Source organism: Lolium perenne, chromosome 7 (assembly GCF_019359855.2).
Source record: "Lolium perenne isolate Kyuss_39 chromosome 7, Kyuss_2.0, whole genome shotgun sequence".
NCBI lineage: Eukaryota > Viridiplantae > Streptophyta > Magnoliopsida > Poales > Poaceae > Lolium > Lolium perenne.
Genome location: NC_067250.2, coordinates 310,704,191 through 310,776,279, shown reverse-complemented (window position 1 = coordinate 310,776,279; position 72,089 = coordinate 310,704,191). Strand labels below are relative to the sequence as shown.

Below are 72,089 nucleotides of genomic sequence, written 5' to 3'. Positions count from 1 at the left end.
ACAGCGGCAGACATGCTATCCAAGCTCGGATCCGGCAGGAAGCAAATTCCGCCTGGCATTTTCCTGGAGCATCTCCGGATACCCTCAGTTAAGGGCGCTAACCCGGAAAACCCAGAAGTGGCAGTATCTCCGGCTAGGGAAGTGATGGTTATCATTCCGGCTTGGACACAGCCTTTCCTGGACTACCTCATCGATCAGAAGTTGCCAGAGGACGAGGTCCTCGCAAGACAGATCGTCAGACGAGCAAGATCCTACACAATCGTTGATGGACAGCTCTATAAACGAAGTGCAGCAGGGGTATTTCTCAAATGCATCTCCAATCAAGATGGCATTGAAATCCTCAGAGAGATCCACGCAGGGGACTGCGGGCATCATGCCGCCCCCAGGTCACTCGTTGCAAAAGCTTTTCGGTTAGGTTTTTACTGGCTCACAGCTAAAGAAGATGCTGACAAAATAGTCAAGACCTGCCGAGGTTGTCAGTACTACGCTACTCAACCAAACGCTCCAGCCCAAGAGCTGAAGACCATACCTATCACCTGGCCATTTGCGGTCTGGGGGCTCGATATGGTTGGTAAGTTAAAAAGATCATCTCCTGGCGGTTTTGAATACCTCCTGGTCGCTGTTGACAAATTCAGCAAGTGGATCGAGGCAAAGCCAGTAAGGAAAGCCGATGGTGCTACGGCACTAAAATTTGTCTGCAGCCTCGTGATGAGATTCGGCATCCCACACAGCATAATCACAGATAATGGCACAAACTTCGCTCAAGGAGAATTGAGGGATTATTGTGAGACAGTAGGGATTCGACTGGACCTTGCATCTGTGGCTCACCCACAATCCAATGGTCAGGTTGAAAGGGCTAACGGCCTAATATTATCAGGAATTAAACCGCGCCTTGAAGAACCGTTGCGACGAGCAGCTGGAGCTTGGGCTGATGAGTTGGAAGCTGTTTTGTGGAGTTTACGAACTACCCCCAACAGATCAACAGGGTTTACCCCATTTTTCCTGGTATACGGATCCGAAGCCGTGCTTCCCTCCGACATCATCCACGATTCACCGCGAGTTTCCGCCTACAATGAAGAAACAGCTGACGAGGCCAGACAGCTATCTGTGGACCTGATCGAGGAAGCTCGGAACCTAGCTGACCAGCGCTCCGCCATCTACCAGCAGAAGCTCCGACGTTATCACAGTCGTCGAGTTCGGAATCGCTCCTTCATGGCAGGAGACCTGGTCCTCCGCCTTCGGCAGGTGAAAGACCATAAGCTGCAATCTCCATGGGAAGGACCCTTCGTCGTTAGCAAAGTGCTTCATAACGGGTCATACTACCTTGTTGATTTCCGTGAGTTAAAGGATAGACCCGCTAATTGGCACCAGAAACGCAAGCGTGAGGATCCGGATGACATCTACGACGAAACAGATCGCCCTTGGAACATCGCACAGCTACGTCCTTTCTACACTTAGCATATTTTTTCCGAGTTACAAACTCTGTAATAGTTATACATGATCAATGAAATAAAGCTTATGGTTCACTCTTTGAGTCTTTTACCTCCTTTACTTGTTCATTTTAGATCGTGTATGTTTTTTTCGACTAAAACCGCAGAGCTGGATGTTTCCGCCTAGGCGTGTATGAAAGTTGTGATTTTCAAAAAGTTTTCTGGTGGAAATTTTTTTCGTTGCGAACTCGCGGATTCCTGGTAGCGACTTCCGGCACCTAGGCTGGGGGCTTGTTTCCGCGGTTATGGACGGACGCCATTGGGCTTCGTCGCCGCAGGCGAGCGTTTCCGGCCAAAGGTTTTCCGGCTCGTGGAAGGTCAAATGAGTAAGCCGGAAACTTAACAAACCAGCACTTGCTTTTTACAAACGAAACATGCAAATAATTCAAACGGATAGCAGGATAAGTTTTCCGCCCATGCATAATTGTTTCGTTCCTAGATACTTAAGAATTTAAAGTTATATTACAAACCCTCGCTGGGGCCAAAATGATGCATTGTTTCTCCCGCAGGAATAAAAGTTTTCACTCCCCCTTAGCCGGAGAAGTCTTGCCCTCTGGATCTTTTTCCTTGGCGCCTTCGGCCGGAGATGACACGTCTTCATCACTTTCTTCCTCTTCTTCAGCAGCTGCAGCGCTGGTCTTGGGTTCCTCTTGGGGAGCGTCCTTGGAGCTGGTCCAGGTAAATTGGGTTCCGGATTCCGCGGGTCGCGCCTTCGCGTCGAGCTCCTTTTGAAGTTCGGCTTCCAAGGGCTCGTCCGCAGGAAGAACGACCTTGTCGTAGAATTCCTCATGCCGGATCCTGCGCGCGATACGGGTGTCGTAGCCGCTCACTGCATCCAGGAGCGCGTTAACATCCGCATCCGGAGGAACGCCCGTGGTTACCTGATCAAGATCAAGATCCGGATTATGTGCTAAGCACATAGTCAAGGTCATTGCAGCTGCGCCTCGGGCTGATGATGCTTGTAGATCCGTCACCAGCTCCGGAAGAACGTCCATCTTTCCAACAAGCTTGCGAACGTTGCAAGTGCGACTCCTCTTGATGGATAAGTTATAGCATATCTTGCGGGAGGCGGAGATGAGATCTTTGCAATCGTCGCCTGCAAGTTGAAGAAGGTCATCCCGTGGGAACAAATTCCGACGCTGTTCCGGATACCCAAGCGGCTCTGCATAAGATAATCAGGATATAAGCATGCAATTTGAGCACAAAGTAAAAAATCGGAGCAAACATCTGGACAAGGTTTCAGTATAGTACCCAAGATGTTCTCGTTGAGCAAGTCCCAGTGATGTTCCGCGGTCTCCATATACTTCCGGAGTCCATTGAGCTCTTTCTGCTGCCTCTTGATGGTCTCGCTGTCAGCATTTTTCTTCAATATCAATTCGCCCTTTTCCCTGATGTGCTCGGAGTTTTTCTCCGCCAGCTGCTTCTCGGCCTGCTCCCTCTTTAGTTCCGCCTCCTTTAGTTTCGTTTCCAAATCTTGGTACGAGGAGCGCAGGTTCTCAAGTTCCGACGAGGCTGTAGCAAGGGAAGAGGATGCGCCTATAATAACATAAGTTAAGAGCAAGTTCCAAGTCGGAATATGACTAATGACGAAAAAGACGGAAACCAACCTTGGGCGTCCGCCAGTTGTTTGGTCAGTTCCGCATTCTCGTCCTTCAGAGTCCGGATATTTTCCGCCTGATTCAGAGTAACGCGGCGCTGAAGGGCAATGTTCTTGTGCAGCTCATAATGCAGCGCCTGCTGTTCCTGTAAGACATAGACAGAGCAGGAGTAAAAATTCCGCCTGTAACAGTGGTTTCCTCCAAAGCGTTATTGCCGGAACTGATCCGCCATAATGCTTGGGGGCTACTGATCCAATTTAAAAACTTTCCCGGAAGTAATCTTTCTCTAAGCATCTAAGCGCTAACTATTTTTTGAGTTTCCGCCTACATGCTTGGGGGCTACTGGGGAGTACCTTTTGCTTGCAGATGAGCTTGTCGAAGAACTGGCCTACATTCTTCTTGAAGTCCTGGATTTCCGAGGTCGCGGAGTCAGGCTTCCCCCAGGCGTTGTTCAGCATGGCGTTGAGTAAATCTTGTTCAAGCTCCCATTTCTCCGCCTCGGATAACTTGTTGAAAAACTTGGTAGCATATGCCTTGGGGGTGGAAGTGGTGTCAGCCGGATCTCCAAAGTTCTTCAGAAAAACGACGATGTCGCCAGCGCCGTCTCCGGCCTTCTCAGAAGAAGTGACTTCAGCCTCTCCTTGGCCTTGTTCTTCTGCGTCTTCTTGGGCAGGGCCTTTGGCCTTAGGATCTTCTCCGCCCACTTTCTCGCTGCTAACCGGAATTATTTCCGGTGGAGTGTTTGCGGCAGGAGGGGGAGATGGATCAGCCTGAGGGGGAGACGGCCGAGGAGTAGGGTGGGAGGTACTTGGCGGAGCTGGAGTAGTGGGACCAACTGCCGGAGACTTTTTCATGTATTTAGTAATAGGCTCTTGGCTGATGGTCCGCGTGGCAGTGGTACTCGGATTCCTGCAAACAAGTGAAAGGGATCGAATAAGAAATAATTTCGCCAAGATAGAGGTGCACCATATTCGGAAACTTACGGGGCGCTGGGGATGATGGGGCACGAGCGTTTGCCAACTGTTGAAAGCATCTTCAGGCGTGCACGTTCCGCTTTCCTCGAGTCTAGCGGAGGTGGCTTTACGGTCTTGGGCTTCTTGGCGGAGGCCTCGCCGCTAGCTCCGGCTTCTAAGCCGGAAGCTATGGCACGGGGACGCTTCGAAGGTCGAGGGGCTGCCTTGCGGGGTGCATGTTCCTCTTCCTCCTCTTCGTCTTCCGGAACCTCCTCCACCGCGTCGCCGCTGACAGGGACACGAAGAATGGTGCGGAAGTTTTCCTCCGCCAAAGTGTTGAGCTGGGAGGAATATGAATAAAAGTCAGAGTTAACATCCAAAAACTTATGAAGTTTGAAGCAACGAAAAGAACAGAGCTTACCGGAGGACACTGGTCGTTTGTGTAGATATCCTTGATCAGTTCCGGGACCTGTTGGCCCCTAGGAATCTTCACCAACGTCTTGAACCTTCTCTTGAGGGAGTCGGCCGGAAGATCGTGGCGGGTGACTCGGAGGAGATCGTCCGCCCCAGTATAAGCGCACATCAGGCGTGCGTTGTGGCGCAGGGGCTGGATTCTCCGGGAAAACCAGCTGAGGGTAAGCTGGGCTCCGGTCAGTCCGTCATGGACTAGCCAGGAGATTCTCCGCGCTGCCTTCTCCAAGATAGGAGTTTGGGCAAGCGAAGGAACGAAGCTCCAGCTTGCAAGCTCTTCCGGAGGCTCGTTGATGAACTTGGGCAGGCCATCGTGTACGTCCGGAACTGAGGCGTTCTTCTCATAGAACCATCCGGCGTTCCAGTACCGGACGGATTCGTGCGAATCGTGAGGAGGATACATGCGGCTAGGGCGGAGCATGAACGTCATACTCCCACAGTTCACCATTGCTTTGTCCTTGGTTTCCTTCTTCACCCGGAAAAAGAACGGCCATAACTTGACATCTGGTCGGATCCCAAGGTGCCCTTCGCAAAGAGTTACGAAGTTGGAGAGGAGGAGATATGAATTTGGGCAGATGTTGTGGGGCTGGAGCCCGTATGTGTTGAGGACAGAGAGAAAAAACTCCGAGCAAGGGAGTGATAGTCCGCGTTCCACCCAAGCCTTGGTCATAACGATTTCTCCGGCTTCGGGCTTAGGGACGTCGGAATCACGAGTGAAGCTCCAGTGAGTGGAGATCATACCCTCGTTCTGGAGCTCTCTAAGCTCCACATCAGTAGTTGCGCAGGGCCACCACTGACCCCGCTCTCCTTCACGGATCCGGGCCTTGGACGCCCTCTTGTTTTCCGCCTCCTGTACTTTGGCTGCCATCCTAGCTTGTCCCTCGAGTTCTTCTTGAAGCTCTTTGAGGGTGGGGATCCGGCCTGGAGCGGTGCTGGAAGATGCGGAAAACGGTTGAGCTAGTCTAATGTCGGAAACATATGGTGGCAGGAATGATATGGGATCCGGACATATTGGTTCTAATGGATTGGGATCCGGGCTACTCGGAGAGCTACCAGTACAGTGTGATGAATCAAGTGGCATGCTTCCGGCTGCACCCATACAAATTGTTTGAGTACCCGGATCTACACTACGTTTGGCTTCTACAAGGCCGGCGCACGTACCGTTAATGGCGCGGTGGCTCGACGGAGCTCCGGTGAAGATGAGGTCGCCGGACTTGAAGGAAGTCACCCCACGTGACCATGAATCGGCGGCGGGAAGGATTTCCCGTTCAACCGAAGGGATCTTGGCGCGAGGGGAGGCTTGGACTGGCGGCGCGCGGAGTTCACCGTGGCGAAGTTCGCCGGAGTTCGAGATCCGTCGGGCAGCGCGGCGCGAGGAGGAAGATGAAGTGGTGAGGAGAGGTGAAAGAATGAGGAATTACCGTGTCTCGGGGTATTTATAGGCTGCACGCGGAGATTCGGGATTCGGATCCGATGGTGGAAACGGAACGGTCACACCGTTGGATGGACGACACGTGTTTTAGGTCAAGTGCGGTAAAACGACGTGGAGGTAACTTAACCATGTACTCCCGAAAATTCCGGCTAAAGATTTGCATCTGCGAAAATTTAGCGCGGGAGATAAGGAGGTTGTGCGCGGGAAAGGCGGAATCTCCGTTGCAGCATCTCATTTGAAGACAAAAGATTTCCGGAATCAAGTAAGAAGTTTTGAAGCTCTTCAAGATTCTCTTCATTTCCGAGCTGAATGAAGTCGGGGGAATGATGAATCTCGGAGAACTTCGGGGGCTACTGTTGTGGGTATACTTTATGGGTATATCAACGGCATGGCCTAGATCCGGCAAGCCCGGGTGGCCCATAGTTGGTGGTGAGGCATGTGGCCCATCGGGCGGCCCAGTTGCTGTAGATCATGAAGGATGAAGTCCAGCCCAGGAACGAGGAGCCGGATCCTAACCGACCTACGAAGGAAGCCGGATCCGTGGAGGCCCATGAAGTATCCGGATCCAGCACGGCCTAGAAGGAAGGCGGATCCTTGACGTACACGGCAAGACATTGTACCGTAGTTAGGCAACTTGTATTCCGGCTAGGACTCTCCGTGTAAACCCTAGATCCGTGCGCCTATATAAGCCGGATCCCGGGAGCCCTAGAGGCACAACCACAACTCATTGTAACAACGCGAAAGCGCCCAGATAATTCCAGACAAGCAGCAGTAGGCCCTGTCATCGTGCAGGTGTTCCGAAGCTGGGTAACTCGCGTACCACCCTCCCGTGTGCACTCCGCCCTATGGCCCCTACTTCTTCTCCCCCTCGTGAGGATCCCTCCTCCGAGGTACCGTCGATTAGGCAACGACAAGCGCCGCGGCGCACACTGTTAGAAGAGGCAGCAGCAGTAGAGAGACATGATGCCCGACCACCTGATGATGCCCCAGCACCAGAGAGAGATGATGCCCGGCCCCTGTCCACATGGATACGAATTTTACCGAACCGGCAAGAAGCATTCAAAGCAAAAAGAACTCCCAGATCATCGTCGGAAATTAGTGGAACAAATCTTCCCTCCTTGTTGTGCAAATATTCGAAATGAACTGCGTCATCAGAGCTCCAGCTGTACTGAGCGCAGATGTTAGCTTTCAAATTCCTCAACGAGATGGTGGTTGCAACCACCGCAGGGAAGAAAAACCCATTCTTATAGCGTTTAGAATCACGCGTAAAGCTAGAATCCAGCCTAACCACCAGCCGAAAAGCCAGCGCTGGATCAATCCTATTCGAAAAGCAACGCAGTTAGTTGAGCAACAACGATTGGCGCTCAAAAACTGCCTACTGTTAATTCACATAGGCAGACGATGCTTACCCAGATGGAATCCATGCGTTAGATCCCTCCGATTCCCAATCTTCTCCGCGGCTGACACGAACATTTGGCACACCATATGGACATACAAACTCCGCGAAAGGGGTAGATCTAGATCTGGTGGAGGCGGAGCCCTCTCCGCCTCCCGGTGGTGGTGGTGGGGGCGGGGGCGGCTCGGCGGCGGACGACGCCATAAGGTAGGAGGGCAGGACGGCGTGGCGGCGGAGGGGCGGTGTGTGAGCTCCTCCAGTATCGGGCGGAGTGGAAAGCTTTGGGTGAGCTCCTCCAGTCAACAGTCAACACAGTTCGAAAGAAACGGTCAATTCAACACCAACGCGGCTCCCTAGCCGTCACCGGTAACAGTGAAGGCCTCTGACCAGACGGCAACCCTCCCGTCTGAGCGTCTGCGACGGGTTTCAGACTAGAGGGAGGGGAAAACTGAGGAAAAACTAAGGGGCTGGGGAAAACTGAGTACAACTAACGAACCAGGGGCACGAAAATAGAAATCCCTTATCTTTATGGGGAGACACCTCTAGTGAACTGTGGACCCCGGTCCTTTCCTTTATACTGGTAAATTCATCCGCTTCAATCCTGCTCTGTTACTTACTGCAAAGCTCTGTTCTCTTTGATTACTGCAAACATCTTTTTTTTGACCGAGAGACCGTAAGGAAAAAACCCTACGATAGTTTTCTATTTTATAATAAGAAGCAAAAAAGAAGGGTACAACCAACACCCTCAATTTGAGAGAATTACATCAAGGAGGGTAGAAGTGGACAGAGATATGCATGACAAACATCTTTTTCCACTTGATACGTCTAATCCTTTATGTTCAACAAACCGGTGAGATTGACAACCTCACCGTAAGTTGGGGCAAAGTATCGTGGTTGTGTTGTGTGCAGGTTCCACGTTGTTGCTGACGCCGGTAGTGCGTCCTGCCACTAGTCAGCTAGCAACACCTTCAGAAATCACGCATTTTTCCTACTGGTCGATTAACCTTGGTTTCTTACCGAGGGAAAACTTGCTGTTGTGCTCATCACACCTTCCTCTTGGGGTTTCCCAACCGCTTCCACAACAACCGCCACCAAGATTGTCTGGCGCCATCACCGGAGCACCATCAAGATTTTCTGGCGCCGTTGCCGGGGAGAAAGAGGATTTCTGCAAGGGGAGTCTCTCATCTCCAATCTCTTTATTTTGTTATAGTTTTGCTTAGTTTATTTTATTTTTTCTTGTTTTCTTTATTATATCAAAAACACAATTTTTTTAGTTTACTTTATAGTCGTCTTTATATCAAAAACACAAAAAAATTAGTTTCGATTATTGCTGTTATTTCTGTTGCTTAGTTTTAATTTTGCTAAAATAAGTATTCCTGAAGTTGAGGTTCGTTCCTTTAAGCAACAAGGGGAGGAAAGTTTGAAAGATGCTTGGTATAAAATAAGTAATGCTCATCATAGATGTACTAAAAATATTGTACCATGATCCTCCTTAGAAATTTTTATGTTGGTTTATCTAGCTGGAATAGATATGTTTTGGATATTCTCACGGGGGGAATTTTCTGGGTACTCCCGCTTTGGCAGTCTGCAATTTAATTGAAAGCTTGGTAGGAATCCCACCTACTAATGTTGTTAAAACTGAGATCACTTTGGAAGATTTTATAGAAAGACTAAGCTCTCTAGAGAAAAGTTTGCCAAATTTCCTTGATAATGCTAGCCAAATTAATGAATCAATGAAAAGTATCAATAAAAGTATCACTATTTTAGAGACTAGCAATACCCATGATAGTATAAATTTTAGGATTGGTAAACTAGAGGAGGCTATGGAAACTTTAAGTTCAACCTTTTCCTCTCTTGGGTTTAAGAAGGAGAAAGCTTTTGTAGGAAAAGAGCAAAAATTTATGTATGTTCCCAAGGCACCTAAACCAAAACCCCATAATATGTTTACAATTGATAAAACTTTTAGTACGACTAAGAGTGGTTTACATGTTGAATCATCTCCAGGGGTATCTAAAGTGCCTATGTTAAGAAGTTGTGTTTTAGAGGAAGCGATTGATCTTGATGCTTCTTCACTTGATAATACTTGATGCTCGCTCTTTTTCTGCGCCTAGCTGAAAGGCGTTAAATAAAATCACTCTTGGGAGATAACCCATGTTTTATTTACTGAAAATTTTCTTTTCGTTGAGTCTTGGAAGTTATTACCTCTACAATGACCTCTCCTTATCATTTTTTATTTCATTTTTGTGCCAAGAATAACCTCTAATAGGAAGGAAGTAAGATTTGGGGAAGTTTCTGTCCTGAAAATAGATTTTGTGTTGTCACCATAAAAATTCGTAAAAATAGCCTGAGCGGAATTTTGAGCTTCCATTGTTTGTGCATATGCCCCAGGTTATTATTTAACTTTAGTTAGTTGACCACTTTTCGAGATGAGCAACAGAGGATTTTCGGAAAAATCGATCTTTACCTGCTGTTCTGTTTTGACAGATTTCTGCACTATTTGCATTTGCCTCTTAAATTTATTTCTTTTTGAGTTCTTTTGATCAAAGAGATTTTTGAAAAGTTGCTACAGTAGCCAATGCTTTAATATATGTTTGATATATGTTAGAACTGAACCCAAGTAGATTTGTTTATTTTGATTGTACTAATGCTGCTAATAGAGAATTGTGTGAAGTTTTGTATGAAGGAAGTTTTCAAGTGTAGGGAGAGAAAAATAATGTGATGAGATGAAGAATGAACAAAAGTTCAAGCTTGGGGATGCCTCTGCACCCCAAGAAATATTCAAGAGGTACAATCTTCAAAGATGGGGATGCCCAAGTCATCCCCTCTTCATCAACAAAGCAACCGGTCATTTCTCTATGCGCTATATTTTTATTGCTTCATACGCTGTGTGTTGTTCTTGGAGCGTCTTTATTTTTGTTTTTTGTTTTATTTTTTGTTTTGTTTTCTGTAGCATATGGTTGGATCCCGGCATATTTGTTCTGGAGAGAGACACGCTCCATTTTAATTTCATAGAACACTCTAGTTTTCGCTCTTATTGTTGTGCAAGTGTTCTAGGTTGCTAGTACTGTGTTTAGCTCTTGTTCTTTCACTTGAATTTTTTTCAGAGCTCGTTAGTATTCTTTATTTGTGTATGAATAGCTCTCTGGTCCATAATGTATTTCATCTCTGAGAGCTATTTCAAATAAGTTGATTGGTGTTCGAGACGAGTAAAATGTTTCATGCCTACAGTGATGCAAAAGGAAGCTTGTCTGGACTGTGGCATAGACTTTGACATGTCATGTTGGATGTTATTCTTGTCATATGCTTAGTATTTATTGTTGTAGCATGACTTGTTTCAAATTGCTGAGAGTGCATAATGTGTCATTGAAAGAATCATGTGTTGTTTCCATCATAAAAGCATAATATATATTGTGGTATTCTCCTTTGATGTTGTATTGGGTTGACTTGGCGCATGCTTATACCATGTTATGACTATAACCAGTCAACTAAAGCCTCTATGATCATTTAGTTTCTGACTTGTAATATCACTTTATGCTTTGATTGATAATGTTTTGTCGATATGCATGATTATGACCATTATTGCTCTCTTAGTTGGTCGCTCCCAGTATTTTGCAAGCTTTCTCCTGTACTGATTATGAACTCTACTCATGCATCCAACCACCAATAACCAAAGTTTGCCAATTGTGTCCACCATATCTACATACTAGCATTATTGCTATTCCAAGTATATCCATCATGTTTTTATTTATCTTCCAAATTAATCTTGGCATGAGAAAATTAGTCAGTAAAGCTCTCACGAACTTGATCGCACATTTACTTTATTGCACTTAATAAACTTGACCATTGTGACTATCTTATGAAATTTATATGTTTGCAAATTGCAAGTTGGGAGTTAGCATAACCATGTTTTCATGGGGAACGCTTTCGACATTGCACTTATTCATATTTACTTGATGTCATGTTCTTTTGTTTATGGATGCCTAGCAGTGTGAAATAAAATGGAAACTTGTAAGTGCATGGAGTTTGTATATGAGTTAGAGAAACTCCTAGGCCGCTATGCATCATTCATGGTGGAAATTTACAGCGAACCATAGTGAGCACTCTATGAAGCATTTTCAATAAAAAGCTATACCCATAGTAAATAAAAAATTGCTGAGATGTTCATTGTCTGTTTGTCCTGTCATTTTGTCGTGGGATTGCTCCTACAAGAGTACATCCACATCATCGGGCAAGAGGTACCCTGTTTGCGGTTCTCGATGATACATGTATACTTACAATGATAAGAACTTATTTTGGACCTAAGTTGAGTAGCATGAGATTTAGGTACTCGTATTCAAGGGGCATGAAATTTTCAACTTGTGATTTTTCAAGCATATAGCTCATATTTGATTCACATTAACTCTAATCATTCAAGATGCTTATGATAGGGACAATGAGAGCTCAAAGCTAATAAAACTTGTTTATCTTGCTTACTCTGCAAAGAGTCTCTCTTTTACTGTTATATTGAGTATTCATCTTCTACTTTATGCACCAATTAAGAGAGCATAGTTGTCATTCCTAGCGCAATGTGTATAGTCCCAAAATTATTATTGATTGATTCATGATTGTGCTATTGCTTATTCTTAAATTACTTGTATCTAGTCACCCTTTGAACTTTAAAGGTATCCTGGCATTTATGTTTTGCTACTTCATGAAGGACATGTTGAGTACCACTGTTCTATGTTTTATCTATGCTCATAAACAAACAGTTGCTTTCAATGCACTATTATTCATGATCTTTTATTTGACTTACTCTTCATGTTATAATATAGTTGCTAAGTTATATTGTTAGAATTATATCTATCATGCCTATGTTTAGAGTACTTAGATCCCAGCTCACAATGCTTGATCAAAATTGTGGTGGTTGCATGTTACCTCAAAAACTATTTTCTTATCACTTACCTACTCGAGGACGAGTAGGAGTTAAGCTTGGGGATGCTTGATACGTCTCAAACATATCTATAATTTTTGATGCTCCATGCTTGTTTTACACCAATTTATATATGTTTTGTTCATGCTTCGTTCCACTTTTATACATTTTCCGGCACTAACATATTAACAAGATGTCACAGTGCCAGTTCCCTGTTTTTTGCTGTTTTTGTATTTCAGAAAAGTTGTACATGAAATATTCTCGGAATTAGACGAAACAAAAGCCGAAGTCAATATTTTACCATAACAAAGACAGAGTCCAAAGGGGAGTCGAAGGGGGGTAACAGCACGGCCACGTCAGCCCTAGGCGCGGCCTGACCCTGGCCCACGCCTAGGGGTGGTGTGGGCCACCCTGGCCTCCACCGACATCGCCCCTCCACCTATTTAATCACGATCTCGGGAAAACCCTGAATACCCGAGCCTCCATCCACGAAAATTTCCGTTGCGGTCGCCATTGCAGAACCCATCTCGGGAGGGTTCTGAATCTCTTCCCAGCACCCTATCGGAGGGGGAAATCATCACCGGAGGCATCTACATCGCCATGCCCGCCTCCGAAGTGATGCGTTAGTAGTTCATCCCTAAACTATTGGTCCATAGCAATAGCTAGATGGTTGTATTCTCCAATTTGTGCCTCATGTTTAGATCTTGTGAGCTGCCTAACATGATCAAGACCATCCTTATGTAATGCTACATGTTGTGTTTCCTGGGATTCGATGAATATTGTATACTATGTTGAGGTCGATTATATATTCATGTCATATGTTATTTGCGATCTTGCATGCTCTCCGTTGCTAGTAGATACTCTGGCCAAGTAGATGCTTGTAACTCCAAGAGGGGGGTATTTATGCTCGATAGTATGTTCATGCCTCTAGTTTTCTGGGAGAGTGACAATAACTTCTAAGATAGTAGATGTGTTATTGCTACTAGGGAGAAAACAACAATATTTTATCCAACAGTAAATCTATTGTTTACTTGACACACATTGCTATTTATCTTTATGGGGAGACACCTCTAGTGAACTGTGGATCTCGATCCTTTCCTTTACACTGATAAATTCATCCACTGCAATCCTACTCTCTACTTACTGCAAAGCTATGTTCTCTTTAATTACATCAAATATATTTTCCACTCGATATGTCTAATCCTTTGTGTTCAGCAAACCGGTGAGATTGACAACCTCGCCGTAAGTTGAGGCAAAGTATTGTGGTTGTGTTGTGTGTAGGTTCCACGTTGTTGCTGACGCCGGTAGTGCGCTCTGCCACTAGTCAGCTAGCAACACACCTTTAGAAGTCACGTATTTCTCCTACTGGTCGATTAAACCTTGGTTTCTTACTGAGGGAAAACATGATGCTATGCTTATCACACCTTCCTCTTGGGGTTTCCCAACCGCTTCCACAACAACCTCCACCAAGATTGCCTGGCGCCATCACTGGAGCACCATCACCTGGCAATGACCTTGTTGGAGGCATTGTTTTGAAAGAGGAGACTATCTTCTGGGTGAAAACCTAAGATCTTTGATCGAGCGACGAAGGCGCTGGTGCACTATTCCCTTCTTGGAGCCGTCGCTTTTGGAGAGTCTGTATTTCAGGTGTGTCTAGGGAGTGGATGTATTATTGTTGCTAGGTCTGGGATACTATAGCGGAACTTTTCTTTTATCTATTTTGCCTGTGTGCATCCGTACTGCCATTAGGGTGTTGCATTGTTGAAGAGGCTGGGTGTAATTGGTATCTTTTGATATTAATATATTCCCTTTATCGAAAAAAAGAATCAGTGTTCTTCTTCAATTGCTTGTGTATAGAAATGAAATTAGTGTAATTAATCCTAACTTGTTCTTATAGGAGTATATATTTGTGTATGCATTTGGGACAACATCTCCTTCTTTTTTGGGAAAATTTGCTACAGGACATCGTTATTTTGTGGCGTTTGCCAAAACACACCGCCCAATTGTGTCTTTGCCAGGTACCATTACAATTATGTGTCATATTTGCCAGAACACACCACCTGGCTAAAAACGGAAAGTTTTGCACTTTTGACTGTGATGATTGGTTTCGAAGACAAAGGGCAAAACTTTCCATTTTAAGCTAGGTGATGTGTTCTAGCAAATGTGTCACAAAATTGTAATGGTACCTGGCAAAAACATCATCGGACGGTGTGTTTCAGCAAACGCCGGAAAATAACGATGTCCTGTAGAAAAATTTCCCTTCTTTTTTTTACGAAATGGTAGACATCGCTGCAGTTCATTGATCAAAATAAGAAATTTTTGGCTCGGTTTATTAGGGAAACCAGGTTTGCAAACCGTAAAATCCCTGGCAAAGCCAGGACAACTATAGCAACACCCGCCAAGGGAGGGCAACACAACACAGCACCTAGCAAGGCAAGGACAATGATAGCAGCACGCGTCGATGCGCGGCAACACAACACACAACATCACTAGATCAACAACATTCGACAGCAACAAACACAGTCAGACCATCTCCAGCCCTGCTCGCCCCTCCCTGCCAAGCATCCAGCCAAAAGGGCGAGGACACCGAGCACCAAGTTTCAATGACCGTGTCGCTAACGATGAAGCATCGAAGACCACCACTACATACGACTGCTCCGACAACCTCACACCTCAAATGCCTAGAAGAGAAGGTAGGTCAAGAGAGGGGTCCTAGCCTTGGCAAGTGGGAGAAGCCACACCGGAACTGAATAAGGGATTGGCCTCCACAACGCCATGAATATGGTGCATCGCGCCCTCTAGAACTTCCGACACTAGCAAATCCAAAGCTTCGGACTGTTGAACGTTGAGGCAACACCTACAAGGAGTGTGACGCCACTGTGTCGTTGCTTCCCGAACGAACGAGCTGAACCTAGAGTTTCCCATGGCATTCGGGAGACGTGGAGACATTGGGTACCATGGCACCCTCAAAGGAGGAATGGCGGCGCCCGCAGACGCCACCTCGCAAGTGTCGAACATGTCGGCAGGGTCGGCAGGGATTTCTCCCGCTCCCCTGCAACCGCAAACCCGAACTTCCTGATGGAGGACTAAACAAAGACTACATCTTTTTATTTGTTCAGTTAACCGTTTTTCATGAAACATCTATACTGGTGTACCAAAAGTTGGAGACAAGCAGAGCCGGATGGAGGACTAAACAAAGACTACTACTCGTGATCTGATCTTTTCTGATCCATGTGTGCACAAACGACACTTGCAGACTAGGCTGGCTGGCAGGGGGCATACAGCTGGTGGTGTTGACAAGTTAGCCTTCTGTAGGGCAGAGCTTAGCTTCCTCGGGTTTGTTTTTTTGCTTCCCAACAAGCTACGCTCCCGTTCTCCTTTGTTCACACACAAAAGCTGAAATCAACTCAATGCAAAATAGTATTGCAGATTTTAGACCCTTGTGCGAAAATGAGATAGCCATTTGTTCATCTTGATTTATTCATGGAAAAGTCTTTTTCCGAATATTCCCTATAAACTTGCTTCAGCGATAAATAACGCGCTGTGGCTCTCTCAATATTATCGAATATTCCCAATACAATATCCTTCACAGAACAAAGCATATTCTCAGATATTGCAAAAGATTAAAAAAATATTACAAACGCAGATTACATTACTATGTGAATCATGGGTTATTATTTTCACTATTAAACTGTCTATGTCCTAGGATATATATGTCTGGAGGTGCAAATGCACAATACGGTATTACGGTACACAGATCCATGCCTACATAAAGTTCTACATATAAAATGCAATAATGTGTCACGAAAGCACGGTTTAGCTCATAGATTCATAGTCCTTTGCATTGTTCATATGGTTGGCAATGTTGAATTTCTCGTGGATAGTACAAGTTTTAACACGTTAACAACAAACATGCACAACACCTCATATAATTGCAATTAACGCCAATTACTTGATTATAGGCAATGAATGAGTCCATGAATAGAAAAAACCTAATATGTAGACTTTCGCCCTTGTTCACAGCTCAACAAGCATTCCAGGCAATGATTTATAATAGTCATATGTGCGTACTTCGTCAGTAACACTGATGACTTTGAGTAAAATGCTTCGATCTGTTGTTCAACTCGATATGGGTGTGCCTTGCTGGTTAGTATAGTGACAACCAAAGAATATTTTCGCACTAAGAAACAATAATTATAATCCTTACAACTAATAAAAAGGGTAAGAAAGCTTGCTTAGAGGAATACTTTTGGGTCGACTAAATGGGCACTCTAACTTCATTACAAAACCTAATCAATAACTTTGCTTCAAAATTCAGTTTCACTTGACCATTGTACATGTGTTTTTCTTTTGAAAGATTTGCACTTGTTGCAACAAGCTAGCTTGCTTTTTCACATATCCATCCAGAGTTCCACACACATGGACACATGGTGCTGTATATATTTAGTAGACGAAGGTGAGAAGCAGTACCAGTACCCTGATCTGATCACTGCTATGGATGGCCTTGTGTACATGAAAACTCAACACAGAGCAGTTTCAAGGAGGCACAGCACACGCAGATCGAGTCTTAACCGTTCTGTCTCTTTTCAGAAAACTGACAAGTTCTGGACCAGATCGATATACACTTCCTCTGCCATTTTTTTACCGTATCGTGTACAGCCAGGGCCCTTGTGTACAATGCCTATGTGCCTGCTGCCATGTATGTTTCTCACTGCACTCACGGTCCTCATGATGAGCTCGAGTTAAATCAGCAGACGGTGAAAAACAAACAGGTAGGGATCCACCGACCCTACGCCCACAGATGCATTCCCCATATATAGGTACATACACTGTAAAATATACAGTAGCAGCTAGCTGCACACAATTAGTACATGAGTACGTACGATAGTAATTAATTACCACACAGGTAAAAGCATGCAAAAATTTATCATTTTTATCCGTTGTAAACAGTTCAGATAAAATAGAATAAATTTTGTCTCTGAACTATATAGTCCGAGTGCAATCTCTGAACTCAATACCAGGCAATTTTGACTCCCCAGAACTAAAAAACGGATAATTAAGTTCCTTACCTGATTCAAAGTGGTCTGATTGATAATGTGGTAGTATTTTCGTACACATCGTTGCATGGTATATCAACGAATTCTTTACTAACTTAATATGCATGAAAATTAAATACTTGAAAATGGAAAATGCATTAAGAACGGTGAAATCTAGAAAACAAGAAACTTAGGGAAATCATGAAAGTCCTTTTTTGGAATTTTATAAAAAAAGTGCTAACTTTGCAAATAAAAAATTTAAAGGAAAAATAATTAAAAGATAGAGAAAACTCACAGAATATATGAACACATATGAAGATTTATTATGAATGCTAAAAAAATAGCTTTTAAAATATTTTCCTAATACTTGTAAACTAACTATTTTTAAAAAATCCAATTTTAATTTCCCTTATTTTATACTAGCATTATGAATTAATTTGATTTTATTGCTGCCTTGTCTTTGAAGTGTGACAAACATTATCATAATATCGTTTTAAGTCACGTAAATACGGTGAAATTTTATCCTGTTTTCGAAGTTGAATGGTCGATTTTTCTGAAGTTGAGGGGCAAAAACATCATGCACAATGGATGCTACAGTTAGGGGCGGAGCTTGACACTGACCAAGGCTGGTGCTAATACATGCTTAGTGGTGCTGATTACATAGGATTTCCATGATTATAGTCTTGAAGTTCAATGCATGCTTGTTGCAGTGTTGCTACTAGGCCGGTGCTACAACAGGCCTAGCTCTGTCTCTGGCTACAGTGATTCTTGCAAAATTTAATGAGAAAAATATGGAATATGTATTGCAGAAGAAAATATATGGGTGGAAGTTGAATGACACAAAGCACAGTTTTGAAAATGTAACATTTGTTTAATTGCACGAGCGAAGAATATGGCTAGCGTTTTTATAGTAAATAATCTGACTTTACTGGTAAACCATTCAAGTTAAATCAAACGAGGAAATCAAAGCACTCGGGATCAATATTTTTTTTATAAAATTAAGAGTTAAACTAAATCTCTAGATCCACCTTTTGCATCTCGGTGTTAATGCAAAACTCCACTGGAAAAAATCATAGATGAACAAATCTACATAAGCTGAACTAAACTCAAATGTTTTGACTATGATTGAGTCATCCATCCCAACGGAACCAAAAATTCTTCGTCGTACCGTGGAATAAGAAGTTTAGGAACACAAAATGACCTAATATGAGATTTACTTACCATGTCAATGGATACCACCAGATAGAGAGCCAACGATCTACTAGATCAAAACAACACAAACTATCTGGATCAACCATGTACCCAAACAAATACAGAGATAAATCTGTGAGACAAATATAAGCAATTTGTTGGCAACCATACTTTATATATAACATGATGTTAATCATACTTCTATTTAAAAAATCATATTTTTGGAAGTAAATAAAAAAACATCTTGAATGTAGTTGGCAGAGAGCCGATCAACCAGCCTGTCGTTCCCTGCATAGGTTATTATATGTGACCGAGGATACACACCCCTTGCAAGCTAGGTTGTCGAACCACAAAGTTCACGTTGCCGCACAAGAAGTTCAGGCACACAAAAGAACATAACATAGGAATTACCTACCACGTCAAATTTGCCACCACCAGATAATCTACTGGATCAAAACACCAAAAACTCTCTGCATCAACCGGGCAGTCAAACTGAGACGGAAATAAAGCAGTCGGACAAATATTCACAGTTTTTTGGCAGTCATTCTTTATATAACAAAATGTTAATCATAATTCTATTCAAACTCAAAAAGTGATACTGGAACTAAAGAAGAAAAAACATCTCGAATGTAGCTGAAAGAACTGATCAACCAGCCTGTTGTTTCCCTGCATAGGCTGCATTGTATGTGAACGTGCGCCACACGTACGTACGTGGTTTACTACACGCGCAGAAGGAATGATCGCGGCCGTGCGCTGGTTACATTGATTGATTGATTAACTGGCTATTCATGTCGTCGGGCGTCGCCATCGATGGATCTATCGTACTACGGTACGTACGTGCATGAATCCTACGCGGGATACGATCGAATGATCGATACCATACGCGAGCTTCCCATTGCATCGCAGTGGCTAAGCTCTAGCTGCCGTTTTGACTTGCGGAGGTGTGTGCCATGTTACCCGCTTTGAGTGAGACACGGGTACGTACGCATATGTACGGCATCTTAGTTGCACACCACATGCATGGACGACTCATGTACCCACACGCCCCTCTCTGTCTTGGTGAAGGTGCTAGATCCACTAGTAGAAACAAGGGCTTTGGTTTTTTGCCCCAAATGTCATTTGCACCGGATTTGGCACGAACCGGTGCTAAAAGGGGTCATTAGCACCGGTTCGTGGGGAGCAGCCGGCCGAGGGACCTTTTGCACCGGTTCGTGTTACGAACCGGTGCAAATGATCTATCTTTTGCACCGGTTCGTAACACAAACCGGTGCAAAAGGTTCGTCGCCAGGCACGTGTCAGCCGAGGAATTTTAGCACCGGTTCGTGTTACGAACCGGTGCAAAAGATAGACCATTTGCACCGGTTCGTAACACGAACCGGTGCTAAAAGGTCCCCAGCCCTATTTCAGCTCAGCTACCGGCCAAACAGCCCAGCTCACTTCATTTTTGCTAGGAAAAGGTGTGTGTGTTGAGTGCTAAGTTGCTTCTCTTTGGCATGCACATAAGGTGCTCGATGAAATGTGTGAGAGAGTGATGCCGCTTGATTTTACACCCAACAAAAATGAGATGAGGTGCCGGAGCGACACTTAAGCTTTCTCCTCTTTCTTTCCTCCTCGATCAAGGTTTAAGCAACAACTTAACCCTTTCATTTGTACGGTGCTAATTTCCACTATTTATAAATATTATGATGTTTTGTAATTGTTTATTGATAAACTTAATTAATTATTTGATGTAGAAGAACCGGCGACAATGGATGTACGTTGACCGACGTCTACCCGAGTTCAGATCGGGCCTGGAAGAATTTATCCGTGTGGCTCAGGAAAACCCACAGGCGGATGGTTTTATGTGTTGTCCATGTGTTGATTGCCATAACTTGAAGCAATACCCTGAATGGCAAGTCATTCACTCACACCTGCTTTGGAAAGGTTTCATGCCCAGCTATAATTGTTGGACCAAGCATGGAGAAAGAGGGGTTATGATGGAAGACGACGAAGAAGAAGAAGAGGATGATGATATGTACCCTAACTACGGTGATACTGCAACAGGGCATGATGAAGATGAAGATGCAGGAGGAGGTGATCAAGATGAAGAGGCATCAGATGAGCCCGTTGATGATGATCTTCGTCGGGCCATCGCCGATGCACACAGAGATGCAGAAACAGAAAACGAGAAGCGAAAGTTAAAGGGCATGTTAGATGATCACAAAAAGAAGTTATACCCAAATTGCGAAGATGGCAACACAAAGCTCGGTGCCACCCTGGAGTTGCTGCAATGGAAGGCAGAGGCTGGTATATGTGACAAGCCATTTGAGAAGTTCGAAAATAATGAAGAGGAGGTTTCCAAAGAATAACGAATTGCCCGACAAGACGTACGAAGCAAAGAAGGTTCTCTGCCCTCTAGGATTAGAGGTGCTGAAGATACATGCATGCATTAATGACTGCATCCTCTACCGCGCTGAGTATGAAAATTTGGAAAAATGTCCGGTATGCACTGCACTTCGGTATAAGATCAGGCGAGATGACCCTGGTGATGTTGAGGGCGAGCCCCCTAGGAAGAGGGTTCCTGCCAAGGTTATGTGGTATGCTCCTATAATACCACGGTTGAAACGTCTGTTCGTAAATAAAGAGCATGCCAGGTTGTTGCGATGGCACAAAGAAGACCGTAAGAAAGACGAGATCCGAGACACCCCGCCGATGGGTCGCATGGAGGACAATCGATAGAGAGTTCCCGGATTTTGCAGATGACGCGAGGAACTTAAGGTTTGGCCTAAGTACAGATGGAATGAATCCTTTTGGGGAGCAGAGCTGCAGTTATAGCACTTGGCCTGTAACTCTATGTATCTATAACCTTCCGCCTTGGTTGTGCATGAAGCGGAAGTTCATTATGATGCCGTGCTCATCCAAGGCCCAAAGCAACCCGGCAACGACATTGATGTGTACCTACAGCCATTATTTGAAGAACTCTTACAGTTGTGGAGCAAACCAGGTGTACATGCATGGGATGAGTACAAACAGGAGTCATTTAACCTACGAGCGTTGCTTTTCGTGACCATCAATGATTGGCCTGCTCTTAGTAACCTTTCAGACAGACAAACAAGGGATACAATGCATGCACGCACCGTTTAGATGAGACCGAAGGTGCCTATTTCCATAAATGTAAGAAGGTTGTGTACAGGGGCATCGTCGATTTCTTCCAAAGAGGCACCCCGTCGTAAAGAAAGGCAATCATTTCGGAGGTGAGGCAGATCGCCGGGTGAAGCTTGAACTCCGTACCGGTGATGCTTTACTTGATATGGTCAAGGACCTAAAAGTAATCTTTGGAAAGGGTCCTGGCGGCCAATCTGTTCCGAATGACGACGTTACGGACACGCACACATGTGGAAGAAAAAATCTATATTTTGTGATCTACCCTATTTTAAATTCCTATAGGTCCGCTCTTAAATCTTAGTGATGCACGTGACGAAGAATCTTTGCGTGAACCTGCTAGGTTTCTTAGGCGTGTATGGGAAGACAAAAGATACACCGAAGCACGGGAGGACCAAGATCGTATGAAAGTCCCAAAAGACAAGCAAGAACAGGATTACAAGGATACAGGAGTCGCTTAAGTCCCGCCACTACGCTCTTACCAAAGCGAGAGAAGGATATCTTTTTTGAAGTCCTTTACGAGTATCAAGGTCCCGTCTGGCTTCTCCTCCAATATAAAGGGAATTATAAATATGGAGAAGAAAACATTCCGTAACCTGAAGTCGCATGACCGCCACATTATTATGACGCATTGCTTCCGGTTGCACCGAGGGGGCTTACGCCGGAAAATGTTCGAATACCCATTGTGAAGCTATGTGCATTCCTTAATGCGATATCTCGAGAAGGTAATCGATCCAGCTAGTCTTCCAAGGTTCTGAAGGATGTGGTGCAATGTCTTGTTAGCTTTGAGTTGGTGTTTCCACCATCTTTCTTCAATATTATGACACATCTCCTGGTTCACCTTGTCGAAGAGATTGCCATCCTCGGTCTGTCTTTCTACACAATATGTTCCCCTTCGAGAGGTTCATGGGGGTCTTAAAGAAATATGTTCATAACCGTGCTAGGCCGAAGGAAGCATCTCCAAGGGCTATGGAACAGAGGAGGTCATCGAGTTCTGTGTTGACTTCATTCCTGACCTTAAGTCGATTGGTGTTCCTGAATCGCGACATGAGGGGCGACTAAGTGGAAAAGGCACGCTAGGAAGGAAATCAATGATATGTAGGACGGCATTTCTTTCACTCAAGCACACTACACAGTTCTACAAAGTTCCACCTTGGTGGCCCCGTATATCACTGATCACAAGAATATTGTGCGCTCGTAACATCTGGGGCGATCGAAGACTGGATTACGCATAAACATATGCAGACATTCGGCGGTTGGCTCCGAGAACATCTCATTAATAACAACAGTATTGTAGATCAGTTGTACATGTTGGCTGGGTCACCATCTTCGACTATAGTGACTTTCCAGGGGTACGAGATAAATGGAAATACCTTCTACACGTTCGCCCAAGATAAAAAGAGCACCAACCAAAACAGTGGTGTCCGCATTGATGCAACAAACACTAGCAGTGGCAAAAAGGACACATATTATGGTTACATAGAGGAGATATGGGAACTTGACTATGGACCTTCTTTTAAGGTCCCTTTATTTCGGTGCAAATGGTTCAAGCTGGATGGAAAAGGGGTAAAGGTAGACCAGCTGTACGGAATGACAACAGTGGATACCAACAATCTTGGTTACAGAGACGAACCATTCGTCCTAGCCAATGATGTGGCTCAGGTTTTCTATGTGAAGGACATGTCCTCTAGACCGAATAAAAGAAAACATAAGGAAACGAGCTCATCCGATGAGCCAAAGCGTCACATAGTTCTTTCAGGGAAAAGAACCATCGTGGGAGTCGAGGACAAGACAGACATGTCAGAAGATTATAATAAGTTTGCTGAAATTCCGCCCTTCACAGTGAACATTGATCCAACCATCGCGTTAAATGCTGAAGATACTCCATGGTTACGGTCGAAGCGATCATAATGTATTAATTATTATCATGTACCTTGAGCTCATATTGTGAAGCGTTTGTTGTGATATGTATCTGTAACATTGGTCGGAGGGGGCTATATATAGCGGTGTGTGCCTCCAGATAATCCCCTCCCCCCAGATGAAACCACCCCAGATAAGGCAAATAACAGATAAGCCTCCCCCAGATTTAGCCCCCCCATCTTTAGCACCGGTTCCAGCGAGGAACCGAGATAAAAGGATATATAAACTAATCCACCATCTTTATCACCGGTTCCAGCCAGTAACCGGGATAAAAGGGGTATATAAACTAATCAACCGTCTTTAGCACCGGTTCCAGCCATTAACCGGGATAAAACGACAACGACTTTATTGAAATTTAACAAGATACGTTAACTAAACTTAAACTAAAACAACGACAACACTGCTTTATTGAAATTCAAAAATAACAACTTCTACTAGTTCTTCCGCGCATCTGCTGCTGCCCTCCTGGTTGTCGCCTCCTGCCGCAGCTCCTCCTCACGACGACGCTTATGCATCTCCTCACTATCCAGATCCGCCACACGCAGCCGCTTATGCAGCTCCTGGAGACTCTGCCTCTCAAACGCTTCTATGGTAGCCGCTAGCGCCGCCTCCTCCCACTCCTCTATCTCTGCGAGCTACGGGTCCACCTCATCCGCTGCTGCCCTCCTAGCTGCCGCCTCCTGCCGCAGCTGCTGCTGCAGCTCCTCCCACTCCTCTATCTCCGCGAGCTGCGGGTCCACCTCCACCGGCGGTGGGTGCGTCTTTGGAGGCATTGTGCAATGGGCTAGGGTTCAGTGATGAGTGAAATGGGAGACACGGGGGAGTACTATTTATAGAGGGCGTTTAGGCGGGAAATCTCCGCGCTGCGCGTCGTGGAGGGAAAATGTCAAGTGCGGCGTCGTGGCGGGAACATATCCCGCGCAGCGTCGTGGCGGGAAAATGTCCAGCGCGGCGTCTTGGCGGAAACCCGCGCAGCGTTGTGGCGGGAAATGTCCAGCGCGGCGTCGTGGCGGGAACATATCCCGCGCGGCGTCGTGGCGGAAACCCGCGCAGCGTCGTGGCGGGAACTCGATCCCGCGCGAAACAGAGAAAAAAGGCGGGAAGAACGCAAAATTTTCAGCCAAAATTGGGGTCTTTTGCACCGGTTCGTGGCTGGAACCGGTGCAAAAGAGTCTTTTGCACCGGTTCCAGCCACGAACCGGTGCAAAAGCCCCCTGCTACTTAACTGCGCGCGCCCCTCCTTCTTCCCCATTCGCGCGAGGAGATTTGGACGCCGGCAGGCTGCCAAAATTTTCCAAGCTTCGCCGTCGCCGCCGTCGCCCGCCCGCCGTCCGCGCCGTCGCCGCGCCGCCGCGCGCCGTCGCCGGCCGTCGCCGCGCGCCCGCCGCCGTCGCCCGCCCGCGCCCGCCGCCCGCGCCGCGCCGCGCCTGCTCCTCCTCTTCCTCCTCCACACCGCGCGCGCCCGTCGCCCGCCGTCGCCGCGTCGCCGCCGCCGCCGCGCCGCCCGCTGTCGCCCGCCGCGCCGCCGCCCGCCGCGCCGCGCTCCTGCTCCTCCTCTTCCTCCTCCACACCGCGCGCCGTCGCCCGCCGTCGCCGCGCGCGCCGCCGCCGCGCGCCGCCTGCTCCTCCCTCCGCGCCGTCCGCGCACAGACGCCCTCGAGGTGAGCAGCGCCGCTGCCCCCTCCTTTTTTTTTTGTTTTAGTTAGTTTTTAGTTAGGAAATTTTAGTTAGAAATTTTAGTTAGGAAATTTTAGTTAGAAACAATTTAGTTAGAAAATTTTAGTTAGAAAATTTTAGTTAGGAAATTTTAGTTAGAAAATTTTAGTTAGAAAATTTAGTTAGAAAATTTTAGTTAGAAACAATTTAGTTAGAAAATTTTAGTTAGAAAATTTTAGTTAGGAAATTTTAGTTAGAAAATTTTAGTTAGAAAATTTAGTTAGAAAATTTTAGTTAGAAAATTTTAGTTAGAAAGTTTAGTTAGTAAATTGTTAGAAATTTTAGTTAGGAAATTTTAGTTATTTTAGTTAGGAAATTGTTAGAAAGTTTAGTTAGTAAATTGTTAGAAATTTTAGTTAGGAAATTGTTAGAAATTTTAGTTAGAAAAAATTTAGTGTGTTAGAAAAAAGTTAGTGTGTTACATGTGTTAGGAAATTTTAGTTAGAAAAAATTTAGTATGTGTTAGATTTTAAATAGTATGTGTTAGAAAAAATTAGATGAAATATGTAAGTACTTTATTTTAGATGTGTTAGAAAAAAATTAGATGGAATATGTCAGTACTATATTAGTATGTGTTAAAAAAATTTTAATTACTTTGATTCATATTCATAAGTACTTTATTCAAATTCAATATTATATTTGTTAGTTTGCATACGATGCCGCGGCCTCCGCGTCCTGGAGCTAGGACAGTTTTAGAGGAGATGCAGCAGATGGGGGAAGTCCGGGACTGGGCTCCGCCGGGGTGGCACTGGGAGGTGTTATCTTCCGGGGCGCGCACCTTGGTGCGGAATCCGGGTCCTGTCGTCGACCCGGATATTCTCTGGTGGAGGTCTTATGGGCCACGTTCGTTTCAGAGGGAGCCGGCCCCGCCGGAGGAGGTAGCTCAGCGCATTGAAGCGGAGGACCAGCACGTTCGCCGTTACATGTATGCGTTAGACAACATGTATAGGACCGGATGGAGCGTTATGCAGGGATCTCATGTTAGCTATGCTCCCGTTGTTGTTCCGTGGCTTTGGGGTACACCAGCGCGGCTCAGACCCGGTCGGCGCCCTCTAGGACCCGGTCTGCGGTTGAGTGGTTGAGTTTTTGTAGTAGTGATTGATGTATTATCGATCTATGTATGCATGTAATCGCACTATCTGCTTTCAGCACTATTATTGATCATGTATTGAGCATTATTCTTAATTACTTGTAAGTCTTTAGAAACTTGTAAGTCTTTGCAGAATCTAGCTTCGTTGTGTTTATAGCATTAGAATAACTTTTAAGTCTTTGCAGAAACTATGGAAAGAGACCTAGAACAAGAATACCTCGTCGAGGAGATTATCCGTGATGATGACGATATCACCTCTCTTTACCTAAACCAATCCGGCGAGGGAGACGAGCGAACCCGAGGAGACGGCTCCGATGAGGAAGATGATCAAGACCACCGTGGAGACGGCTCCGGTGAGGGAGAAGGTGACGACTACGAGGGAGAAGCTCACCACATCGAGGTGTATATATATTAATTAACCAAGCCTACAGATATGTGCATATACATATATTAACGTTGTTTCTTCTTTTAGACCTCCCAATCAACACACTCTACTGGCAGAACTAAACGAGGCGCGGCGTAAAGATGGAAGAGCATGAAAGGTGCATCATCACGGAAATCGCTATAGACGGCGAACCGATTTCTCCCAAGGATCACGCAAAAAAGTTTGTAAGTCAATGCGGAGTTATTGTTAGGGACACCATCCCGATCACCACTCAAGAATGGAAGAAACCTGCAAAGGAGGACGAAGGAGTTACTTACGTCGATACGAGATCCAAAAATCTGATGTTTAGGAAACTCATGGTAAATTTCACATTTCCGGAGCCAGCTGACTCTGATAGTGATAATAAAAGGCCAGACCCTGAGGATCCCGAGCTGAATAGCATACAACGAAGAGTCAAGAAGTGGGCTCTTAAGAAGATGGCAACGCAGTTCAACGACTACAAGAAGAAATTGGACAACTCCTTTGTCAAGAAAAAGAAGACTCCAGATTTCAAGGGCCCCTATGAGAAGATAAAAAACCACTGGGAGGCATTTGTGAAGTACAAGACATCGGAGAGGGCAAAGACAAGGTCAGACACCAACAAGAAAAATGCTGCTAATAAGATGTACTTCCATACCATGGGGCGAGGAGGCTACAAGGCTGGCAGACCTAAGTGGGAGAAATGGGAGAATGACCTAATTAAGAACGGGATCCATCCAGGAGGTACGGAAATGGAACCAGCGGTCAAGGGATTGGTTTTACGCGCATGGGGGCACGTTGGACGCACAAGGGTTCTCATATATACACAAAGACATCGGGAAAACCCACTTCCCATCGAAGCCTTTAGAAATGCTGCAAAGGAAGTTGAAGAGGGGAAGTTCCGTCCCGAAAGAGAGAAGGACCAGCTCACACGCGCCCTTGGGAATCCCGAACACCCGGGACGAACACGAACCATACCAGGTGGCAAGCCGTGGTGTATTGGGTTTCTGCGAAACGAAGAAATATCCCGATAGAAGCCGTCGAGGCAAAAGGATGTGGTTCAAGAACGCGTTGCTAAGCTAGAGGAGCAAGTGAGGATGATAATGTCGAAGCTCGATCCACGGTCACCCAACCTCAACCTAATCCGCGGATAGAAGAAGTTGCATTCGATGCTACCGGCCAGGGATCTCAGCGGAAGAGCAGCGTGGCTTCCACGGAGCTGCCCGGTGATGATGCGGATGTGGATCCGCAGAGATGGCTCCTCCCTCCCCGTGTGGATCCGCGAGATGCCTTCCCCGATCTCTACCCCGTGGACTTTATCACGAGTCGACACCTTGTGAGCTACATTTCCAAACGATGGGCTACTTAACGCTCAAGGCGGCGATCGGCTATGTCTTACCGCCGGTACACGATCAAAGATATCACTTCAAGCCGGTTCCACCTGGATACACCGTTGCCGGGGTGGATCAAGTTATGGATGGGTATGGGCCGCCGAGGCTTGACCACCCTGCCGGTGAAGGGGATTTGCTAGAGCTGGGAGAGGCCAAGAACACTACGAGTTCTATGGCGAAAGGAATTCATTGTGATTCCGGGTTGGAAGGCGCCAACAAGGTCTCCACCGAGCCAGCATTCTCCACCGATGCAGCCGTCTCCAGTGCGTGAGCCTTCCCCGCCGGCGCGTGAGCCATCTCCGCCGCCGCGTGAGCCTTCCCCGCCGGCGCGTGAGCCATCTCCGCCGCCGCGTGAGCCTTCTCCGCCGCCCAAGTATAAGAGGAAAATTAGGCGGGCCGCTACGACACAGCTGAGTCGTAACAAATCACCGAGACGCAAACAAGAGCCCCTCCCAAGAGTGCCTAAGGTTGCTCCCAAGAGACCTTATGACTATACAGTTGAGGAAAATGCCAAGATCGTAGCTGAACAGCACAAGCAACAAATGTTGAAACTTAAAAAGCCCCAGCTTGAGCCGGAGCCAGCTATATCTCTCGGAAAAGAAGTTGAAACTGCTGAAGAACCTTCATCAACCTGAGCCAAGTCTTTCATCGAACTATGACCGGTCTATTCGCAAGTCAAATGTGTTAGCAAAAGAGCGGTGGGAAAAAAGTAAGGTAGATGGGAAACCAGTTCCCCAGCTTGGAGCCCAGAAAAACTCGTGCCCCCCGCTCCAAGTGTATCCCGATGTCCTAGCGTGCCTTGATCCAACGATGGTAAAACTATACAAAGATGAGGCAGATGCGGCGGTATGAGTATTCCCGAGTACTTAAGCCGCATCGAATTCATGGCCACGGACGATGTCCAATTAGCATACCATTACACATACGGGGAACCTCTTGTCAGAGCTGCGGAGTTGCCTAATCTATCAACACAGCTGCGAAGACTACATAATTGGTACTTGGATGCATGTAAGGACGGCAGAAGCTGGATCATGGTGGCAATAAGAGATGAGCACTACGGGCGAACTGACGTGATGAACATCGAATTTTGTGAATTATTTCAGTTATTCAACCAAGACGCCCTCGACAAATCTCTGCTGAGTGCATACTGTCTGTAAGTATTATTTATGTAATTAAGTCTCCACCGCGACTCGTCCATTATTGCATGCATATAACCATACTCTCACTGTATTATGCAGAATGAAGATTCGCGAATGCCGCAAGGGGCAAATCTATGATCTTGGGTTCGTTGACCCATATACCGTGAATGGGTATACTGTCGACAACTCTCCCAAGGACACGGAGAATAACTTGGTACATGTCTTAAGGAAAAACTCATACAAAAGGGCAATACTATTTCCTTACAACTTCGCGTGAGTGTTACTCTCTTCACACATTAAATCTTTTTCGCTTACTCCATGTGTTAAGTGTAATTGATGAGTTATGCATATATATATATGTGTGTGTCCGCAGGTTTCACTATATCCTGCTAGTCATTGAACCCGACACCGGGATAGTAGAAGTCATGGACTCGAAGAGTAAACCCCTTGAGGCGTGGGGGGACATGGCTGATATCCTCCACAAGGCTTGGAAACGGTTCACCAATAAAGCTCCGGGTTTAAAGAATAAAGATCTTCGAATAAAACATGTACCGGTAAGTACTAATGGCTAGGCCGCGCATCTCTTTGATTCTAGTTTCAATACAATTATTATCATCCTTGATTATATATATATTATTTTGATTGAACTTTGTTCTCGTAAAGTGCTTGAGGCAAGAGGACGGGAATAATTTATGCGGGTTCTACGTTTGCGAGTTCATCCGCCAGAATACCCATCATGTGAGGGACATTTTGGAACAACTTGATGTAAGTAATTAAACAACATTCATGGCTTTATTTTATCGATCACCTTGTGTTTCATTCACATACACACATATATATATACTGACCATCGTACCTTCTTCAAATTATTATTAGATCGAACGGTTGCGGGACGGTCTTCTAGCAACAGAGCGTGTACGAGCAATTCAAGAAGAACTGGCGGGGTTCTTACTTGAGCAAGTCATAGCTCCAGATGGAGAACACTATGTGGACAACCGCCAATATCAAAGTTGATGTAGACATATATATATATGCATGAACGTGTGTCACTTTGATCGATATATGTAATACAATGGTTTCCTATATATATATTTGAATTGTTTGCATTAATATTATACCGTGTTTCGAATGGAGGCAGAGTCGCCGCGGCAGCGTTTTAGTGAAAATTCCTGCCGCGGGCGAAGTCTGCCGCGGCAGCGTTTTAGTGCAATTCTCTGCCGCGGCAGAGTCTACCGCGGCAGGGAATGGCACCAAAACCCTGCCGCGGCACAACCCTTTTGCACCGGTTCGTATTACGAACCGGTGCAAAAGGTCCCCCGCCGGACTCACCACACACGGCCACGTCGTGCCCCCTTTAGCACCGGTTTGTAACAGAACCGGTGCAAAAGGGGGGGGCCTTTTGCACCGGATGGTTTGCACCGGTTGGCCATCCGGTGCATATGGGCCTTATGAACCGGTGCAAAAGAGCAGTTTTCCACTAGTGACCTACAACCATGTGATGCCAATTCACTCAAACTCCTTGGATGCAACTCTATGAAAATTAGGTTTAGTGGTACAAAAATTAATATTACAGCCATTTCACAATATGTAAACAGATACTTGCTCGCTTCGATTTTTTGTTCGCCGCAGCAAGCCTTCTTGTCGATTTTCGTTAAAGAAATTGTTTCTTTGTCCAAATATTCAGCTAATAACATTCCAAGGGCCCTTTTCGCCTTGCATAAACTAAAATGACAACTAGGTGTCGTTTTGTACAAGGCGAAGTGCAAAAGAGTTCAAAAACAAGAAGCAGAAACAAAAAATTGATCTACCACTACTTACCCTTACAATTACATACATTGAGCGCACTTAAACCCTATAGCTACACAAATTTCATTGTCCAAATCGCCATCTTCAAGACTTCTTCGATCTTGGCTTTTGAGCAGGCCTAGGACTCAAGCAGGCATCATAAACTGGATACTACTAACACATGGTTATTTGGGAACCACTGTTTGAAGAAGCTTGCATATGTCTAGTTTTCCATATTGTTCAAATTACTGCTGCTCGAAACCCTAAGCCGGTTTGCCTAAATCCTAAACACTTATCCTGTTTCAGTCAAGACAAAAGGAAAAACCTATCGAGGCACCAAGCAATATCATCAACGACACCTCCAGCAACGCTATCCTACATAGACCAAATGCAAAATGGATCACTTGATGTCGTTAGACTGATGGAATAAACAACTATTAAGAAAACCGTTTTAAGAATTATCAGTCGACTCTTAAACTGTTAGATCATTTCGTGCTAACCATGTGTTGCAATATGAGATACAATTGAGTTGTTCCTATTGCACATGGGTTGCAACTGAGAGTTTACTAGTTGCACAGGAGTTGCAACTGAGAAAGATTCAAAGGATGTTGGATTGCTTCATGATGTGTGCTAGTCATGAGTTACAATATGGGTTGCAACTAAGATTCGATGTAGTCACTTGTCTAGAATTAACCACTTCCTTAAGAAAACTTGTTATGCTAGTAGACGTCACGGATTGCATGTAGAATGGCCACCATCCATCTCCGGTTTCCAGCCATATGTATATTTATTTGCGCTCAATGTGGCAGTAGTTTTTGTTTGAACACCCCATGTCTCTCATGGCAGTTGGTTTTGTATGCAAGAAACAAAGGGATGAAAATAAGTACAAGAAAACAAAACGCTCATCTGCTGAACTACGTTCTTAACTCGAGCCACACCATGCAATGCATGCGTGCAATTACAAGATCGATAATCGATCGAGCTATTGACGCCATTACTACATAACACATTGAATTCCGTGGGGGCAGGATCCTGTTCCCAGAGATTTGGCCTCAGAGGTAGTTATGGTTCGAGCTAGGGCCATAGCAGGTACTTGGCCTAGCAAAGTCCACCACTGTTCATGGATCGAGCGATAGATACACTGAGATCAATCGATGGATCTATCATGGCCGGCCTGTATATGCAAGCCATGACATCTCTAGCTGCCCACCCTATACAACGAGAGCGAGAGTAAGGGAATGCACATTGATGGTTTTGCTTTTGACAATATGGAGTATAGCTAGCTCGATCGACCATAAATAATAGAGTAATTACATATAAACTTGAATGAGCCGAATCATTGTGTCGATATGGATATAGCCATATGCATGCATGCTAGGTAGAAATGGTCCTGCAGTACGTGATATACGCTTGGATCGTGTGTGTATTTATACGAGCGAGTATACATGTCGACCGTACGTGTGGATCTATTGATAGATCGATATCGAGCCCAAGATATATATGCAGAGCATCACATGGTGTACGCAGCCGGCCGCCGCCGTAACGCGGTTTCGTGCATATAGGTGGATCGATCAATGTACGTGATACGCTAGCTCATATGTGATGTGCATGGCACGGGCCGGCACGTGACAGTCGTTGGGAACCTATGGAGATGCATGAGACGTCGTGCATGCATGTATGCCTTGAGCCCTTGATGGCAATGCAAGATAGCCAGGCCTACTAGTATTGGATGAGGAAGATGATTCATGTATTTAGTAATGATAAGTTTACTGTTAGATCGATGTATTTAGTGTTGTAAACATGAGATGTGAAATGACCGCATCGTAAAATATGGTGGTTGAAGCTGAAGGTGCCATTCAAAATAAATGTTTCGTTGTGGTTAACTTTTCATAAAAGTATTTTGACAAAGGATCAATGTTCTGATTAGGCGATGTTGGAAAGGTAAAGATGGCAAATGATGCTTCTATGATGAACTAGAAACCATAGATCATTTGTTCTTTGAATGCAAATTAGCTAGATTTGTTTGGGGTGTGGTCAAGTGTGTGACTGGAGTTTTGGATATCCTGGTAAAGTTTAACGATCTGCGTTGTTTACTTTCCCTAGTAAAGTTAGAAACCTTTTTATTGTAGGCATAGCCGCATATATAGCTGATGTTGTTTGGGCGTTATGGTAGAGAAGAAATTTTGCTTCATCATGTGTACCCGAGTTATCCGACTGTAGTGGTTTGCAGAAAACAAAGGTGCGTCCGGCGCATCTCAGCGTGGCGCAACAGGTGGTAACTGAATGCTTCGACACAAAGGAAGGTTGGGCTCCATGTCGAGAAGAATTGGAGTTGGTCCGAGAAAAAATCTTGGAGTGTTGCTATCGAATGGGTGGATGCTGAGTTCCTGGCCTTGATGTAATAGAAGTTTTTGTGGTTCCCAAGTTGTGTAAACCTTGGTAGAAGGTAGACTATGTTATCTTAGATGGTGTTCTTTAGTTCGTTACGTTTTGGTAGAGGTAGCCTGTTTTGACGTATAGAACTCTCCAGTTTCAGGGGTTCTCAAGGGTTGCAACAAAACTATGACACTTGGCTTCATTTCGATGAAATCAAGAGCTGGCAGATGCTCAATTCGAAAAGAAAGAAAAAAAGGCATGCCGACTAGCTAGCTCAACCGGGAGCTGGGAATTCTCGCTCGATTGAAAGTTAGCTTAATTCTTAGTTAACTTTGCTAGTCATGAGGAGGATTATGGGGTTGTAACTAATATTTTTCTAGCTGCAACTAACAGTGTGGGATTGATTTATTTTTCATGGTCGTCATGAGTTGCAACATGTTGGAGCTGATATTGAATTGACGCAACATAACTAAGAATCGACTGAGAATTAGTCCTCCCTTCCAAAAACATAAGATATAAGATAACTAGTATGTGCAATAGATCGATCAGTAAACCGTATATATGGAGTACGCTAGTACTTTCACCCACGGATTAAATATATTTTACAGTGCATGCACGCAGTTCAAGCAGTGAGAACTGTAGAGTTCGACCTTCTTACAGCACACTCGTATGCATGCACGCACAACCACACGGCCTTCAAGTCATGTACGCACGTACGTACACGCCGGGAGAACTCTCTGCAGGCATTTGGATTGGAGCCATGCAGGCATGCATACCGGCCAAATTTCACTGCAAGCGGGCCCTGAGCCAGCGCTGAACTTAAACATGGAACAAAATGCACGTCGATCCATCCACACAGACTTGATAAATACACATACAGATTGATTTAAGAATCATGAATGATGACTCTAGCAGAGGCTGTAATCTGTATATGGTGCCAATGAACCTGCAGGCGTCGATCCAAATTTGAAATTGAAGTTCTGATAGGCCGTACGTTTTCTTGGGGCAAATGATGCGTGTATTGATAAAAATTGAATATATTCCCCTACTTGTAAATTGGTCCCAGCACGTACTGCACCGGTGGAACAGCTATATCCGCAGGCTCGATCGATGCTCTTGCCAGAGGATCTTGGCCCTGCTCTCCCAGTAATTAGGATATCTTTGAGTATTTATAGCATGGGGCTGCAAAATATTTACTGTTAGATTGCACATATTGTATTTACAGTAGGACTGTATTGTAATTGTAACCTAACCCTAGGCCTCTGGCCTATTATATAAATACCGGAACCCCACGTCATTATACGTGTGAGGCTTCCCCCAAAACCCTTCTACATGGTATCAGACTAATCTCGGTCCTACCCTAGCCGCCGCCTCCTCCCAACCCTAGCCGCCGCCGCCTCTTCGGCCGCCGCCGCCCTAGGTCGGGCGCCGCCACCCCACCTTCCGCTGCCATGGAGCTCACCGCCCTTACCGACGGGACCTCCTCCACCCCTGCGGCCGCTTCGGCCGCCGCGATCGTCCCCGCCGGCGCTCCGCGTCACGCTGGCCCCGTGCTGCTCTCCTTCGCCGCCGGGAACTACTCCAAGTGGTGCATCTACATGCGCGCTTCCCTGGGCCGCTCCGGCTACCTCGGCCATGTCGACGGCACCGTCGCCGCCGCCCCCACCGACGCTGCGTGGGCCACCGCCGACTACACCGTCCTCAACCACCTCCACGCCGCCATCGACGAAGACGTCGCGGACATGATCCTTGCGGGGAATCAGACCGCGCGTCAGTTGTGGCTCGCGGCACGCGACCTCTTCACCGCGAACAAGGCGAACAAAGCCATCTACCTTGACAATGACTTTCGCCAGCTTGTGCAGGGATCTCTCTCCATCCACGAGTATTGTCGCCGCCAGAAGCACCTCGCCGATGCGCTCTTCGACAACGACTCTCCCGTGAGCGACCGCGCCCTCGTCCTCAACACCCTGCGCGGCCTCGGCCCTCGCTTCGCCTCCGCCGCCACGGTCATCTCCATGACCGACCCGCTGCCCACCTTCCTCCGCACCAGGGCCATGCTCCTGATGGAGGAGATGCAGCAGGCCAACGCGGCGGCCACCTCCGCCAACACCGCCCTCGTCGCCCAGGCCCGCGGCCCCGCCTCTTCATGCCCCGGCCCCGGCTGCCGCGGTGACGGTACCGCCCCTAGTGCGGGCGCCGGGAAAGGCAAGCAGCCGGCCAAGCAGAAGGGCCGCACTGGCGGACGCCAGAGTGGAGGCGCCACCCAGGGCACCAGCCCGCCCGCGCGCCGGCCCCGACCGGCCCGTGGGTCTGCTTCTCTCCGGGTGTTGGCCAGTGGCGCGCCCCCACCTCTGGACAGGGCATCCTGGGCCCTAGGCCCCAGGCCTACACCGCCACCGCGCCGTCGACCTCAGCGACCACATGGGACAGCTCGGCTCTCATCGCCGCCCTCAACAACCTCGCGCTTCAGCAAGGTGGTTGGGTCATGGACTCAGGCGCGTCCTCACACATGACCAACGACGATGGTAACCTCACTCGTTCCTCCCACCTTCGCACTCCTTACTTCGTCACCGTCGGGGATGGCACCACCATCCCCATTACCTCTTCTGGTTTCACCTCCTTTCGCACACCTTCTGGTCACGTCTTTCGACTCAACCATGTACTCCTAGTACCGCACATTATTCGCAATTTGCTTTCGGTTCGCAAGTTTACCCGCGATAATATGTGTTCCATTGAGTTTGACGCCTTTGGTTTCTCTGTGAAGGACCTGAAGACCCGTCGCGTGATTCTTCGTTGCAATAGTGACGGAGATCTCTACACCTTTCCCGGGAGGAGCAGTTTTCGCCGTTCCTCCTCCACTGCTTTGGTCGTCACCGCCACCGCCGAGCTATGGCACCAGCGTCTTGGCCATCCTGGGCATGATGCCATGTCGGCTCTTCAGCGTCTAGATTTTATCAAGTGTAATAAATTTAGTCGTACTCGGGTGTGTCATGCATGTCAACTTGGCAAGCACGTCCGTTTACCGTTTCGTCAGTCTACTACCGCATCTAGTGCCATCTTCGATTTGATACATTGTGATTTGTGGACATCTCCAATTATAAGCACCTCTGGTTTTCGATATTACCTTGTCATTGTCGACGACTACTCTCACTTTTATTGGTCTTTTCCACTTCGCAACAAGTCTTGTACTGCCCGCACTCTCGAAACCTTTTTCGCTTATGCGCGCACGCAGTTTGGTGTTACTATTCGCTCTCTCCAGACAGATAACGGTACCGAGTTCCTCAACAAGACTGTTGATACTCTCCTCACCACCCACGGCACCGCCTTACGGCTGTCATGCCCATACACCTCCCAGCAGAATGGTAAAGCCGAGCGTGCCATTCGTACCATTAATGATACTATGCGCACCCTTATGTTCCAGGCTCACATCCCAGCCCCTTTCTGGGCCGAGGCTCTGGCTACTGCCACATACTTGCTTAATCGCCGTCCTAGTACAGCCATAAAATCCCAAGTTCCCTACACACGCCTCCATGGTCGTCCTCCCTCATACACTGATCTTCGCGTCTTCGGTTGTCTTTGTTATCCTAACATCGCTTCCACCGCCCCACACAAGCTCAGTGCACGTTCCATGGCATGTGTCTTTCTTGGGTATCCCTCCAACCATCGTGGTTACCGCTGCCTTAACCCTGTCACTGGGAGAATTATCGTCTCACGACATGTTGTCTTCGATGAGACGGTGTTTCCTTTTCAGCATGCAGCTTCGTCATCCGCGCCTGCGCCTCCTGCGCCGCGCGGACTCGACGACCTCTTCGGCACACTGACCGCGCCACCACCGCGCGCCCCTGCGCCCGCCCCGAGTGCGCCCGCCCCGACCGCGAGCACCCCTGCCTCGCTGCCGCCTCGACGAGCCGCGCAGCCGGTTGCCCGTCCGGACAGACCGGATCCTGTGCCGGTCATACCGGCGCTCCTGCCGGTCCAACCGGACCCGCCGCCTCACCGCGCCGAGCAGCCGGTCCCCACGCCGGCCAGGCCGGGCCCTGTGCCGGTCACGCCGGTGCACCAGCCGGTCCAACCGGACCCTGCCCCGACTGCCGATGCTGCACCGGCGGCCTCCTCCAGTGGGGCCTCCAACCCTCGCCGCACGCGCTCCGGCCGCCAAGTGCGTCCCGTGGACAGGCTCAACCTCTCCGCCGTGGACTCCGTCCTTGACGTCGTTCCCACCACCTTTCGCCAGGCAATGCAAGATCCTCAGTGGCGTGCTGCCATGTCTGATGAGTACCAGGCTCTCGTCAACAACACCACTTGGTCCCTCGTTCCTCGCCCTCCGCGGGCCAACGTCGTCACTGGCAAGTGGATCTTCCGTCAGAAGTTCCACTCGGATGGCACCCTTGCGCGCAACAAGGCCCGCTGGGTTGTTCGTGGGTACTCTCAGCGCCCCGGCATCGACTATGAGGAGACATTCAGCCCTATTGTCAAGCCTGCTACGATCCGTCTTGTTCTTCACATTGCTGTCTCCAGCTCCTGGCCCATACGGCAGCTTGATGTGAAGAATGCGTTCCTACATGGCTCCCTGGATGAGGTGGTCTACTATCAGCAGCCCCCTGGGTTTGTTGATGCCTCTCGCCCTGACCACGTCTGTCGCCTCCACAAGTCCCTGTACGGCTTGAAGCAGGCCCCTCGCGCCTGGTACCACCGGTTCGCCTCCTACATCGCCACTCTGGGATTTGTTGCTTCCGCCACGGACACGTCTCTGTTTGTCCTCCACTCTGCGGCAGACACGGCATACTTACTGCTCTATGTGGACGACATCATCGTCACCGCCTCGTCGACGCGTCTTCTTGAGGGGCTCCTTGCGCGTCTCCATAGCGGGTTCGCCATGACTGATCTCGGGGATCTCCACTACTTCCTGGGTATGAAGGTCAGCCGGTCCTCGGCTGGTCTCTTTCTGTCACAGCGACAGTATGCTCTAGACATTCTACAGCGGGCTGGCATGTCTGACTGCCACCCCTCACCTACACCGGTCGACACGTCCTCGAAGCTCTCTGCTTCCGACGGCGAGCTTCTTCCCGACGCCACCGACTACAGGAGCATCGTGGGCGGCCTTCAGTATCTCACACTGACGCGCCCCGATCTCTCCTACGCTGTTCAGCAGGCCTGCCTTCACATGCATGCTCCGCGCACGTCTCACTTGGCTCTCGTGAAACATGTTCTGCGGTATGTTCGGGGTACACTGGAGTTTGGCCTCCAGCTCCACGCCTCCTCGTCGACCGCCCTTGTGGCCTACTCCGACGCCGACTGGGCAGGTTGTCCGGACTCGCGTCGCTCCACCTCCGGTTACTGCGTCTACTTCGGTCATAGTCTCATCTCTTGGTCCTCCAAGCGACAGACCACCGTGTCCCGTTCCTCTGCAGAGGCTGAGTACCGCGCCGTCGCCCACGCCGTCGCCGAGTGCTGTTGGCTCCGCCAGCTGCTCCAGGAACTTCATCGCCCCTGAGCTCTGCCACGGTTGTCTACTGTGACAACGTCTCCGCCATCTACATGTCCTCGAATCCGGTGCAACATAAACGTACCAAGCACATCGAGATAGACATCCACTTCGTCCGCGAGAAGGTGTCCTTGGGAGAGGTCCGTGTTCTGCATGTTCCGTCCTCCCACCAGTTCGCGGATGTCATGACGAAGGGATTACCGAGTCAGCTCTTCCTCGACTTTCGGTCCAGTCTCAACGTCCGAGAACCTCCCGCTGGGACTGCGGGGGGGTGTTAGATTGCACATATTGTATTTACAGTAGGACTGTATTGTAATTGTAACCTAACCCTAGGCCTCTGGCCTGTTATATAAATACCGGAACCCCACGTCATTATACGTGTGAGGCTTCCCCCAAAACCCTTCTACATTTACTCACCACAGCGAGGTTAAGGGCATCTATTGGCACTTTGGCTGTTTGTCTTTTGTATCCCAGCCATCCTCATTTTCTTTTAGAAATACCTCCGACCTCGGAACAGTTGCGCATTTCATTGTTGTCGAGTTTATTCCACTTTTTACTCGACATACGTGTGTGTTCCACATTTTACGCTCTAAATGAACATGTAACAAAGATTATCTGGATTGCTTCCATAGTTTACCCAAAGTTGCTACCAAATTGCAGGTTTTACACTTCTCAACCTAATTCTACCAAGCCCCGGTTGAAAATCCTAAATTCTACCAAGCCAGACCCATCCATCAAGTTGAGGTGCCTACATTCTAAGGAGCGTTTGAGTTGTCAGTTTATCTGTTTCACTACGGTTCGATATGGTTGTAGGCTTCAACGTGAAGCTGGTCGTTGGTTTAGTGTGGTACCCGTGCGTTGTGCGCTGGCTTGTTGTTAGGGTGACGTGTTCCCACACAGTCATGGCCAAGATGGTGCCCTTTGTCTTGAGCTTCACCGGCTTGCTTCTAGTGAATCCAGGTTCCACAGTAAAACCCCTAACACTACGCTCACACGATAGAGTGTCGTTGGCCGGGTGGTTCGCTTGTGGCTTGGTATTAGCCGGGTTTAACAATTTGTTGTCGATTGGGTCAGGCTTAAGCCACAATGCACGTCACCGTATTGACCCTACGACGCGACCATTCTAGACTAGATTGGACTAAACATCCATACGAAGCGCACCCATGAGATCGATGTACGCTTTCGATGGGTGATTCCACATAGACCTGATAGATGGGTCATGTTTACAAAATTAGGTGGGATAACTAAATTGTGCAAAACCTGACATTCGGTAACAATTCATAAGTAAATTTGGTGATTTATGTCGCAGTTGTACAATCGGGGGTAAAAAGTGGCATACTACGCGTGTCTTTGTAGAAAAGCAGATTATGTGACTATGTTTTGTTGATAAGACTTTGGCACACAATTAGTTCGTTGATATTTGATTCACGTACGTGAACAAAATCATAATCATGCATGCGGGTTATATACCTGATACATGATAGGGGTCATGTAGACAAGGCATATATTTTCCATCTGACATGGTGTAAGCTGGATTAATAGTATTGTTTTCGACATGAATTAATAAATACACTGCCATTTCAGATACCCGGCCGGTCAGGCGGCCCCTACTGGTCGTTTCATCATTGTATAGAACAGGATAAGGTCAAGTGTTAAATGTCATGTGTGCTACGTCATGTCTGACTTGAATCATGATTTATACACAGTGTATGGAATCATTGTCGACTATCTCAGTCTTGGTTTTTCAACTTTCTACCGATTGTCACGGCTCACAGGCCGGCTTCCGTGGGATTTAGCCGAACTGGAACGACTAGTTTGGGCCTCTCCCAAGAGGGAGGGAAAGAGAGAAAAGAACTGGGCCTGCTGAAGAAAAGGACCGTCCGTTGCACGCACTGGAGAAAGACACACGAAGCAAACTGTTTCCCTCAAAAAAACAAAAAACAAAAACATGAAGGAAAACCGTCATACGGATTGGGGAATTCAGAATTGCTCTGAATGTGACCCTTGAACTAAAGCGAATTTTTTGGAACCCGATTAAACTTACTCGACCACTAAATTATATAGCTACCCGACCACTAATTTATACAAAAAATGTAAGAGAGGATTTCCTTTAGAATATTCATGTGAAACTTGTGATTTTTGCCTACCCTACATACTTTCAAATTTGAGGAGTATAAAAATTGGCACGCACATACATACTTGCATCCTCGACATGCAGAATGAGGTCCGAAAATATGGATTTTGAGGCGCTACAGTAACTCGGTTTCCGTTGAACCTAGGTTCCAACACGTATTTGCACGATTGTGCTGGCGATGTGGTTCCAATTTCTTCAACTGGTGATCCCATCGGTTCTCTTGTTCGAACTGTGTTTTCGGCCAAGAACAACAATGGATCAATGTTGAGAGTGGATTATAACGTCATTTTTGTGCCATGTCTTTTGCTAGTTGCAGCGCATCGATGAAGACGGCAATGCCGCAGCGGATAAATTCTCATGGTTCCATATCCATCCTGACCGCACGCGCACGGTATCACCGTGGTGTTTTGATCCCAAGAATGGCAGGCTCTAGATCAAGCGAACTATTTTCTAGTGGCTCGGCATGCATGTCTTGACAGTTGTGGCGGCGATTGTGGTATTAGTTTACTTTCTTCTATGGATTTGCCATTCATCATTTCATGATTTGGATCATGTTAGTCGTGATACGTTAACGAAACATATGTTCAAAAACCGGCCTTTCTAGGGTGTAATTAAAAAGATTATGATGCATGTATCTCGCATGAAGCATATATTATATGTCGTTATGGTTAGATCAAGTCACCTATCCTTAGGAGTGAGCGTGCACACTTCTTTTATATAACCTAGATTCAGAAATTTCATATCTCCGCTTTCTTAGGAATCTTGTTTCACTGTTCGTTGTTTCTTTTAATGCCATGCCCTATTCGTGGAAAAAGAAGTTGCCCAAGGAAACTTCGTTTTCCGTAAGGCATAGCCATTTATAAGTCTGATCAAGTAGCATGCAAGTTTTAAAACACGAATTATGTGGGTACCCGGTAGTGAAAACACCCACAGATTGTGGGGCTTGATGAATGGTATTTGTAGATAGACTTTTCTTGCTTTCTACCTAAAATAAAAGCGAATACTCTAGCAATGCGTAAGTCCAGCCCTTCGTGGGATAAAGATCAATGCTCCTTTATAATAGGGTTCGTGTAGATCTAAGTTGACTTTCAGAAAGTATGACTTGAGTTTACCAAAGTCCAACTTGCGCATCTTTCATCCATATAACTGAAGTTATACTTTTGATAAATTGTTCGAAATGAACCTCCTTGCATAATAACAAAAAAAAAGCAAGGTAAGGGTTGCCTAGAGATACGTTTTTTTCTAGACCCCATAATGTGTAGGGGCTTTCAGCACTGGATACTCTTTATTTATGCTTTTGATGTACAAAAGTATTTCCGATTGACTTAGACATTAAAAAAATCTCAAGCAATTTAAAATTTGCAAATAAATTTACGTTAGATAAAGATCAATGCTTAGAAAACAGAAATAGACACTAAAACAAGGTGGTCAAAGACTCAGCACGGCAATTCCAAAGTCCAAACTGCTCTGTCCAAGGCAGAGCACAGTCAAACACGAGAGCTAGCGCACAAAGGAAGCTGCCTGCTTCAACTTGCTGCGTCCATCCCATCCAGAAACTATACAAAAACCTTCATCTTCTATACACATGGTCAGGCTGGTCGGAGGGGTGTAGCACATGCCATGAACTCGTGATGCGTTGGCAAATGGCAACTAGCCTAGTCTCCTGACTCTCCGCTCAGCACGGGACGGCAGCATCTCTGTCACAGCGCCAGAGCGGCGGCAGGCTCCAGAACGGCCTCTTCTGCTTCGCCGGCGGCGCTCCGGCTGCGACGGCGGCTGCCCTGTCCGAGCTCAGCATGTCCCACATCACCTGCACGTCGTTGTACCCGCACGTCTGCACGTCCTGGTGCAGGTTCAGGGCGCCGCACTCTACATCCACAGACATTCATCATCACATTCACGAAATTATCAAAGAAATTTTGTAATGAAGCAGTGTTTAGAACTACTACGAGTGCTAATTGGAGGAATCGTTATGTTCTGAGAAAATAGAAAGATCGGATAACGAATCATTCATGGTAACCACCATGTAAGGGCTGCAGATTAGGTGGTCCAAGGGAATCTATAATTGTCCACATGGAATCGAAAATGGGCGGTTGGTAGCACGAAGATATCATGCCCCAAGCTAATTCTTGGTGTGGAGCGCGCAGGAGATAGCGTGCATGGACCATTAGCTACCCATCTCTGATGATCCATTTGGTTGTTTCTCGTGGTATTATCTTTTCTGGTTATTCCATGGACTAGCACAGCCGAACCAGCTTGAACTCTGTCTCCTACCAGTTCGTAATTAGTATGGCATGGCAGGTTTGCCTGCAAAATCTTGAGCCTGACTAGCAAACGCCATTCGAGGAATTAAAACAAGGAGTTAAGCGAGTACTTTTTGGATAGAAATAGAAGGCGAGTAGATTAGTAAACGAGTTGGAACTTGGAAGTTCTTGAGTTTTGACTGCATTGTGTGTGTGCAAAATCTTGAATTTGGCGAGTGTTCATCTAGTTGACGCTTTTTGCTGCAAGAAGCATGCATCGATGTGTGTACAGTACATACGAGCTGAGCAGAGTGAGTGGTTGGTGGCTACGCTTACCGGCCTTGCGCACGCGCGCGCGGGCGGCGGCGACGGCGAGCCTGCAGGCGCGGCGCACGGGCGCGACCACCCTCGCACACCACCACGCCATGACGCGCGTCCCCATCTGCTGATGCTGCCGCTGCCGGTGCCGCCGTGTCTCGGGCTGCCTCGCCTCGCCTTCGTCGCCGGCGCCAGCGCCGGCAAAAGGCTCCGCCGAACGCCGGGAGCGGGCGCCCAGCCTCGCCATGGGTGGCACTGGCAGACAACCGACGCCGCAGCCTAGGGAGGAGCCTGCCTCGACTCGCCTCTCTTTTCCACCCCAGGCTCCCAGTCCTAGCTAGCCCCACTCCCCTTTCCGTTCTATATAAGCAGCGTGCGCGTTGAGGACCCGCACAGTCCCAAGGTCTCCTCCCACACAAACATTTTATCCCACGCAAAGAGCCAACAAAAAACGTGCAAATTCAGCAAAAATTGGGAGCAAACATTTCGTAATTCTGCAACGATTCCTGTTGCCACGGATGACATGTTCCGTGCATAATCGATATTTCAACTCGCCACCACCGCCTCCACCTCTAGTCGGTCCCCGCTCCCCCTCCAGCCGGCATCGGGAGGGTGAGGACCCGATCTATGGTGGAGTTTTCAATAAAAGTAGACTTTTTATAATCAGTTTAGGGTTTTAGTGGCTGTCTTTTTTTTGTCTTCACGTCAATGTAGATGGCATCGTCTACGATTAGCGATCTTCATCCCTCCGTTCGACGACGGGATTGTTTTCCTAACGTCAACGGTGGCATTGGAGATTAATTTTCTCTTGTTATAGTCCTTCAAATCTTGGTTCGCCGGATTGATTCGGACTTTTTCTCATGATTGCCGTCAGGAGGATTGTCCTTGAAATATTTGTCCAGGATTCTCCGTCTTAGACAATGGTAAAGAAGATGAGGGAAAAGGGAGAAAGGAGAAAAAATAAAAAATAAAAAATAAAACAAAAACACTGACAGGTGGGTATTTTAGCGAGAAATTTACCTTTGCAGTGCTATTTTACAAGTTATGTTCTGCCATCGCAAATTTAAGGTCGTTGAACCGCTTTTTCCAGCATTTATGCATGTTTTGAAGGTCGTGGATATAACAGGTCTGTCTTTTTACATGTGATAGGACATAGAGGTCTGTTAAAGATACCCTAAGTGTCTAGGGAAATACCAATTTCTTAGGTTGCCTTGTGATTTGACATGATCTCCTTCTGAGTTGTTGCGTGTAGGCTCGGATAGATGGGCATGGGCTGTACCGCGCGTGGTACACGAGCTGAACTTCACGTGCTCCCCCACCCAAATCATCTCGTAACCCGGGGTCACTCACTCCTGCAGATGCCGTGCGAAGCGGTTGCTTAGCTAGCAAGTGGGGGGTTTTACCTATATATTGGGCGTCGTCGCTCCCTCCGAGAAAACTCACCGGAATTCGTATTCTACAGACCAGCGTAGCATCTTCATCTGCCAATGCTGAGTGGATATCTCGTCGAGTCACCGGGGAAGAGGAAGAAGAAAGAGAAACCCAAACAGGGTGCAATCATACGATAGTTGTGACTCGTGACCTGCGACTGGGTGACTGACTACAACATGGTCACGTTTCAGATCGCTCCGGCCGCCTGTGACGCCCACCGTGATCGCCGGCTGTCGCATGACGCGATCTCCAGCTCGACTCTCGATCGAGCCCTACGGATCCCAGGCCACGGGATTTCTCCCCGTCCCGTCCGCGCGCGTGGACCAACCGCCCTCTCGTCCGTAGTACTCCATGGAAGCACAGACGAGCGAGCAATCATGGTGTTGATCTTGTTTGCCCGCACGGCAGCACGGACGAACGCGCTGTTCCCTGGAACATGTTCATGCTGCTCGTGGAACAAATCATGCTGACAGCAGCAAAACATATAGGGGCACAGAAGGCTAATTGCCATCACCAGCAGCTTCCCGTTTAGCAGCAAACGCCAATGCACAGCCATGTGAGAGGGGAAGCATCAGAAGGAGCCACTTGGAGGCTTCGCCATGGATGACAGCGCACGCCTCATGACGATGGTGATGCATCGACCTGAATTACACAGTACATGATGGTCAGTCAAGGGGACAGGCAGACCCTGCAGCGATTATCTTGACATGATTAAAGAGTTGTCAACAGGAGCAACCGGTAGCGGGGTTTTCCTTTTCTTTTATTTGCTTGCACATGGGGTTAAGCCTCAGAATAGCAAGTCTGTTCCAAAACAGAGCGTGCCGTGCGCTGGTTAAGAATAAATGGTTGGTGCTAACCACAACTGAAGTGTGTCATGATATGAGATCTAATAAAGAGTAACATGAGAGATATAACATTGATCTTGTAGCAATGAGAAGACCTGATAAGGAAACACATGCATATAATACTCAGGCCAACCGCTATTCAGAATTTCAGAAATCAGCCAAGCACACAAAGCATGCAGCCTGCATCAATGATATCCAGATGATTTAACCAGATGCTGAAATAATTGCAATTGCAATGAAACTAAAGCCTATGCTGAACCAAATTTTCTGTAGAGGTTAGAAATGCAAGAAGGGCATTGGGGTGTAGGCGCAAGGAACGGGAGTAAGAACTGGCCACACTACACCCTTAAAGCCACACATCTCACTCAACTCCTAAACATGCTGCAACCACCAACCTTTGTACCTAGTGCAGTTTTTGTGCCAGGCTATCACAACAACAAAATAAAAAATCATACTACCTCTGTCTATAAATAGACGTCTCAGATTTGTCTAAATCTGAATGTATCTAATGCTATTTAGTGTCTAAATACATCCGAATTTAGACAAACCTTAGACATCTATTTATAGACAGAGTATAAAATGGCAGGGCAGACATATATTACATAAACAATCAATTTGCCAACTAACTATTACAAAACTTACTTCCTGATTATTTACTAGTATATATAAAAGTTATTACTTACTTAGCTAGAATACCCACCCAGAAACATGTCTAATAAGCAAGAACTAACAAAGAACACGAGCCAAAAGGTAAGACTTTTACTAAGCAAACAACTGAACATTCTCCCAAATATATTTCCTGAGATGCTGAGTTTGAATTGTGTATCGAGTCGTTGAAGTGGTTCAATTGCTTTACTGCTTGTGCTCCAACTACACCCCATTCCATCAAGAACGATACAAGCCGTTCCTAACACCTGAAAGCTTACAAAAGGAGAGTGAGATAGACATCTCAGCAAGTGACCAAAAATAGGGGTTTACCCCCTGCCATAATCTCATATGCATAATGACACTTGGGACCCTAAGAAATACTCATTTAAAGCAATGCTTCCATACTTGTCTGAATCAACATCAGTGGGAGTTGGTCAGATACCTTCTTTCATGATTTCCTTCTTATCCACAGAACGTAATCGCAATGGAATGCAACGCTGTGGAATGCAATGTCATGCACGCATGATTCACAAGACTACAAGAGCACCTTGCCTCGGTGCATATCACATGGTACCAGAACTGATTGCGGCTAGAAGCAGCAGTTTTTGCACAGTATAGATCCAGATATGATTAATGCATATGTAATGCATTCCGAGACACAAAAAGCATAAATAACACATTCATTTGATGCATAAATATAAGCTCTAGTTTACAGCTGGACTACACATCAAGAATGTACGAAACTTTTAAATGTGTACAGGGAACAAATTCGAATTCACTTAGCACAAGATGAAAAGTGTCAAACATAAAATCACCAACACAAATGATGAACCAGGGAGTCACTTGGCTTAACTGTGACGAAGGCTTGGGGCTGAAGATCAACCCTGACGAGAGGCACTGAACCCAATAATTAAAAAGCACAACCTCTTAATATCAAACCTCTAAGCAAGAAAAGACATAATCTTAAACCTGATGGAATGGAGGGAGTAGTTAAGTTCACAATTTTGTATCTTTTTGTGCGTACCACTAAACTTGGTAAATAAATACTCTATGGACATTGACGCAAAGTAATCTACAACTTTTCTGTTAACATGAAATTATAATTTAACCATCTTCATGAGTCACACAGGAATACCGCAAAGGAACCCTCGCCAGGCCTCCTAACAGTTAGCTTGGATGGCTTGGTCCCACCACTAACTTCTTGCTAACTTATCCTTCTTTGCTTTAGCCTTGTTAGTGTTGTAGCTGTTTTGCTTTGCTTTGTTAGCTGTGTAGCTGTTTTAGTTTTGTAAGCCTTTGCTCCTTCGCAACATTCTTCTTAAACAGAATGATCCATATTTCGACGTGTGTTTGATAAACAAAAATGTGCAGGAAAGAACAGGCATGATCACAGGAGAAAGGGTTCAATTCAGATTGACACAACTGTTAATCTAGGCAAGCAATTCTCATGTTCTTAAGCTTTCTGGAAACGTTAAGGAGTTCCCCACAGCTTCCATCCTCGGATTCTCACAAAAAACTGTCCCTAAGGATCACCCTGCAGCCTGAACTGAACTGCAAGGGATAGTGTTTCTCAAATCTAGAGACTCCTAGCAGGACACACCAATCCTAATGAAATGCTTGAACCTGCACTAAACAGGACGATCGCTTGGCGGTACTTAGGCATCACCGAATATGCCATGATCTCCATTCACCTCATATTCCTGAATCTGCCTTCTGCCTGCCTCCTTTTGGAGCAGCAATAGCAGCAGCAGACACGGCGAGGATGCACAGGAGGGAACGTCACATACCAGTCCCTTTGCATGCAGTTGCCGAATTGGAGCGGTTAGGGGAGGAAAGAGAAGTGCCTGGTTTGGTTAATCCTTGGTTCAAGGTTATAAAGGGTACTAGGATAAAGGATTGGCTTATTAGCCCAATATATGTTCAATATTTGGAAATATAGGTTCTTATATTGAACTTACATGAGCCTCCAGAAGTGAATATGTGGCCAAAGACAAAAAAAAATGAAAAGAATGTGGTACAGGAAGTCATACAGCGGTTGTTTAGAAAATAATAAGAATCCAAATCTGAGTCCATGAGGACTTCCTGGGTGGCTGGGTTGTACATTCAGTTCTCTAACCAAGTGAGCTAGGCTCACTTCTTCCTAGCAAGACACTGAAGGTAATCCATAGTAAAATGTAAGATTACAAAATTTGGTTCACTTCTTGAAAGGTATATAAACAATGTACAGTGGGTTGAAAAAAATAGCCTCTGATTTGAACAGAGCTGTTGAAAGAGAAAATACCTGAGTAACATTGATACAAAGCTAGCTTTCACATGAGATGCTAAAACTAGCATGCCACAGAATTCCTGAACAGAGAATAGATACGATAATCAAATATTAAGCTAATGACACTCTGACATATAGCAGCATTTCAATCAGAACACATACCTCTGAAAAAATAAGAAGTACTTGTCCTACCCAATGACATGATGGATGTCCAGGATATTTACAATGCAGATCTAACTCCACCAAATGCACCAACAGGCAACAACAGATGCACTTGGCAAGCACTGCAATATTGCATCTTTGTGTGAGCTGTGTGTATCAAACACGGTAATCGTACTTCGCACATTTTTTTTATATATTTCAGACCACATCAACAAACTGAGTACAATCAATATCTTGGAGTGTAATCTTGCCAAGAAGCAGATCGCTTGCATGCATGGAGCACAACGGGAGGCATTTCTTGTTCAAACTCTCATGAATGGCACTTAGTCCTTGGACCCACTTCTTTTCATTCAAAGGATCAACATTAAGGCGATTCTGCAGAAGACGAATCCTGTAAAGGGTAGTGTCTGTTCCAGCACAAAAATGTGCCAGGCATGGATGGGAGGTCTCATCGACTGCTAATCTGACCAAGATCATTGTCAAGGCTCCATCCACAGGCTTTGGATCCGAGAGATTCTTATCACCCATCATCTTGATCTCCCGCTCGGTTGGGAAGAACACTTCTGGCACTCCATCTTCATTTGTCACCTTCAAATCCTTTGTATAATGGCTAATTGCTTGCCTCTTGGTGCACTCATGCTTCTCCGCCAATGTTAGGAAGCATGAGAACCTCAAGTGATAGCTCACAACAATCTTGACCATCTTGAAATTCCGACAGCAGCAGAAGAAATCTAGCCACCTCCTCCCGACCCCGGCATACCATTTGATGATATCTGCATCATCCAAGCAGAGAAGCAGCTTTATTGGCCGTGGACGTCCCATGGTATTTGTGAACCCAGCCAACTTTACCGCCTTTCTTACAAGCTCTATTGGTGCATTGACCCTCATCTTCAACTCTGTCAAGTCCTCGACAGTCCTCTTCTCATATTGTCTTTCGTCCTCCTCATCTTCTAGCCTCTCCACCTCCTCAGTCATGTCGTAGCCCCTCCTCGGCATCAAGAACCTGTTCAGCGCTTCCTGTAATTGATCATAGGAGTCCACCAACGTTGGTGGCAACTGATCCCTCACCCTATTCAATGACAAGAAGTCACCAGATGTGAACAACCGGTGCCAATAACGGCAATGGTCCTGCGACTTGAAGTAGTCGACCACCGTCTCCTCTGCCCAACCCTTGAACTCCTGCTGCACTTCATCCTCAATACTGAAACCAAACTCGAACTCGTGACCCCGCCTCACCTTCTTGAACAAGTGGTTGAGTATCTTCAACCCGAGCTTCTTCCTCCGAGTCTCCCGCGCATTCTTCAGCTCCTGCGCCTCCGCCGCCTTCCTCTTCAGGTACATCTTCCTCGCCCTCTTGGCCTTCTCCGACATGGGAGGGTGCAAGACCGACGGCGGCACGGCCTGGAACTCCATCCCCAGGAACTCCATCTTCTCCGACACCGCGCTGTGCACTGAGCTCCCGAACCTGTCGACCTTCACCCCCAAGCCCTTCTCCAGCACCGCGAGGATCCTGTCTCTGACCTCGAGCGTGAGCATCTTCGACCCGGTGGTGACAACCATCATCTCGTCGAGGTACCGGACCGCGTACACTCGCACAGGTGTGTGCAGGACGCTCTCGTCCTTAACTCTGGGGTTCTTCTTGTGCACCTCCTCTCGGATGGCCATTACTTCTCGATCCACGGGATCGAAGAATATGTTGAGCAACACGGCGGTGAGGTCCGACTCCTGCGGGAGCCCGCGGCTGAGCTCGGAGCCGCCGAGCTCGAAGGTTACGGCGTCGGAGAGGAAGAGGTCGCGCAGGTAGTCGAGGAACCCGGGGTCGTCGATCTTAGCGGAGATGGCGTCGAGCAGGTGGCGGACGTGGCGGGGCCCGAAGGGCTGGCGTGGGATGGCGGCGCGGAAGAACCAGGTGGCGTTGGGGATGGAGCGGAGGTAGCGGATGGCGGCGTGGCGGGCGCGGTAGGCGAAGGTGGCGGCGCGCGGGGCGAAGACGGCGTCGAGGGCGGAGGCGGCGGAGAGGATGGCGAGGCGGAGCGGGAGGGTGGGGAGGGCGAGCGGGGGGCCCTTGAGGCGGGAGGGGATGAGTAGGCGGAGGTGGGAGGTGGGGGAGGGCGTGGCGGTGGTGGGGAGAGGAGGGGGGTCGGGCGGCGGCGCGGAGGGGTGGGAGCGGCGGCGGAGGAGGAGGGCGGATGCGAGGAGGAGCGAGGGGTGGGAGAGGAGCGGGAGGAGAGAGTGGAAGCGGCGGGTGGCGGCGGAGTAGTGGTCGCGGCGTAGCAGGGCCTCGAGCTCCGCGGTAGAGAGCGGCGCCGGCGCAGATACGGTGGCAGTGGCGGCAGTGGCGGTGGAGAGAGTGCGGGGTGTGGGAAGGAGAACGCGGCGGTGCGCCCGCGCGAGGTGGGGTAGCATGTGAGGCGCGTGGAGGTGGGCGGCGGACCGGCGGTGGGCGGGAGGAAGTGGAGGTTTGGGACTGCGGCGGCGAGAGCGAGGCCGCCGGCGTTGCGGCGCGCAGAGTTGGGCCACCGGAAGGGCCGAGAGATGAGCCCGCCAGCCTTTTGGCTCTCACAATTCACAAAGCACTTCACCCTTCACTAAAAAAAACACCACCTGAACATCAAACCATAGATAAAAAATCAAAACGAATAGAGCCGAGTAAATCGTGACACGAAAATTCATCGCAAAAAATGTACTCTTGCAAAAATCATCGCAAAAAATGCCCCCCAGGTGCCGCTGCGCTCTTCCTGGGCATTTCTCGGGCCGGGCCGGGCCGGGCTTCGGGCTGGCCCGAAAAAAGCCCGACGGGAAATCCTTGGCCCGAGCCCGGCCCGGCCCGACCAACTTTCAGCAAATTTTGGCCCGGGCCCGGCCCGCGGCCCGAAAAAGCCCGATTTTTCCCGGGCTGGCCCGACGGCCCGGCCCGATCTAATGGTAATTTTCTTTTTTCTGTGGCCTGAGCCCGGCCCGATATAATTACGGGCTGAAGAATGATGGCCCGAGCCCGGCCCGATAGAGAGAAAAAGCCCGGCCCGGCCCGGGATTTTCGGGCCGGGTCGGGTCGGGCCGTTCGGGCCGGGCTTCCCATGCCCAGGTATACGCTGCGCCGATCCTTGCTGGTTTTAATGTCATTTTCTACATCGACTAATCGTTTTGTGTGCGTACAAAGATGAAAAAGTAGGTTTACTTTCTTTTTAGAAACATATACAAGCGCAGATGCTCATCTACACATGCATACACTCATCCCTATAAACATACACACGTACACGCATACACCCTACCCTATGAACATCTCCATTAAACTGAGCCGACGGATTGAATTTTAAAATTGATAAAGTCACAATAGAGGCCTCGTTGTCCCTCGCCCTTCCTTTCTTTTCGGCTGACTTGCCAAGTCGCAAGTGCATGCACATAGATACGGTTTTTGTCTTTTGCTAATGCCTCGGACACGCATCCACATGTTTGATACGTACTTCATGTCACAAACAAGTCAAGGCTTATGTCCGTGTACCACCGGGTAATTTCCTACGATCGATGTCTATCAAGTTACAACCAAGCACAACTATGTCGTGTTGCTTCTCCCAGACAAACGCGGCGACCATGATGTTGATTGCACTTTAATTTCATAAATTCTGGCGCACGTTGTAGACCTGTTGTACCACCACAGAGGACAAAACAGTCCAAGTCTTTCCCATAGAAATGGAGATGCCACATAGAGATGGTGCATAGGCATAAGTCGTTTTCTCGGGGAAAAAGACATTGTCAAAACTAAATGTGTAGATACATATAAACGTTTGACATAGGTTGTATCTTGTGTGCATCGTCTCTTACTAGTTACTAGTTTTGAGCAAATGTTAGACAAGTATATGTCTCAACTTTTTGTAAGTGGTAAGCTATTTATATTATAAGAAGAAGACATTATATTTTACTCACAATGAATTGACCTTCTCCCGTGGCGGTCTATAATGGAGTAATCTTTTGATGCATCGTCGTCATTCTTCAAAAGGTTGCGAAGAAAATGAGAAACTGCATAGCTACGGTGAGCTATATTCCATTATTTAAATCAAACATGAAATATATACGAGGAACTTCCAAATCTGATCAACCCATTTTCATAAAACTGATGAACATCTTTAAAAACAAAATCTCCATCTCAGTTACTCTCACCACCTCTAGATGCTTATTTAGAAAAGGTTATGTCAGGAATTTTGTATGGTTATGACCAATAGAGTACAATAAGACTGAGATATCAACACTTCCGCATATTCTTTACTAATTTCATTGTTATAAAAATGGTCAAACCATTCAAAAATCTTTTATACCTTTGAGTTATATGGTAAATACTTCGATTTATAATTCTTTGACTTTTGAAGAGCTTAGTTCTTCTGATCCTCATTTATTGGTGATCTTTTTGACATTACTACTGGCATCCCTTGAACTTTCAAGGTTGTTGAAAAGTGTAATTTATAATTGAGTTACATACATAAATCATTCATTTAGAATCACACCTCTTACTAATTAAACAAACACATGGTATCAAACTTTTTGATAACAAAACAGTATAGGTGAATAGGGTTATAAATGTAAGTATATAACAAATGAAGCGGGTAATTTATGAATTACTCAGTATCATCATATATCAAAATTTTAAAATAGTTGACCATGCATGTCACATGGTTATAGAGTTATTAATCGAATATGCATTCTACATATTAACGGTTTGTTGCTTTAACATTTAAATATATTGTGCCAGTCACCTATCACCACCTACTACATATGTTTGCATCTATTTTTCTAGTCCTCTTCTTTTTGGTACCATTATTCTCCTCTTAGTGGATAGCCGATGTATTCTTGTCATCCTCATCACTTTCTGTTGTAGCAACCAGATTGTAGGAAGGCTTAGCATGAAAATTAAGCTGACGGCTTATCAATACACATTTCTTCAAACATCACCACTGAGTTTCAAAAAAAAACATCACCACTGAGAAATCGTGAGCATCAATTATGAGAGAAGGTTTAAATGTGTCCTTCCTCTATGGAATGATCCATAAGAAAATCCTTCCACCCATTTTTAAAGAACAACCCTTTGGTGTCTGAAGAAAGATATGCAAGCCATGGGTTGCCACTTTGACCTAATAGGCAAACCACTCCAATCTCATTCTCAAGGTATTGGTTGAATGATGGTTAAAATATTATAAAGGTTATGCATGGAAATTTGTTAACAATGTGAAATACATATGCAATACGATCACAGCTCCAAGAGAAAACTATCAACACAAATATGACATCCTATATCATGTGTGGGACTAAAAGGCCACCAAGTTGTCCTAGGCTAGTAAAACTAGTCTAAAATAATAGCCCCAAATATGGAAAATGTACTAATAACATGTGGGTATATATGAAATATGAAAAGAATAGAACTTTAAAGAGGCTAAAAATTAAAGCCATCTCACATAACCAATAAATTAGCACAATTTTAATGTTTGAAGTCTATAGAATTTATATTTGATCCCAACATAATGTGCACTAACTAAAAAAATTCATTACACATGCGACATATTCCATGCAACACATGACATATAAATGCATTTGTTTCGAATTTTTATTAGTGCATTTTCCAAATAGCATATCGATAAATGATTCTGACATTTATTGAACATTGTAGTAATGCACACCGAACAATATCCATCTAAAAAAACTTTTATCTGGGGGAAATAGATCATTAGTACAATCTACTTAACATCAACAATCGAGTGACTTCCAAAAAAAGGTCAAAAATGCATACATACACTTGATGCTCAACTTAGTCCCTCCACTCTGGAATCTATCAAGGGATTAAAATGTTTATTATATTATTGGTCAAACCCCATATTTAACATCTCTTGAGATTATCGTGCATTCCTATGGCAGGCTCCCTGTTCTTTTGCTCAATCCTTGACCCTGGTTATCCAAGTAACAACTACTATAGCCTTGTAAAAGTGTTCTGGGTTTCTAAATGTGGAAGACAAAACATATAGTTCACATAATTTTTCTTATCTTATATACTCATGAAAGAAGATATCTATCGACATTGCATACATATCAAGATAAAAAAAAATTGAAGGAGAAATATCATCTGTATATATTGAAACAAATGGACATCAAGTCTACAATTATCTCTACCCAAATCACACAAAGTAAACCACTTTCAGTTGTGGCATCCTAATTTCTTATATAGATCCAATGACCTAAGGATATTATGCGGATGAGTAGTAACATTTTTGGAGTATTATATCATATATTGTACTAACAAAACACATTCATGTACAAGTTGTAAGCATATCGAACCTGCAATCAGTTGAATGAAAAAACAGCAAGACAAACAAACATAATACCATTCGTAACCCTAATACCTAAGTAGGGAAAACCAAAAGAAAGCAGAAAATAGTGTAGGAATCCAATATGAAGTGTTAGCTTGATCTGATATATTTATGCTCCAATTGTACAGTGCACATGAACAACACAAATTCTGTTTCACACAAAAAGTGGACCATAAATCAAAGACAAGTCATCCATCCTCAAAGACAACTAAACTAGGAAAGATGGGAAACACATTTAAACTCAAGAATTCACATCCACGGAGGAAACTCTCATGCCACAAGACAGTGGATATTGTACACTTCCTACTTAGATATACCGACTGGGCAGATGGGCACACAACAAAAATTAGAATCTTCATTTTAGGCAATCAAAATCTAATATGGAGAAACATAAGCATATCAACTTCATCAGCGAAAGATTAACCAAATATTCAAAACCCTCACCAGTCGCACGCCCTTTAGAATAGATTCCCAACATAATGTGAATTAACTAAGAAAAATGTAATGACCTCTAAATGTAAATTTATTCCATGCAACAGGCGACATTAATACATTTTACAAAAAAAATGTAATTGATAAATGATCTTGACACTTATAAAATCATATAATAATGAACATTGAAAAATATCCATATATTGAACTTTGTGTTTTGAGATATGGTTTGACATGTCATTAGTATAATCTATTCAACACTAACAATAAAATGAGTTCTGAAAAGAGTAAAATGCACTTCTGGTCGTGACAGATGATGCTCAACTTGGTCCCTCTACTTTGGAATCTGTTGAGGTTCAAACACGCAACAACAAAAAACCCAGATGCTCGTTAAATTTTTGTTGATGATAAAACCCCTTATTTAACCTTTTTGGAGATTATCTAGGTAGCAGGCATTCATGTTAGGCATTCCTGTTGGCAGACCCTGATTTTCCTATCAAATTAGTAACCCTAGATATGCCTGTGTGTGCCCATTATGATGAATAAAAGATGTGGTTAATTAAAAATTCTATGGTCTAACATTTTCTTTAACAAACATTATGTGATTTCAAAAAGGTGGCCTTAGTTATAATGTAGAATTCTAAGCATGTAATACATGACTTATCTTATTTACACATGAAAGCATGCATCTGTGGATGTCACAATCGTCTCAATGTTAAAATGAAAGGAAGAAATATCATCTATATATTCAAACAAGCATCAAGTATATAATCATCTCTTGCAAACTGGCACAAAGTAAACCACTTTTGGTTGGACCATCTTAATGTCAGTACACTAAGCCAATGACTTGAGGATGCTAAAATATGGACAAAAGGATAAAAAAAAGATATCATCGTAGAAGCATTGTGTAGTATATTGGAATAACATAAAACATTTGTGTATAATTTTGTACGCAATAAGCATCCCTAAAATACATTAACTAGTAAGATGATCAAAACTCTAATCAATAAATTGAAACAATTAAAGGAAATAAACACTATTGTTAACCCTCATAACTGAGTAGGCAAAACCAAACTAAAGCAGACAAATGGGTTGGGACAATTCTATGGTAGCTTGATCTGGTATGTTTTATGCTCAAATTAAACAATGCACATGAACAACACTAATTCCATTTGGTAACGGAAAAAACACATATCAAAGTCAAATCATCCCATCCTCATGAAAGACAACGGCAGTTCCACCCGAAACTTATTGACTGGATGTATGAGAAATAACTTCACACTTCAGACAATAAAAATATAATGGAGAGAAAAATAGGATCCTCTCCCCGCATTGCAACCAATAAAGAATATAATCTTTACACTATACTACACATGTAAGTATGTAAAGAATGGGCAACTAATTTATGCTAATATTACTAAATATCTTCATATATCAAATTTTAAATGGCTAACCACGCTTGCCGCTTAGTTACATAGTAACTAATCGAATATGCACTCTACATAATCTTATCGGCTTGTTGCTCTAACAATTTAAATATACTGTGTCGATCAGCTATATCACCAACTACTACATGTCATTTTATATGAACCCAATTCCGAGTAAATATAGATAAAGACCTTTTTCTAAAATCAACAAGGGTTTCCTTTCGCACAGTTAAAGTTGATTGAGTTGTAACCGGTTGATGCTCCCTTAGAACGTTTCCTCAAGTAGAGTTAATTGTATATATTTCTATGGTCCTCTTCTTCTTTTTTTGCATCATTATTCTCTTCTCGGGAGAAACCTAAATTTAGTTGTCCTCCTCCTCACTTTATGTTGTACCAACCAGATCGTAGGAAGGCTTAGCATGAAAAGCTGATGGCTTCTAAATACATATTTCATCAAATCTCACCAATGAGAAATTTGAGAACCCATTATAACAAAAGGTTAAAATGTGTCCTTCCTATACGAAATGATTTATAACAAAATCCTCCCATCCATTTTTTAAAGAGCAACCCTTCAGTGTCTGATGCCATGTGTTGCCACTTTGACTAAATAGCCAACTCATTCCAACCACATTCTCGAGGTGTTGCTTGAATAATGGTGGAATTCTTTATAATACATAATATATTATCAAGGTGGTTACACATGAAAAATTGTTCGTAATGTGAAATACATGTGCAATACAATCATGGCTCTAACAGAAAACTATCAACACAACTATGATATGTTATATCATGTGTCTAACTAAACGGCAACCAAGTTGTCATAGTCTAGTAAAGCAATTCTCAAATAAGAGCCTCAAATATGAAATGTACCAATAACATGTGGGCATGTATATATGACCGACTAAAGTGAAGAACTTTAAACAATTTAAATATATAACCATTTCAAAAATGATATAAATTTTCACAATTTTGAGCTTTGAAATCCAAATAATTCAGATTTGCTCCCAGTACAATGTGAACTAAGTAAAAAACTATTATTACGCATAAATGTCACTTGTTCCATGCAACAAACAACACACTAATTCATTTAGTTTCAAATTTTGAGTAACACATTTTGCACATAGTACACTTGTAATTGATTCTGACATTTATGGAACCATGTAGTAATGCACACCGAACAATACCCATATACATAACCTTATATTTTGAAGAAATATATCACTAGTGCAATCTACTTAACATTTACAATCTAGCGAGTTCCAAAAAAGGGGTCGAAAATGCACTACTGATCCAGACACTTAATGCTTGACTTAGTACCTATACTACAGAATCTTTCAAAGGATTAAAATGTTAATTATATTATTAGAAAAAAACATATATAACCTCTCCTGATGTTATTTGAGAAGCATCTCACATGTAGTCCTACTGGCATAGGCTCCCAGTTTTTCTCAAGGTGTTACCTTGGCTATTCAAGTAACAGTAACTATATCCATGTGTTCCCATAATGATCAATAAAATATGAGCCGCGTCAACAATTCTATGATCTAACAAAAGTTGCCTGACTTTCAAATGTGTAAGACACAATATATAGTTCACATAATTGCTTTTATATTGTTTAATCGTGTGAAAGCATATATCAGTCGGCGTCGCAAACATATCAAGGTAAAAATGAAAGGATAAATATCATCTATATATTCAAACAAATGAGCAATTATCTCTACCAAAATCACACAAAGTAAAAAACTTTCATTCGTGTCATCTTAATTGTATATACGGATCGAACAACATGATGATGTTATGGGAATGAAGAATAATAATTTTGGAGTATTCTATCTTATATTGAACTGATAAAGCACACCCATGTCAAGTTGTATGCAGATCGAAACTGCAATCAATTGATTGAAACAAAATCAAGACAAATGAACAAAATATCATTCCTAACCATATACCAGTGAATGCATTGACAATGATGTGTTATCTTGATATGCTATCTTTGTGCTCCAATGAAATAGTGCACATGAACACCATAAATACTATTTCAATTGAAGACAAGTATTCCTTCCTCAGAGACAACTGAACTAACAAAAATAGAAAAACATTTGAACTCAAGAATACAAATTCATGGAGGAAATTCTCATGTCACGAGAAAGTGGAGTTTTGTACATTTTCTTACTTAAATATACTGACTGAGCAGATGAGCACACATTCAAAAATAGTGTCTTCATGTTTAGACAATCAAAATCTAATTAAGAGAAAGACAAACGTATCAACTTCATTAGAGAAAGAATGTCACAACTCTAATGTTACTTTATTCCATGCAACAGATGACTTTAGTGTGTTTTACATATAGTATATTGGTAATTGGTAAATGATCCTGATATTTATCAAATCATGTAATAATAAACACTAAACGGATATCCATATATAAAACTTTCTATTTTGAGATATGGTTTGATAGATTATTAGTACAATCTACTTAATGTTGACATTCAAGTGAGCTCTGAAAATAGGAAAATTCACTTATGGTCTGGAGCATTGATGCTCGACTTGGTCCCTTTATTTTGAAATCATTTGAGGGCTAATGTGGTGACCCTGCATACCACTGCATGTTGTAGTATGACAGTCGTTGATATAACATTCACGAAGTACCATTCCGCAAATATTACATCCCTCAGAGTAGTACAACAGAACATAGCAGGTCCATAACTCATTCATTTATTATTACAAGCATAATACACATATCATCTTGGAGCTCCTCTTGGGTCCTAAGAGGGATACTCCTGGGTTCGAGGCGAACCCAACTTAACTTACAATATAGAAGTCTCACTAGGTTTCACATTTATTTCCTCGAGCAGCTAATTATTAAGAGTTCGTGCTGCTCGGCTACTACTACTACTCGATGCTTCTAGGCTTGATCTCCTCCTGAAGCCTCCCCGGTTCCATAGACTATGAGGTAGTCTACGCCTTCAATACCTCCAGAGAGGTCTGGTTCTTCGTAGCCAATGATCTCGGCTCCTTTAGGGTTGTCGTAGTCCTCCTCCAGACGATTCAGACAATCTAAGCAAGGGATTTAAGAGTGGGATGAGTATGAGCGTACTCAACAAGTTCATTATAGATAAGAGGTGTTTAATGCACTAACTACGATATTAGACCAGAAAGTCTAATACCAATGCAGGTTTTGATAAACATTTCTTCAAGAGATTGCTTTTATTTTAAAGAGCTATGTCCGTCAGCCTTCACCGGTTTACTAGAACTTCATGGAGTTCCTTTCCGGCAGCGTTTGCAGTTCCATATCCCGGAACAGGGAGTGACAGGTCACGGTTCTTTACACTCTGCAGAGGTGTGTTGCTTTACCCATAAGAGATCTTAACCTTGGTGCCAACCGGGCAGCTTTCCCGTCCACACTTCCTATGGTGTGAGGCCCGGTATAAGGTCTAGCCAATCATGTTCCTCCGCTACCTCGAACACCCACCCGTTGTTGCATGCCCCGACCCTGGGTCCACGCCGGTCCCATTATTCCCGTAGATTTCAGGGTGGACCCCGACCACGACGACGACAATGATCTTGGGCTCTACCATACACTCCTACGCCGGTAGCTGCAACCCATCATAGACCGCATTACCGTGGGGAATTAGAATGGGATCCCCACCCTCCGGTTGTTCCGCAAGACACAACTGCTATGGTAAGCATTGCATTACCGTGGGGAATTAGAATGGGATCCCCACCCTCCGGTTGTTCCGCCAGATACAACTGCTACAGTAAGCGCATCCGTTGATGAACGAGAGGTGGAAACACTTTTGACTACTCCGTCCCACTCCGGATCTTATGGTTAACACGGGTATTACGGCACAAGAATCACTGGCGACATTTGTTGTTTAATCCTAGATGGATATAAACCCTTGCAATGGAACCTCCACCATATCAACACAATCCATGGTTCCATTGCCCACCACATAGTCATATTCATAGTTATGAAAGTATTGGTTTTGGTTTTTATGCAATAGTGATAACCATAGTACTTTGCAAGTAATTTGATAAAAATACTCAAATGACATGAGCAAGCGATGAACTTGCCTGAACACTGCAAAGTTTTGCAGTGGGATGGTGTGGACTGACCCTTGTCCTCTGTTTCTGAAAAATAGCATCATTGTCCGATAAGGGCAATGGTTAAAGAAGCAATTATGCATGATTCAGCTTTTAGGGTTGTTTCCCCCCTTTCCGGTGTTTTATTATTTTGTGTGGAAGGTTAATACTAAGAACAATTTAGGGATACTCTGTTTAGGATAAAATACAACCTTGAAATGTTGTCAAGGTGTTTTTATAGTCCAAAGACATTAATGGACTAATTTTCATTATTGAAAATAATGTGTGTGATTTAAATGATTATTTAAATCATCAATTTAAGACTTATTCTTAATTGTCTTCAAAAATTTCCTTTTTTATTTTATTATGATAGAGAATTTTATGCTGATCAATTTTCATATTTTTAATTATTTTTTTAGAGCTTTTAAACATTTCTTATGAAATTTCAAAGTTTCTGTATTCAAGTGAATTTGTGAAATGACCAAAATGCCCTTGGGCCCCACCTGCCAGGGTGGCCCAACGGGTTAGGTCGAACCCGAGCCGCCGCAACCGGCTCGGTCGGACCCAGACGCACTCTTCCTCTCCCCTCTCGCGAAACCCTAACCTCTCCCGCGACGCGGTGGTCGCCTGCGCCGTCGCCGCTTTGTTCCGACCACCTCCGGCCATCGCCGGCGGTGAGATGGGGCGCATCTGCACCGCCTCGTGACGGCGCACCAGATCTACGGCGTCGATCTGGTCCTCGCCGCCTCCGCTTCTCGTCCCCAACTCGTCTGCTTACAAGGCCGTGGAGTTCCGCGGCGATTCGTCGCCGCCGACGCTCCTGGCGTCGTGGCGCCGCCGTGGCTTCGCCACCGTGTGCGTGTGCTGCCGGGGTACCACCATGGCCCGGCTTGGCCTGGCGCCGCCGTGCTCCGGCGCGTGCCGCCGTAGCCGCCATGGCTACACCGTCCTGCTCTGTTCCAAGTAAGTGCTCCGCCTTTCTCTTTCTCTTGTGCCTTTCTTCCTCCTCCTCCAGTAGCCCTGGCCATGGCTTCCCTCCTTGTGGAGGTGCTGGCCGTGCTCAGCTGCTGTGTTGTTGCTTGCTGCTGCGGTGTTGCACATTGCACGCCATGAACCCTCGCTACTATGCTGCCCTATTCTGCCTAATGGCTATGCTTATGCTGCTGTTGTGCTGCTACCATGGTCCTAGCTTATGAATTCATGCTTGAGCTTGTAAAAGCTTGCATTTCTTACTAGAGTTCTTCCCTGTGCCTTGATACGTCTCTGACGTATCGATAATTTCTTATGTTCCATGCCACATTATTGATGTTATCTACATGTTTTATGCACACTTTATGTCATATTCGTGCATTTTCTGGAACTAACCTATTAACAAGATGCCGAAGTGCCAGTTCCTGTTTTCTGCTGTTTTTGGTTTCAGAAATCCTAGTAACGAAATATTCTCGGAATCGGACGAAATCAACGCCCATGTTCCTATTTTGCCCGGAAGCATCCGTAACACCCGAGAGCCGCGAGAGAGGGGGCACTGGGCCCCCAGGACCATAGGCCGGCGCGGCCGTGGGGGCCCGCGCCACCCTATGGTGTGGGCACCTTCGACCCTTCCGGCGCCGCCTTTCCGCCTATTTAAAGCCTCCGTCGCGAAAACCCCGATGCGTTGGACGAAACCCACGTAAACCTTCCAGAGCCGCCGCCATCGCGAAGCCAAGATCTGGGGGACAGGAGTCTCTGTTCCGGCACGCCGCCGGAACGGGGAAGTGCCCCCGGAAGGCTTCTCCATCGACACCGCTGCCATCTCCACCGCCATCTTCATCACCGCTGCTGCTCCCATGAGGAGGGAGTAGTTCTCCATCGAGGCTCGGGGCTGTACCGGTAGCTATGTGGTTCATCTCTCTCCTATGTACTTCAATACAATAATCTCATGAGCTGCCTTACATGATTGAGATTCATATGATGATGTTTGTAATCTAGATGTCGTTATGCTAGTCAAGTGAATTTTACTTATGTGATCTCCGGAGACTCCTTGTCCCACGTGTGTAAAGGTGACAGTGTGTGCACCGTGTGGGTCTCTTAGGCTATATTTCACAGAATACTTATTCACTGATGAATGGCATAGTGAGGTGCTTATTTATATCTCTTTATGATTGCAATGTATTTTGTATCACAATTTATCTATGTGCTACTCTAGCAATGTTATTAAAGTAGTTTTATTCCTCCTACACGGTGTAATGGTGACAGTGTGTGCATCCGTGTTAGTACTTGGTTTATGCTATGATCATGATCTCTTGTAGATTGCGAAGTTAACTATTGCTATGACAGTATTGATGTGATCTATTCCTCCTACATATGCATGAAGGTGACAGTGTGCATGCTATGTTAGTACTTGGTTTAGTCGAATTGATCTTTCATGCACTCTAAGGTTACTTAAATATGAACATTGAATTGTGGAGCTTGTTAACTCCGGCATTGAGGGTTCGTGTAATCCTACGCAATGTGTTCATCATCCAACAAGAGTGTAGAGTATGCATTTATCTATTCTGTTATGTGATCAATGTTGAGAGTGTCCACTAGTGAAAGTCTAATCCCTAGGCCTTGTTCCTAAATACTGCTGCGTTACTACTGCTTGTTTATCGTTTCACCGTGTTACTCTTCCGCAATACTACCACCATCAACTACACGCCCGACAAGCTATTTTCTCGGCACCGTTACTCTTTGCTCATATATATTCATACCACCTGTATTTCACTATCTCTTCGCCGAACTAGTGCACCTATTAGGTGTGTTGGGGACACAAGAGACTTCTTGCTTTGTGGTTGCAGGGTTGCATGAGAGGGATATCTTTGACCTCTTCCTCCCCGAGTTCGATAAACCTTGGGTGATCCACTTAAGGGAAAACTTGCTGCTGTTCTACAAACCTCTGCTCTTGGAGGCCCAACACTGTCTACAGGAAAAGGAGGGGGCGTAGACATCAAGTTATTTTCTGGCGCCGTTGCCGGGGAGGAAAGGTAAAAGGTACTCACACTCCGAATCTCGGCTACTAAGCTATTTTCGCCGTTGTAAGTATTCGAAGCTATTTCCTTTAGATCCTGCAATTGCATCTTTTTGTTTCTTGTTTACACTAGTTTGGCATAATGGACACGAATGATCTTCTTATTCTATTTCCTGATTTAAAACATGGATTGTTTGATGCGAAAATTAAAAAACCTATGGAATCTTATTTGCATGCTGGTAGTAATATTAGTATGAACGCTTTGAACACCATTGTTGATAATGATATAGAAAGTTCTAAGCTTGGGGACGCTGGTTTTCATGATCTTTTTAGTCCCCCAAGCATTGAGGAGAAAATTTTCTTTGATGATACTTTGCCTCCCATATATGATGATTATAATGATAGTGGTCTTTTGGTGCCACCTACTATGGAGAGTAAATTTTGTTGTGATTATACTATGCCTCCAACACTTGATGAGAATAATAATGATAGCTACTTTGTTGAATTTGCTCCCACTACATCTAATAAAATTGATTATGCTTATGTGGAGAGTAATAATTTTATGCATGAGACTCATGATAAGAATGCTTTATGTGATAGTTATATTGTTGAGTTTGCTCATGACATTACTGAAAGTTATTATGAGAGAGGAAAATATGGTTGTAGAAATTTTCATGTTACTAAAACACCTCTCTATGTGCTGAAATTTTTGAAGCTATACTTGTTTTATCTTCCTATGCTTGTTACTTTGCTCTTCATGAACTTGTTTATTTACAAGATTCCTATGCATAGGAAGCATGTTAGACTTAAATGTGTTTTGAATTTGCCTCTTGATGCTCTCTTTTGCTTCAAATACTATTTCTTGCGAGTGCATCATTAAAACTGCTGAGCCCATCTTAATGGCTATAAAGAAAGAACTTCTTGGGAGATAACCCATGTGTTATTTTGCTACAGTACTTTGTTTTATATTTGTGTCTTGGAAGTTGTTTACTACTGTAGCAACCTCTCCTTATCTTAGTTTTGTGTTTTGTTGTGCCAAGTAAAGTCTTTGATAGTAAAGTCAATACTAGATTTGGATTACTGCGCAGAAACTGTTTTCTTGCTGTCACGAATCTGGGCCTAATTCTCTGTAGGTAACTCATAAAATTATGCCAATTTACGTGAGTGATCCTCAGATATGTACGCAACTTTCATTCAATTTGAGAATTTTCATCTGAGGAAGTCTGGTGCCATTTTAAAATTCGTCTTTACGGACTGTTCTGTTTTGACAGATTCTGCCTTTTATTTCGCATTGCTTCTTTCGCTGTGTTGGGTGGATTTCTTTGTTCCATTACCTTCCAGTAGCTTTGGGCAATGTCCAGAAGTGTTAAGAATGATTGTGTCACCTCTGAACATGTGAGTTTTTGATTATGCACTAACCCTCTAATGAGTTTGTTTCGAGTTTGGTGTGGAGGAAGTTTTCAAGGGTCAAGAGAGGAGGATGATATACTATGATCAAGAAGAGTGAAAGCTCTAAGCTTGGGGATGCCCCGGTGGTTCACCCCTGCATATATCAAGAAGACTCAAGCGTCTAAGCTTGGGGATGCCCAAGGCATCCCCTTCTTCATCGACAACATTATCAGGTTCCTCCCCTGAAACTATATTTTTATTCCATCACATCTTATGTGCTTTTCTTGGAGCGTCTGTTTGTTTGTTTCTATTTTTGTTTTTGTTTGAATAAATGCTTGTGTGGGAGAGAGACATGCTCCGCTGGTTCATATGAACACATGTGTTCTTAGCTCATAATATTCATGGCGAAGTTTCTCCTTCGTTAAATTGTTATATGGTTGGAATTGGAAAATGATACATGTAGTAATTGCTATAATGTCTTGGATAATGTGATACTTGGCAATTGTTGTGCTCATGTTTAAGCTCTTGCATCATATACTTTGCACCTATTAATGAAGAAATACATAGAGCATGCTAAAATTTGGTTTGCATATTTGGTCTCTCTAAGGTCTAGATAATTTCTAGTATTGAGTTTGAACAACAAGGAAGACGGTGTAGAGTCTTATAATGTTTTCAATATGTCTTTTATGTGAGCTTTGCTGCACCGGTTCATCCTTGTGTTTGTTTCAAATAACCTTGCTAGCCTAAAACTTGTATCGAGAGGGAATACTTCTCATGCATCCAAATACTTGAGCCAACCACTATGCCATTTGTGTCCACCATACCTACCTACTACATGGTATTTCTCCGCCATTCCAAAGTAAATTGCTTGAGTGCTACCTTTAAATTTCCATTCTACACCTTTACAATATATAGCTCATGGGATAAATAGCCTAAAAACTATTGTGGTATTGAATATGTACTTATGCACTTTATCTCTTATTAAGTTGCTCGTTGTGCGATAACCATGTTCCTGGGGACGCCATCAACTACCTTTTGTTGAATTTCCTGTGAGTTGCTATGCATGTTCGTCTTGTCTGAAGTAAGAGAGATCTACCACCTTATGGTTAAGCATGCATATTGTTAGAGAAGAACATTGGGCCGCTAACTAAAGCCATGATCCATGGTGGAAGTTTCAGTTTTGGACAAATATCCTCAATCTCATATGAGAAAATTATTAATTGTTGTTACATGCTTATGCATAAAAGAGGAGTCCATTATCTGTTGTCTATGTTGTCCCGGTATGGATGTCTAAGTTGAGAATAATCAATAGCGAGAAATCCAATGCGAGCTTTCTCCTTAGACCTTTGTACAAAGCGGCATAGAGGTACCTTTGTGACACTTGGTTAAAACATGTGCATTGCGATGATCCGGTAGTCCAAGCTAATTAGGACAAGGTGCGGGCACTATTAGTATACTATGCATGAGGCTTGCAACTTGTAAGATATAATTTACATGATACATATGCTTTATTACTACCGTTGACAAAATTGTTTCATGTTTTCAAAATCAAAGCTCTAGCACAAATATAGCAATCGATGCTTTTCCTCTATGGAGGACCATTCTTTTACTTTCAATGTTGAGTCAGTTCACCTATTTCTCTCCACCTCAAGAAGCAAACACTTGTGTGAACTGTGCATTGATTCCTACATATTTGCTTATTGCACTTATTATATTACTCTATGTTGACAATATCCATGAGATATACATGTTACAAGTTGAAAGCAACCGCTGAAACTTAATCTCCCTTTGTGTTGCTTCAATGCTTTTACTATAAATTATTGCTTTATGAGTTAACTCTTATGCAAGACTTATTGATGCTTGTCTTCAGTGCTATTCATGAAAAGTCTTTGCTTTATGATTCACTTGTTTACTCATGTCATATACATTGTTTTGATCGCTGCATTCACTACATATGCTTTACAAATAGTATGATCAAGGTTATGATGGCATGTCACTCCAAAAATTATCTGTGTTATCGTTTTACCTGCTCGGGACGAGCAGAACTAAGCTTGGGGATGCTGATACGTCTCCGACGTATCGATAATTTCTTATGTTCCATGCCACATTATTGATGTTATCTACATGTTTTATGCACACTTTATGTCATATTCGTGCATTTTCTGGAACTAACCTATTAACAAGATGCCGAAGTGCCGTTCCTGTTTTACGCTGTTTTTGGTTTCAGAAATCCTAGTAACGAAATATTCTCGGAATCGGACGAAATCAACGCCCATGTTCCTATTTTGCCCGGAAGCATCCAGAACACCCGAGAGCCGCCAGAGAGGGGGCACTGGGCCCCCAGACCATAGGCCGGCGCGGCCAGGGGGGGCCCGCGCCACCCTATGGTGTGGGCACCCCTTCGACCCTCTGGCGCCGCCTTTCCGCCTATTTAAAGCTTCCATCGCGAAAACCCTGATGCGTTGGACGAAACCCACAGAAACCTTCCAGAGCCGCCGCCATCGCGAAGCCAAGATCTGGGGGACATGAGTCTCTGTTCCGGCACGCCGCCGGACCGGGGAAGTGCCCCCGGAAGGCTTCTCCATCGACACCGCTGCCATCTCCACCGCCATCTTCATCACCGCTGCTGCTCCCATGAGGAGGGAGTAGTTCTCCATCGAGGCTCGGGGCTGTACCGGTAGCTATGTGGTTCATCTCTCTCCTATGTACTTCAATACAATAATCTCATGAGCTGCCTTACATGATTGAGATTCATATGATGATGCTTGTAATCTAGATGTCGTTATGCTAGTCAAGTGAATTTTACTTATGTGATCTCCGGAGACTCCTTGTCCCACGTGTGTAAAGGTGACAGTGTGTGCACCGTGTGGGTCTCTTAGGCTATATTTCACAGAATACTTATTCACTGATGAATGGCATAGTGAGGTGCTTATTTATATCTCTTTATGATTGCAATGTATTTTGTATCACAATTTATCTATGTGCTACTCTAGCAATGTTATTAAAGTAGTTTTATTCCTCCTACACGGTGTAATGGTGACAGTGTGTGCATCCGTGTTAGTACTTGGTTTATGCTATGATCATGATCTCTTGTAGATTGCGAAGTTAACTATTGCTATGACAGTATTGATGTGATCTATTCCTCCTTCATATGCATGAAGGTGACAGTGTGCATGCTATGTTAGTACTTGGTTTAGTCGAATTGATCTTTCATGCACTCTAAGGTTACTTAAATATGAACATTGAATTGTGGAGCTTGTTAACTCCGGCATTGAGGGTTCGTGTAATCCTACGCAATGTGTTCATCATCCAACAAGAGTGTAGAGTATGCATTTATCTATTCTGTTATGTGATCAATGTTGAGAGTGTCCACTAGTGAAAGTCTAATCCCTAGGCCTTGTTCCTAAATACTGCTGCGTTACTACTGCTTGTTTACTGTTTCACTGTGTTACTACTGCTGCAATACTACCACCATCAACTACACGCCAGCAAGCTATTTTCTGGCACCGTTGCTACTGCTCATATATATTCATACCACCTGTATTTCACTATCTCTTCGCCGAACTAGTGCACCTATTAGGTGTGTTGGGGACACAAGAGACTTCTTGCTTTGTGGTTGCAGGGTTGCATGAGAGGGATATCTTTGACCTCTTCCTCCCTGAGTTCGATAAACCTTGGGTGATCCACTTAAGGGAAAACTTGCTGCTGTTCTACAAACCTCTGCTCTTGGAGGCCCAACACTGTCTACAGGAAAAGGAGGGGGCGTAGACATCATGCCTCTGTCTTGTTTCTATGCTTGCCTGACAATCCAGTGTATTCATATATGCTTCAATGGCTTAATTGCAGTATGCAATTCTTGCAAATTTGCAAGTGCCAGAGCTTCTGTGGCTAGTTCTTGTGCTCAAATTCATGAGCATGCTCATCTGAGCATTGCTGTTGGCTTAATGGTATGATTTAGTGATGAGCACTAAGTGCTTTACTTGTTTGTCATGGTCCAGTGGTACATCATGTATTTGCTGTGCTTCTAGATACAATTATAAATCATCCATTTGATTATCTGTGAAGCAACTGTTGATTATGTGTGGCTTTTTAATTATCTGGTTCATGCTCTGCTGCTCAGTGATGCCCTAACATGTATTGGCATGCGATAACAAACTCTGATGATCATATGATCATTTCTTGTTTGTGAATTAGTGGGTGCCCCTCTCTGTGACTCACTGGTACTCATTCAGTGCTATTTGTGCTTCCTACAGACTTAGTCTGGGTGTGCTGGTGCTTGTCTAAGCATCAGTGACTGTGTACAATGATCCTTTGGATCATCTGCAAGGCCCTGTGCATCAGTAGCTTATCTGTTTCATTTATCTGCTTAATTTGCCTTTTTATTTGGATAAATGATGTGAACTGTTTAACAGTAATGATCATATGAATGAATTGGATGTAGCTAGAAGGATGCCAACATCTGTTGGGTACCCTAGCTCTTACTGAACCCTCTTGGGTAATGATGTGATGACTGGAAATGTTGGCTGTGGGTTGAGGTGGCCTTGACAGCCACTTGGTGCTGTCATGGTGGCTCCCCTTTTTTCTCTGTGGCTTGGTGAATGCATCACTGGTCAATCTTTTGTTAGATTTTCAGTGCTCTTTACTGTTGACAAACAAAATAGACATCATTAAGTCTATCTGTCTGATGGTTAGCTAGCTATGGTTGTGTCTTGTAAATTTGGCTGTCTAGACAGGATCCATCAATGATGGATTCCTTTGGTTATACCACTGTATTGATATGACCAATGTTCCCTTGATGAATTCTTTCTAGCTAGGTCACTGGTTTGCTGGCACCAAATGGCTTGGCAGCCATATGATGATACAAACAGGGTTTTCCACCCATTTTGCTTCTGTGATGCAAGTGTATGCTGATTTATGAGCAAATCAGTGTTTTGCTCAGGTTCTTTTGTGTATACCTCACTCCAGCTCCTAGAAAGTGGGTGTTGGTGTAGAGGTTCAGCTGTTGGTTGAGTTCTTGGCTTGCCCTGCTCCTCCTTGCAAGCTTGATCTCTTGGTTTATTTTCTGGTGATTGGGAATAGATGAAACAGCTCTAGCTGTTCACCTGTTCTTGGTGTTCTTGGCTGTTCTTGGTGCCTGGTGACTTACCCTGCTGCTTGGTCGATGAATGAGGTAGGGTTTACTGTGGAAAAGGTTTTATATGGTTGGCCCTTGCTTCTCTGATCGACAGCTCCACCTTTCCCTTTGGTGACTCACTGTGTGTGTGTGCTGCATGCACACAGCCTTGTGAGCAGGCTGTGTGTGTGTGTGTCTACCAGATACTTTGCACTTGGGCTTTGAGAGGATCAGCTCGGCAGAGTTGATCATATCTTCTCAATTCCCATTTCTTTGCTAACCTGCCAAGTGGCAATGCCACTTGGCATAATGCTATGTTTGATTGGTGTTTTATGCAGGGACCTAAATGATGATCCAGATGGACATGAAGCTCATCAAGTCCAAGATCAAATGAAAATTAGCTTGTAGTATTTAGGATAGAATCTTTCCTTGTACTTTTCTTTTAATTCCTTTTTCTATTTTTCAATTTGTATAATGTGTTGTAATAATTCATATTACTATTCTGGATATTGTAATTGACAATGTATTATGTGTGATTATTAATAAAGCTCCCATTTTTCTTAATGAGCTTTATATAATTGTTGTACTATTTATATTCTTGATTACTTATAATTGTTTATTGAATTATCTCAAGTTTGAATTATGTGATATCCATTTTATGTTTGAATTTGAAATTCAATTTCAAATTTGGTTTTGAATTCAATCATACAACTTAAGATTGTGATGCATCTTCTCTTCTCTCTTCTCAAAACCCTAATCTAGTTAAGTAAGAACAAGTTCATCGCACTCTCGAAACCCTAACCCAGTAGGATGTCGAGAGAGAAACTTGTCCCTCTTCGATGCAGTTTTTTTTTTTAAAAGCGCGAAATTTCCCCGTAATTTACGATGCAATGCACATCCCTTTCTAAAATCTACCCCTCGATCGTCTCTAAACCTGGGACATTACAGCCTTTCCCCCTTAAAGAAAACTTCGTCCCGAAGTTGTGGTTGTAATACCTGAACAGTTCGGGGTATGTTTTCCTCAGGTCTTCTTCCTTTTCCCAGGTGGCTTCCCTCTCGGGGTGATGCTTCCATTGTATCTTGCAGTACTTTATAGCTTTATTCCTGAGTTGTTTCCAGCTCTCCTCGAGAATCTTGGCTGGCTTCTCGATGTAAGTCAAATCTGGTTGTAACTCGAGCTCAGCATGTGATACTGGCTCATCTGGAGTCTTTAAGCATTTCCTGAGTTGCGACACATGGAATACATTGTGAACTTGAGCTAGCCTTCCCGGTAGATCTAATTCAAAAGCTAACCCTCGGTTCTGACTCAGTATCTTGAAAGGTCCGATGTATCTAGGGCT

The 72,089-nt window shown here is 44.9% G+C and overlaps 2 protein-coding genes and 1 long non-coding RNA gene across 3 annotated transcripts; 1 reads left to right on the top strand and 2 right to left on the bottom strand.

The window, feature by feature from the left end:
- Positions 1 to 29,921: 29,921 nt before the first annotated feature.
- On the top strand, positions 29,922 to 30,386 carry LOC127312028 (uncharacterized). Its single transcript, XR_007858091.1, has 2 exons — positions 29,922 to 30,041; positions 30,153 to 30,386. It is a non-coding gene; the product is annotated as an uncharacterized lncRNA (long non-coding RNA).
- Positions 30,387 to 42,481: 12,095 nt separating this feature from the next.
- LOC127311769 (uncharacterized) lies at positions 42,482 to 43,941 on the bottom strand. The gene is made up of 2 exons (XM_051342228.2): positions 43,636 to 43,941; positions 42,482 to 42,925 (listed from the first exon to the last, which is right to left on the bottom strand). Exons 1-2 carry the CDS (start codon positions 43,862 to 43,864, stop codon positions 42,732 to 42,734), a joined length of 423 nt encoding a protein of 140 aa, XP_051198188.1. The 5' UTR covers positions 43,865 to 43,941; the 3' UTR covers positions 42,482 to 42,731.
- Positions 43,942 to 49,128: 5,187 nt separating this feature from the next.
- LOC127311770 (nuclear intron maturase 3, mitochondrial) lies at positions 49,129 to 51,518 on the bottom strand. The gene has a single exon (XM_051342229.2). It carries the CDS (start codon positions 51,373 to 51,375, stop codon positions 49,168 to 49,170), a length of 2,208 nt encoding a protein of 735 aa, XP_051198189.1. The 5' UTR covers positions 51,376 to 51,518; the 3' UTR covers positions 49,129 to 49,167.
- Between the last annotated feature and the right edge of the window lie 20,571 nt (positions 51,519 to 72,089).

Coding starts and splice junctions, on each gene's coding strand:
- LOC127311769 (XM_051342228.2), bottom strand. CDS start 43,864: ATGGCGAGGCTGGGCGCCCGCTCCCGGCGTTCGGCGGAGCCTTTTGCC. Junction 42,926..43,635: donor CGCGCGCGTGCGCAAGGCCG/GTAAGCGTAGCC, acceptor CTGTGGATGTAG/AGTGCGGCGCCCTGAACCTG.
- LOC127311770 (XM_051342229.2), bottom strand. CDS start 51,375: ATGCTACCCCACCTCGCGCGGGCGCACCGCCGCGTTCTCCTTCCCACA.